The following is a 72,089-nucleotide window of genomic DNA, read 5'->3' as shown; positions in this document are numbered from 1 at the left end:
ACTAGCTTCTACACGGCCACCATTGAGTCTGTCCTCTGCTCCTCCATCATTGTCTGGTACTCGGGGGCAAATACAAAGGACAAGCACAAACTTCAGAGGGTAATCAGCACCGCTGAGAAGATCATCGGGTCACCTCTGCCTCCCCTGGACCTCCTCCACACATCCAGAATGAGGTCCAGGGCCAACAGGATTACTGGCGACCAATCCCACCCAGGCAGTCACTTCTTCGACCCCCTGCCCTCAGGCCGCCGCTACAGGACCATCCCCACCAAAACCACCAGGCACAGAAACACCTTCTTCCCCCAGGCAGTTCTCCTACTCAACGACTGAGAGCGTGCTTGCCTGTAGTCCACACTGTCCCACTGTTCCACGTGTTAAAATCGTACCACGCTAACTCTGGCACAATGGGGCTGTTCAGTCACACTATGCTTTGGTTACTGTTATATCAGCCACACTATGCTTTGTACTGTTATTATCAATGTTGTTGTTATATTGTCGCTGTTAACTGTTGTATTCCTATGTTGTATTCCTATATTGTTGTTGTCATACTGTTGCATTCCTATGTAGCTACTACTGATGCTGTTAACACGCACTACCATCCATGTCTGCCATGTGTCCACAAATAATTCCGGGTGTGGCACCTGTCGCACTTGGCGAATAAAGCTGATTCTGATTCTGATTCTGATTAACCCCCTCTCTGCCAGACTCATGCCTGAACTTGGAGGAGTGGCGTGCAAGGCCCACCCTTCTCCCATTACACGCCAGTCCTGGATCCCAAATAAATCTACACAACGGTGCTGTTGCTAAATTGCAACAACAGTCACTATCCAGGACTTTAGCCTCCAAATCCATACCAGAATCAAGCAGACATCTGCTCTGATCATCACACCACATTGCAGTACGCTGCACCAGAAGTGCCCAAATTAACGCTAGGGCATACCTACATTACCGCACGGCTCCTGCATTGGCCCGGAAGTCATGTTAGTCTATGGCAACGCAGGGTTTTTACAATACGCTTATGTACACTTCCGTATACTCGAAGCAAGCAAGCGCACATCACTTCCTGCTTGGCCAAATGCCAGAGAGGGAACACCGTGTACTAACGCGGTGTTCCCTGAAGGCCTGTTTTTGACAGTGCAATGCGGTGGGCGCGGTGCACCGCATCGTTAACACCAATATACAGTGTGAAACCAGCCTTAGCCTCCATATCCTTCTCACTTTAGGTGTCCTTTAACCTCCCTGGTGGTGCATTTCTGTCTGGAATTATGAGTCAAAAGCAGTACATTTTTTTCAAGAATTTTAGGCATCCAATTATTAAGTCTTAACTCACTAAAATATATCAGAATAAAGGCCTGGAAGACATCCTGCATATAAATAAAAGACTGGAACACAAATTTGCTGAAAAAAATTAAATGTATTAATAAACTGAAATAATAGCAAAACTGTACAAATAAGCAGCAGATTATATATACAGTATGTACAGTATATATCTAATACACCTCCCGTGTGTGGTAGATCTTAACACATGGAACGACACAGGGCGACATTACAGTCCGGGCCTTTCTTGGCAGATTTTCTTACCCTTGCTATCCGTCTTGCTGCAGCAAACAACGCACATCCTAGTTGGTGCAGCTTTTTTTTGGAGTGGGTAGAATATAGTCTGAAAAGTGGCGGCCAGTGAGGTGCTCAGGATTGACAACATATGATGCACGGCGTCCAACTCGCACATCTGCTGATGAAGTCTGGTACTTCAGACATATGCTTTCGCACATTTTCCATATAAAGTCAGAATGTGTTCCTGGCCTTTCACTGCGTTGCTTATACAAGATGAACGCATTCCACAGAGACTGTTCCAGCAGATGACGAAAAAATTTTTATAGTATTTTTTCTGCTGTTTGCGGACTGCGGGGTAGTACGTCATCACCTGGTCAGCTCTGTCCACCCCACCCATTGTATGGTTGTAGTCCAGGATGACTTGTGGCTTGTCCAGGACTATCCCTCCTCGCGTTGTGGTGGTGGCAGATGATGCATCATGGACAGTGCTGAGCACACCCACGTCCTTCTTGTCATGCCAGCGGAGTGCCAACATTTTTCCTTTCTGCCAAGCCACAATGTCCCCAGATTTAAGCTTTTGCTTGGCGAAGGTAGTTGGCATTTCTCGCCGGTTAGGACGAACGGTGTCGTAGGCATCAGTTTTGTTTCTGATGAGTATTTCAAAAAGTTCAGGTGAACTGTAAAAATTATCTGTGATCACACAGTACCCCTTATTCAACAAAGGCTCCACCAAAGACAGCATGGATGAAGTCGCCAGCCCGTAGCTGTTGAAAGCAGGGTTAAATTGTGTCCCTTTCGGGGGCGCATGCGCGCAGCTGACTGAGAAGGCCGCCTGATCCTAGTCCTGCGCGAGTCCAGGGAGAAACTCAGCCTCTATCACTTCTCCACCAGCTTAAAAATTTCGCATAACCGCTCCACCAGCAAGCGGAACACTCGGGGCAGCCGCCAGAAGATGGCATCCAGCACCAGAGCCAGAACCGGGGCAAAGAATCCATCTGCAGCCGATCCGCCCGAGTCCCCCAAGATGGCGTCCATTACTGAGCACGAGGCAGACCATCTTAGCGAAAACAGCCAAGATATGTTCCCGCAGTCAGAAGCACCAGCGGAGCGGTCACCATCCCTGCCTGAGAAAATTACTATTGACGAGCTCAGAAGTATAATCCGACAAGAAGTGGTGAACGCTAATAAGCAGCTGGGCTGTGAGCTACTGCATGAAATCAGGCAGGTAGGCCTGCGAACGAAACCAGACTCGATAACGTGACAATAGTGTTGGAGGGGCATGAGGAAGAAGTCACCTCCTTGCGAACCGATTTTGACACCCTCCAAAATAAAGTCGATGATAAACTTGAGGACTTTGAAAACAGGTCCAGGAGGGAGAACATAAGGATCAGGGGGATACCCAAGTCGATCCAGGATTTACCAGGCTTCACCACAGCTTTATTCCAGGAACTCCTCCCGACCCTGCCAATTGACCAGCTAGAGATGGATCGCGTGCACAGAGCTCTCTCTCGTCCTATTAATGGCCCACCGCGTGATATAATACTGAAAACTCATCACTACCTTACTAAAGAAAAACTCCTCCAAGCAGCACGCAATAAACCAGATCTTTCCTTTCAGGGGCACCGATATATGCTATATGCAGACTTGGCTCCTTCCACCCTCCTTAAACACAAAGAACTGCGGCCATATCTCTCATATCTCTCTATCCTAAAGGACAAAGGAATCTGGTATAAATGGGGTTTCCCTTTCCAGCTCCAGTTCACATGGCAAGAAAAGCAATACTCCATTCGCACCACAGACGAAGCTAGGGAGTGTTTCCGCAAACTCTCCTTCTCTCTGTCTTCGCAACCCGCACAGTCACAGGATACGCAGAATCAACCGGCCGCATCACCTTCCCAGCTAAACCGGGCAACAACTTCCCCGCCAAAGGAGAAACGGTCAGCTAAAGCCTGCTCGCAAGCATTAAAGGATCTTTCCCCACAAGTCTTTCAGAAAGTGCCCTGATTTTGGAAGCTAAGTATACGGGTTTCCTTTTTTACTCCACCCGGCCCACTTAGGCCTTATGACCTTCTGGCCTGTCACCTGATTTAACATTTACTGTTATTTCATAAGTTTGAAAAAGCTCACTTGAGCAAATTTTAGGATACGAACTTGATATAGCTCTCTTTGGCAAGCCCCGGCCCTCGTTATTGGCGTTACCTAATGCCCAGCCCAGTGGACCTTTGATAATATATATGACTATTGCCAAGACCCAGGAGAGACATAGTTGATCTTAATTCAGTTTTCTCCTTTTTCATTATTACACTCGCTATGTCACTCTTTCTTTTATATATCAAGTTCCGGGCCCGGCTCTGCCTAGGCGGACATATGACGTTCTCAGGGCTTATAGGTTGGAGGTGATTGCATCTGTGCACCGAGTTTTAAACAACTTTATATGTTTTGATTATAACCTTCACTCCGAGTCCACTTTAGACTCCTGTTCACAAGGCACCATTACTATATCTTACTTTTTTGCCGCTCTTTGCCACGGGAACGGCTTAATCCTATCAGTCAGCTTCTTTGGAGATACGGAGATAATCTAATATACGTTTTCCCACATGATAAGTTTAAACGTACTTTCCAAGGACACTGGTCACTTTTGCTAACTACTGTCGGCTTTAATTATGCTCAGCTTTACTCGCTAAAACACTGGAACGTTGTTTGCTGCTATTAGCCGGATTTCGTTTTAAATATGCAGATATATGTATCGGGGGGGGGGGGGGGGGGGGGGCGTGGGTGCGGGTGCTTGGCCCAGCCGTTATTTTGGCGGGCTGGGTGCGCGGCCAGCGGGCGAGTCACAGCTTTTGCCGCCATTTTTAAGCTTTAGCAGTCAGACGCACCTCAACTTCCACAGAGAGAATGCAAAGATTGATCGCAATCTAGTTGTCCCCTTTGAGTGTTAGGGATTCATTATGTTCACATGCTGCTTAGTTTTCCTTGCCATGTATCGTGGATAACAGTGCTTGATGCTCATAAGTGTGCCCATGTTTAATATTATCAGGCTAGGAGCATGGGAGTTGATATTACTTGCAGAAGCTTATGATCTATTGCATTTTAGCAGCAGCGCTCCTGCCTGGGAATGTTATGAGAGTTTGACTTTGATTGTGGTCTGGGCTGATGTCCCCTGCCCCTTGGGGGCGAGCACGACTGCGACAATGTTATGCAAGCCGACCCGGATTAGATGTTGCTGTCCGGGTCCGCCACTGCGACATTCCCCAACCGTGCGGCGCCCCGGGGGGGGGGGGGGGGGGGGGCTGGGGTCAGGTTATATGCACCTTGCTCCTCTTGAATTGACCTTTACTATTTTGCCATGACAGTGGCGGGAGCGGTTGGAATCCTCTCAGATCCATGTACTGCTCATACAGCTACGTTATAAGTGTTCGTCTGATAAGTTTATTATACTAGACTGCCTTCGCTTTTGGTGGGAGGTGTCCCCCGCCCCCTGGGGGCGCGCACGACTGTGACAATGTTAAGCATGCCATCCCGGGGCGCACGTTGCGGCCCGGGTCCGCCACTGCGGCATTCTCCATTAGTGCGTCGCCCTGGAGGGGGGGGGCTGGGGCCACGATCGGAGCATTTCGGATCACTTGAATACGCTTCTAGGAACATAAGAAATTATTAGACCACATGTGACAGGTGGTGCCTGTCCCCTGGGGGCGCGCGCGACTATGACAATGTTTTGCATGCCGTCCCGGATCCGTTAGCGGGATCTGCGTCCGCCACTGCAGCATTCTCTGACTGCGTGTCGCCCCGGGGGGGCTGGGGCCACGCTCTGGGCACATTAGATTCCTTGCATATATCCTACAGTGAGCATGGGCAGATTAAGCCCTCCTGGATCTTAGATCTTTGAAATGATCACGGTGCTAATTACCTATAGGACAATATACTATTAGGAATATATAATACATGGCCGCCCTTGCTCTGGGTTTGGTTTGGACCCCCACGTTGGGGCGTTCTCCGACCGGGTGTTGCCCTGGGGGGCTGGGAAATGTCTCGGGTCCGTTGAGCCTGCAGCATGCATCCTTTTATGTTGGGAAGGAGACCTACCTGGACCCTATAGGTGAAACACATGATCAGGAGTGTGCCAAATATCTTGCGCGTTTACTTTTATGATATACATTCTCCAATGGCTGGTAAAGTGATAGACTCATAATTTGAGCTTATAAGTAGCTTCTCCCAACCACTCATGCAACCCCACACGCACCCGACGAGTGTCTTATGGAAGACACCCCACGGGAGCAATTGGATACCTTCCAGCATCCACCCATTTACCTGAGGAGCTCCGTTTCTTGGATCTCCCTTCTATTTTTACACTCTCTCGCCTTCTTTTCTTTACTATCCTTTCCTGCTATCCCTTCATCACTCTGTCTACCTTCCTCCACTCTAGTTGCTCAATATGGGAAATGGTGCATATTATACTTTCTAAAACATAATTATGGCGATTAACGTTGTATCCTTGAACGTCCAGGGATTCAATTCCCCTGTTTTAGTTTCAAAAGTTTTATTAATGAAAACCAGAGAAATATAAATCAACATTTGTATGCCCGGTTAGGGGCAGTAGGCATGACAATTATAAGGTAAAGCTATACATAGCCAAACGTTGTTTATAGTAATGTAAAGAGGGAAGGAGAAAAGTAGGGGGTGGGGGGGTGGGGGGGGGGTAGAAAAACAAATGCTTGAAAGACATCAGTATAACAGTCACTATGTGCAATAATCTCTGGAGTTACGTAGGAGGTATTAAGGCAAAGAAAGACTAAGGGCCCTTTTCCACTTGCAGTCGCTAGCGTTCAGCAATTACCGGCGATTCCCCGACGTTCACGGCCGCGATTTTGCTATGCTATGCACTGCATAGCAAAATCGCGGCAAATATCGCTCCGCCGCGCGTTCGCGTTCCCGTAAAAAGCAAATCGCGGTAGTGGAAATGACCTACCGCGATTCCTATGTTAAAAAGCAAACCGTAGAGGTTTGCGTTTTTGCGATTCAGCCAGTGCAAACGCGCTGGTGGAAAAGGGCCCTAAGGACCCACTGAGGTAAGGATGTGAATTAGACTGAAAGGACCAAGGGGCGAATTCCTGGGTTGTCTAAGGTTGATAGCCATGGTTGCCATGTTCTAGTAAAGGATTCTACCGTGTCATTTACTATGGCCAACAATCTTTCTGCTATCATAATATCATTAATTATCTTTTTGTAAGTTCTACAGATAAGGTTGGTTGTTGCCATTGACGTGCGATATGGAGTCTGGCTGCCTTGGCGATATGTTGCTGAAGTCTGTGGGGAGGGAATTTCCAGCCTTTGGGTTTGTCCCCCAGTAGTAATGACATTGGGTCCAGTATGTGGGTGATTTCTAGGGCCCTTCCGATTAAGGCTGCTACTTCAGACCAGGAGCGTTTGACCACTGGGCAGAACCACCAGATGTGGGCCATTGAACCTATATTTCCACAGTTGCGGAAGCAGAGATTTGAGGCTGCTGGCGAGTATTTATGGAGACACTCCGGTGTTATATAGGTTCTGTGAAGAACCCTCAGGTTTACTTCAATGTGCGAGAAGTAGCTGCTTCCCTTTGTAAGGGTTAGGCAACACTTAGACCATTGTTGTGGGGGAATTTCTAAGTGGAAATCTTGCTCCCAGGCCTCCATAGTTTTTAGTTTAGTAAGGGCAGAAGGTTGCGAAATAAGGGAGTACAGGTATGAGATTAGGCCTCCCTCTAGTGGGCATCTATGGCACCAGGATTCAAAGGTGGTTTTGGAGGGGGTTATCGGGATTTTGGGTGTGATGGATTTAATGAAGTGGTGTAGTTGAAGGGCATGAAAAAATTCCGATGGAGGGAAAGCAGTGTGAGATCGAAACTGTTCCCACGAGGGAATTCCTTCGTTTACCAAAAGGTGCGGGAGGTGAGTTAAGTTATTTAGCTTCCACCAGGAGAATGCCCTAGGGTTTAGGCCCGGAGGGAAGGATGGTTTGCCAAATAGCGGCATCAGTGGAGGCAGATCTGAGCGTAGTTCCACAGTTTTTCTCATGGTGTACCAAATAGAGAGCGAATGGTAGGTGAGTGGGGATAGAGTTTTTAAATGGGAGAGGGGCCTATAGTTAGACCAGAGAAGGGCTTGTAGTGCGATGGGGGAGAGTAAAGCCTCCTCAATTTGAACCCAAAGGGGGGCAGCCTCCTCAGCATGTATTGCGGCTAGTTAAGCAATTTGAGCTGCTCTGTAGTAAGAGAAGAGGTCAGGTAGTCCTAAGCCTCCCCTTTCTCTGTGGAGGAACATTGTACGTTGTGCTATTCTACTTTTTTTATTATTCCATACAAATTTTCTGATTTGTAGCTGTAGGTCCTTAAGCGATGAGCGCGTTATCATTATAGGTAGGCAACGAAAGAGATATAGGAGGCGTGGGAGCAAGGTCATCCGAACCGCTTGAATCCTCCCAGTCCAGGATATGGTTGGGGAGTTCCAGACAACCAGGTCAGCCCTGAGCTTAGCAAGTAGAGGTTTATAATTCAAGTTAAAGGGAAGGTCCAAGCAAAATAAAAAAATGAGTTTCACTTACCTGGGGCTTCTCCCAGCCCCCTGCAGCCATCCTGTGCCCTCGCAGTCACTCACTGCTGCTCCAGTCCCCCGCTGGCAGCTTGCCGACCTCGGAGGTCGGCGGGACGCATTGCGTACATTTTTACGCATTCCCGCTAGTGCAGGAACATTAACACATACATTTTACGCATTACTAGTTCAATGCGTAAATTTTTACGCATTAAACCAGTAATGCGTAAAAATGTATGTGTTAATGTTCCTGCACTAGCGGGAATGCGTAAAAATGTACGCAATGCGTCCCGCCGACCTCCGAGGTCGGCAAGCTGCCAGCGGGGGACTGGAGCAGCAGTGAGTGACTGCGAGGGCACAGGAGTGCTGCAGGGGGCTGGGAGAAGCCCCAGGTAAGTGAAACTCATTTTTTTATTTTGCTTGAACCTTCCCTTTAAAGAGGTCGGCCGGATTTGCAGAGATTTTAATTCCCAGGTAAGTGAGATATTTGGTTTAGAGGGTAACGCCTAGGGAGGAAGTCATGGACCGAGCAGCAAACCCAGAGATGCCCGAGCAAAGTACCTCAGTTTTAGAAAGATTAAGGCATAGCCCTGAGATCTTACCGAAGTCCCGAACAAGGTCTAGTAGGGTAGGGATGGAGGTGTGGGGGGATGTGAGGGTGAGAAGGAGGTCGTCGGCGAATAGATTTGCTTTGTATTTATGCCCTGCTATAGTTATTCCCCTAATGTCTGTGGAACGTCTAATTCTGTCTGCTAATGGCTCTATGACGAGTGCGAATATTGCGGGGGATAATGGGCATCCTTGCCGCGTGCCTCGTTGTATTGGGAATGAAGTGGGGGCAGAGGTTGGCAATTTAATGGTGGCAGAGGGAGTAGAATAAAGGGTTTCGATGGCCTGGAGAAAGCCTCCTCCAACTCCAGCTCTGGTCAGTGCCATGAGCATGTAAGGCCAGTTAATTGTGTCAAAGGCCTTCTCCATGTCCAACGAAACCAAGGCTACGGGTGTGTTATTTTTTCTTGTGACATGCAGAAGGTTGATAACTTTGCGTAAGTTGTCGGGTGCTTGCCTTTGTGGAATAAACCCCACTTGATCACGGTGTATTAGGGAGGCTAGGGAGCTGTTTAATCTGCGAACAAGGATGGCTGTAAAGAGTTTATAATCTATATTGAGTAAAGAAATTGGCCTGTAACTTTTAACATCTAATGTGTCTTTGTTGGGTTTGGGGATTACTGCTATTGTCGAGTTTAAGAATTCTGGGGCAGGTATCTTTCCTGACATGATGGAGTTGAACAGTTTGAGAAGGTACGGGGATAATTGTTTGCGGAATTTTTTATAGTATATGGCAGGGAGGCCATCTGGGCCTGGTGCTTTACCATTTTTAAGCTTTCTGATAGCAGTGAAAAGCTCCACTTCAGATATAGGGAGATTGAGAGAGGATGCTGCTTCTGGAGAAAGAGCTGGAGTTCTCACTGGCTGTAGAAAGTCAGCTATTGAAGGAATGGCTGAGGTGTCCTGCTGTTTAGAGTATAAGGATTTGTAGTAATTAACAAAAGCCTCATGTATTTTCAGGGGGTTGGATGTTATATCGCCGTTAGGCAGTCTTATCTAAAGGACCTTGTTCAGGAACTGAACTTGGCGGAGTTTCTGCGCCAACCAGGAATTAGGTTTATTATATTGCATATATACTTTGGACTTGGTCCATCTGAGTGCCCTTTCAGCGCGAGAGGACAAAATGACCTCAATCTGGTCGGAAACGACCTGTATTTGTTTTGCTAAAAATAGAGAGGGTGACTGAGCATGTACCAATTTGAGATGTGAGAGTCTTCGCTCGAGTTTGAGCTGCTGCTCGGTCTTAGACCTCTTGTGAATCGAGGCTATTTTAATGAGATGTCCCCTTATGGTTGGCTTATGGGCCAACCAGAGGGTATCGGGTTTGATGGTGGTTTGGTCATTCTCTCGGAAGTAGAGTGTTAGGTGTTCCTCTATGTCCAGACAATGCTCACTGTCAGTTAGAAGGCTTTCATTTAGTCTCCAGGGGGGGCGTGCCAGAGGAGTACTGAGGGATTTACAGGCCGTCATAACTATATCGTGGTCGGACCAAGTAGCTATTACATGCCTAGAGTATACTAAGTTGGGAATTAGGGAAGTTGAGAATAGTATGAGATCAATTCTAGAGTACGTTCGGTGGGCGGAGGAGTAAAATGTGTAACCTCTAGATTGGGGATTACATTCCCTCCATGTATCAACTAGCTCAGGGAAAGATAGCAGAGTTTTGAGTTTGGTAGCTAGTGACAGTTGCTCTTGTGAGTGAGATTTATAGGATCTGTCTAGAGCCGGGTTGGGAGCTATGTTGAAGTCACCAGCCCCTATCGTTTGGTAATTATTGAGATCCTTAATGTGCTTCAATATCTCTTTTATGGAGACTCAGGTGGCGCATATAGATTAATGATGCACAGGGGTGTATTTTGGATTGAACCAAGGATAATGACATATCTACCTTGATCATCAGTTATCGTGCACTCAATAATGAAGGGTAGATCATTATGGATAAGGGTGATTACATCTCTGTGTTTCCTGTTAGCTGAGGAGGTATGGAATCTTTGGTAGGATTTGTGGAAGTACTTAGGGGATGAATTGTGGGAAAAGTGAGTTTCCTGTATACACAGGATGTCTGGAGAGCATTTCTGGTAGTCCAGGAAGGCTTTCCGGCGTTTCATAGGGGAATTAAGGCCCTTGGCGTTATGGGAGATTATTTTAAGGGTAGCCATAGTTGGGTTGATTTTGGGTATTTTGCAGGCAGTGGAACATTGACTGTGGATCCATATCTCCTGAGCCAGAGGATATTAACATAAGGCAAGCATAGTGACAATTTTGGGGTTGTAATATGAACATTGATAAGAAAATAAACAATAAACAACAATAAACAATAAAAGAAAAGAAAAGAGTAACGGGTGTTGGCACCCAGTGGAGGACAATGGCCTCCTCATGATCAAATGCCTGCAATAAAATAGCAACCGGACAAGCAAGAAATCAAGACGGGGGTCAGCACTTAATTCACAATTTACATGAACCGAACATATTAATTGTTAACAGGTGCCGTTCAGGCACCTCAACCTTAGCAAACTGTGGTAATACAGGGAAGGACAAAGAACCCTCTGGGTAGAGATCAAAGGGTAAAGAGGTTGCAACAGAAACACCAAGTCAAGACTGTATGCGAGTGGAACTGGCGCCCGGGAATCCCCTCTCTTTTTTAGAATGTCTGTCTCAGTAGTGGACAGGCAGGGGAGGAAGGCACAGTAATCTAATGGGGGTCCCAAGCGGGGATGTAGGCCCTGCCTTGTGGATTCAACATTGTACAAGTGCCGAAGAGGGGAGTTATAAATCTGGTCTGCATGTGAGGTTGGGGGAGACCCAGAGCGCCATTATGCTAGGATGGTACTTAGTACTTATAGGATCTTAGACTGCATAGAAATAGCTTATCATATTAATATAATATAACAGAACATAACATTATAACATGTTTATAGGAGTGTGACCGGAGCTATGGTAGCCCTCAGTATGGTTGCTTGCGGAAAGTTCCAGTGCAGGTCCCAAAAGGGGATCATATCGGGTAGTTAGAGCAAAAAAACAGGAATGAGTAGAGGAGGAAACTGTTTTGGTCTCTGACTGTGGGATCCTGACTTTAATGGTAGTTGCAGCAAATGTATAAGGAGCATGTCATGAGCTCATGGGAACCAGGAGAGCCGCAGCTAATAGTACTAGTCACTTTTGCAAGACCACAGAAGGCACCCTAGAGGGGGTGCTTCTTTATGATGGTAGGCGAGTAGTCCGTCCCAGAAGGACCTGGACTCAGCAAGTGGGGCATGTCAAAGGTGGATCCAGAACACTAGTGCAGTCTTGCGGGATCTAGATTCCATGGTGTCAGGAGAGGGTTGATAGAAACACGGGAGCAGTACTTACAAGGTAGCGTAGTGCTGGGGCTTTCAAGGGTCGGCCTGCTGTGAGGATCTCGCCCATCTAGAGGTAGAGGACCAGACGCGGGCTGGTCGCTGCTTGGTCTGCGGCATAGGTTGAGGTGGAATGGGCTCGATCGGTATGCCGGTCTGCTCAAGATGGCGGTGTCCCTCTTCTAGCGTGCGTGATGTGTAATCTTTGCCGCCATGCCGAAACTGTAGAGCAAAGGGGAAGCACCATTTATAGCGTACTTCTGCCTTTTGCAACGAAAGGGCGATCGGCTTCATCAGTCTCCGACGTTGAATGGTTGACGGGGCAAGGTCCGCGAATAGTTGGACCGTTGCGGGCACTCCCGGAAGGGCCGTCATGTTGCGAGCAGCCTGCAGGACCAAGTCCCGAACCTCCTCATATTGGAATTTGAGGACCACATCTCTGGGTAGGTCGGGATTACGCGGCTTGGTCAAAGCCCTGTGAATGCGTACCATGCGGAATTCCGTCTGGTCAACCTGCGGTAGAAGGGTGCTGAAGAGGTTGAGGGCTGTTGTTTTAAGATCCTCTACCGATTCCGGAAGGCCTCATATTCTGATATTGGCCCTTCTGTTCCTGTTCTCCGTGTCTTCTAATTTTAGTTCCATGGCCTGTAGTTTCATGTCCTGGTCATCAAGTTGAGCTTTGTCGTCAGCCAGGGCATCGTTTATAGAGTCCGTTTGCTCCTCCAGGGATGCCATTCTGCCTCCCAGCTCACGTATTTCTAAGGAGATGTCCCGGACCGCTTCCTTAAGTTCAGCTCGGAACACCCGTTTTAAATTTGCGACAATGGCATCTTGCAGGGTGTGGAGGTCTGGAGATTGGCTGGTTGCTCCATGGTGGGGAGAGGAGTTCGGAGTATTTTTGTCTGGGGTGGAGTATCCACCTTGTGAGCTGTCGTCCTCAGCGGCCATCTTGCTTCTCGTGGTGCGCGGTGGCAGCGGTTCTGACTTCTTAGTTGTATAAGAACGAGTATTTGCGTGTTTTTTTCCCTTCTTCGCCCTCTTCTCACTCCTGGACATGTCCCCGAGCTGATTTGAGTGTTGGTGGCTCAGATCGAGGGCCATAAACGGGGTAAAATAAGGTCTTTCAGCAGATTGTGAGCGGAGCAACTAGAGCTTACATCTGCTCAGTCGCACGCCGCGCATGCGCCCCCCTCAATTCCCATGTTAAGTGCTCTAAAGCGTTTGCCTCCTTTCGAACTATGCACGCTGATATTGTGTGCTTGCAGGAAACACACTTTCCAATAAGCTACACTCCTAAATACCTTCATAGCACGTTTCCTCAATTCTATATGGCTAATGCCAAAACAAAACAAAGGGGGTTCTTATTGCTTTCAGAAGATCAATAAATTTTGTATGCAATAAGGAAATAAGAAACCCAGAAGGAAGGTTTCTCATCTTGGTGGGCACTGTGCAGGATGCAGAGGTTACAATTGTATCATATTTTGCACCTAATACAGAGCAACTGCCTTTTTTACGCCATCTTGTAGATATGTTAGATATTCATGCAGTGGGTATATTGCTCCTATGCGGCAACTCTAACCTGGTTCTGCGACCTAGCCTTGATAGAGATAGCCCATCCCACTCTCGAGCAGCATCCTCAGAGATCCGTCAAGCCAAGCATTTTAGGGACTTAATACAATCAATTTCTTTAATCTCCTTAGCGGTAACCCCGTGCTGGACACGGGGTAAGCTGCCGGAGGGTGCCGCTCAGGCCCTGCTGGGCTGATTTACATAATTTCTTTTTTGCTACACGCAGCTAGCACTTTGCTAGCTGCGTGTGCATAACGATCGCCGCCGGTACCCGCCAATTCGCCGCTATCTGCGCCGCCCCCCCCGACCCCCTTCGCTGCCTGGCCAATCAGTGCCAGGCAGCGCTGAGGGGTGGATCGGAATGCCCGCTGACGTCACGACGTCGGTGACGTCATCGCGATCGTCGCCATGGCGACGGGGAAGCCCATACAGGGAATCCCGTTCAGAACGGGATTCCCTGCAGGGTAAAAGCGCCGGCGGCGATCGGAGGGGTGGGAGGGATAGCGAAGGGAGGGGGGAAGCATGTAGCTAGCGCTAGGCTAGCTACATGCTTTAAAAAAAAAAATGTTTTAAAAAACTGCTGCGCTTCCCCCTGGCGGATTTATTGTACCGCCAGGGAGGTTAACAGACTGCTGGAGAGAAATGCACCCCAATAAGAAAGGATTTACTTTCTATTCCCATCCGCATAACACACAGTCCCGTATTGATCACTGTTTTGTAAACACTAATTCCCTTACTAACCTTTCTAAAGCTGAACTTAAAGAGACTCTGTAACAAATTTTTCAGCCTTAGTTCTTCTATCCTATTATTTCCTATGCCTGTTCTAATGTGCTCTGGCTTACTGCAGCCTTTCCTAATTGCACTGTCTCTGTAATAAATCTTATCTCCTTTCCTCTGTCGTGTCTGTCGGACTAAGGCTTGAATGTGTGGAATGTGCAGGGCTGCTTGTGATTGGATAGAAGCGATACACACCCTCTGCAGGCCCCCTGCACACTCTGTATGACTCACACACTCTGTTTATGTGAGCCTATCACAACTGGTTAGTTTGTTTGTAAACACTGCCTAAAACTGTTAATTACAAGCCAGGATTGCAGCAGAGAGTGGCAGAAACAGCACAGAGGGGCACAGGAGAAAATAAGGAATAGGCACAGGAGAAAAAAAGGTATGCTTTTTAGTGTAAGAATATTAGAGTACAGATTCTCTTTAAACCTATCCCATGGTCTGACCACAAAGCAGTCTTTATCTCACTCTCCTCCTTACTCACTAAACCAACTGGATCCCGATGGTCTCTTAATCAGTCGCTGTTATCTGACCCAGCCATTGCAACCATAATAGAATCGCATATAAAAGATTATTTTGCGCTCAACCCGAGTGATAATGAAGTTCCAGACTATATTATCTGGGAAGCACATAAGGCAGTCCTCCGTGGCCATTTTATAGCTCTCGCTTCCAGCAGGAAAAATAAATATACACAGGAACTAGCTCTTTTGGAACAATCTTATATTGAAGCAGATGAGAATTTCTGTATTGATCCTTCCCCTTCTAATAAGCTTACTAGGTTCAAAGCAGAGGAAGCACTGAACATTTTTCTCACTAGTAAAGCTGAAAGACACCTGAGATGGAGCAAATATAGGTTGTCGGTTAACTGTAATAAGCCGTCCTCTATGTTTGCCCGTCACCTTAAAAGATCTGACCCTTGCTATAAACAAATCAATCTAAATATAGGTAATGGTGCGCATACTTGTAACCCTCAGAAAATAGTGGATGTCTTTTATAATGGACTGGCTAAGTTGTACCAACAATCTGCGTCCACTAACTCCACATTGATCCTTAATATAATAAATAAGTTACCTTTGCCTGCTTTAGATGATACATTTAAGCAATCGCTTAACTTGGCAATCACCCCTGAGGAGGTCTTACATGCTATTCAATCCTTTAAGATCAACAAGGCGCCAGGCCCAGATGGCTTCCCAGCCCTATATTATAAAAAATATGCTGATATTCTTGCCGCTCCACTGACCAGGGCTTTTAACAGATTATTGCACGATGAAAAACCAGGCGCAGAGTCTCTGCTTGCCAGTATTAGAATGATTCCCAAACCAGATTCGGATCATACACAATGGACAAATTACAGACCCATTTCATTACTGAATAACGATATTAAAATTTTGGCCAAGATATTAGCTACCAGGCTCAGTGGAGACATTGGAAATATAATTGGGCGGGATCAGGTGGGCTTTATGCCACACCGACAAGCCAGCGACAATATAAGAAGATTACTGCACTTGATATCTGCAGTGAGGTCTGGGGATGCTCCCATGATGCTGCTGTCCCTTGACATACAAAAAGCTTTTGACATGGTATCCTGGGAGTACCTATTCGCGCTGCAATCCACTTGGTGCTTCGGCCCCAATTTTCTAAAATAGATCGGAGCCCTCTACTCCGCCCCTAGTGCCTTTATTAAATACAGCGGTTTTAAATCCACTACGTTTCCAATCGGCAGAGGCACCCGCCAAGGCTGTCCTTTATCCCCGTTGTTATTTGCCCTCATCATGGAACCATTGGCCCTCTTAAAGGACTTCCGAGGCCAAAATCCGGGCCCAAAACATAAAAAAAGTTAGCTACCTTCATGACTTTGTAAGGCATGGAGGACGCCGTCCGCGCCCTCCGTGCTGTTCCGCCTGGTCCCCTCTGCTGAATAGCCCCCCGAAAGGCTGCGACCCCACGGTCCGGGTCGGCATCTTCTGCCTCCATAAAGATGGCCGCCGGAGCTGGCCACGGCTGCGCAGTCTGCATAGCCGCTAGGCCAACCCCCCGATCACGTAACAGGCAGCGTGGATCGGAGGGTTGGCCCTAGAGCTGCGCAGCCGCAGTAGCGGCTATGCGGACTGCGCAGCCGTGGCCAGCTCCGGCGGCCATCTTTATGGAGGCAGAAGATGCCGACCCGGACCGTGGAGTCGCAGCCTTTCGGGGGGCTATTCAGCAGAGGGGACCAGGCGGAACGGCACGGAGGGCGCGGACGGCGTCCTCCGTGCCTTACAAAGTCATGAAGGTAGCTAACTTTTTTTATGTTTTGGGCCCGGATTTTGGCCTCGGAAGTCCTTTAATGAAAACATACACGGGATTAAGTATGCATGTATGCTGATGATGTAATTCTAACTTTAAATGCACCCACGTGAGTCCTTAGCTAATTTAGCAGATATCCTCCTAACCTTTGAAGACATATCTGGACTAAAATTAAACAGTCTCAAATCTAAAGCGCTAAATATTACTTTACCCCAGGAAGTCGTACAGGATCTGCAAAGTTCCTTTGAATTTAAGTGGGAGCCTCACAAATTAAAATACCTAGGTATCTTTTTGACTAATTCTTATAATACTCTTTTTGGGGCCAATTACCCTGGGCTGCTGGCAGGAGTTACACAACTTTTGGAATGCTGGAAGCGTTACGCAATTTCATGGCTGGGTCGGATAACAGCGATCAAAATGACCATATTACCGAAGTTCTTGTATGTGTTCAGAGTATTGCCAATTCCTATGCCCCGCCCTTTCTTCAAGAAAGTGCAAGCAATTTTGCTTTCTTTCATCTGGAAAGGCTTTGGCCCCCCCGAGTGTCTCGAGAGACCTTATACAGGCTGCGTTCGGATGGAGGCTTGGGAGTCCCGAACGTATTTACTTACTATAAAGCAGCCCAAATAGTGCAATTAACCCTATGGCATGAAAAAAAGCACGTCCCATTATGGTGTGAAATAGAGAGCTCTCTATGTTCGCCCGTATCAATCCGCAACTTGCTCTGGCTCACACCCCCTCAGTGTAAAACCATCAAAAACCCAATAATAATGCATTCCTTCCGTGTTTGGGGCCAGACTAAATTTAAAGACAAGTTAATTTCTCCACACCTTCCACTCTTATCATTTCTGGGTCATCCGGATTTTACACCCGGGTTACATAATACACGCACCTTTAACTAGTGGCGATCAAATAGTCTAACAACAATTTATAGTTTAGTGACCGATGTGGCCCTTAAATCATTCTCCTCTCTCAAAGAACATAAGCATATACCGAATACTGAACGTTTTCGCTTTCTACAGATCTCCCACTTTATTAATAAATGTATTAGATCTTGTAAATCGCTCCTCACTAGAACGTGCTTTGAACATGTCTGCGCTACAAGCCCGGGCTCCCCAGGCCTTATCTCACTATTACACAAAAATGCAACTTCACCCTCAAATTTGTCTAAACCACAATATATCCTAAGATGGGAGAAAGACCTCAACAATGTTTTTGATATAGAAGACTTGTGGCACATGTGGGGAGATACACCTGGCCTTTCTATAAGCTCCTCTCTAGTGGAGACTCAATATAAAGTGCTTTTGCGATGGTATCTGACTCCAGATCGTATCGAGAAATTCTGCCCAGCAAATAAAGGATTATGCTTCAGAGAATGCGGCCAGCGTGGTACCTTCCTACACGTGTGGTGGTCTTGCACAAGAGTGCGTAGATTCTGGATTAGAGTATACCAAGCAGTGTTCTCCCCAGGCTCTTTTAGCCGGGTGCTCCACCCGGCTAGATTTGGTGACCACCCGGCTGTCATCGGCTCTCCTCCTTACCTCCTCCTATGCTGTAAGCACAGTTGCCATGCATTTTCAACTTGCCCCACCCGGCTAATATTTCATGCCACCCGGCTGGAAAAAAATTCTGGGGAGAACACTGCCAAGTAATATACACCTCCATCCGAACGCAAGTGCCTAAGCTTGCAGAGGTTCTGGGTATAAAACCTCCCGAGCTCACAAAATCCCAGTATAAATTACTATCGCATATATGCTTGGCAGCTAAAAGAGTAATTGCGGGCTTCTAGAAATCTTCCTCGCTTCCATTTAACTCGTTTAAAAGCAACCTTAGCCACACACTCTGTTTTGAGAAGATGAAAACGATCTTAGACGACTCGCTTCGACAATTCGATAAAGTGTGGAGACCATACTTTACCCACTACTCGCATTGGATCCCAGCCTCTCTCACCAGTGTTTAATTCGCTATGTCTATTTATAGGGGAATGACGGAGTGGCGAATGGCTTTCTTTCCTGTTTCTCTTTCCTTCCTTCCTTTCATACTATTCTCCTCTCTCCCTCTGAGTGGTCCTGTCCCACTTACCTTCCAAATCCTGCAGCTTGTAGCCAAGAGACTATTAGTCTGCGTATATTCCCCTCCAGATTGAGTTGGCAATCTACAACTCCCAGGCTATACTACCGGGCATAGGGTACTCTTAGTCAAGAGCTATTCGGTCACCGAGACTGTGTGGTGGCCCACATTTTACTACTGTTTCCTAGGCTATTTGTTGACTTTCTAAGGGGGTCGGTGAATGATGCCTTGTGCCGCCAGCTCACATGTTAATTTTAAGTTATATATCTGCGGTTGCATGCATTAATGCACGCATTAATGACTACACATATGTTAAAGATGTTTTGTATGGATTTGTTCACTTTTATATTGAAAACAATAAAACAATAGTATGCTGTTCCAGATGTACCCCGTTGATGCCTTGCATAACATGTAGGACTTCACTCCAAACCGGGCCCTCTTGGACGCAATGTACTGTATTCAGGACAGTCTGCCTTTGTACACCATCAAGCTTTCATCCACACTGATGTCCCTCTGGGGTACATAAGTGTTGCGGAAGTTTTCCACCACCAGCTGGAAAACCTACCAGATCTTTTTCAGCTTTGGCGAAGGGTGGGTGGACTCATTGAAGGCGGTGTTGTCTGCAAAGTACAGAAACTTCATGATGAGTCCACAACGGTACTCCGACATTACCGTGCCAAAGAAGGGGGTAGCGATTATTTTGTTCGTCGACCAGTACCATTTCTGCAGGGGCTTCCCCACCACCTCCTGCAGAATAATTAGTCCAATGAACAGCCACAAGTCCTCCTTGGTGATAGGCTCCCACATCCTGCTCCTGGAAAAGGGCCCTCATGGAGCAGCCATTTCTTGCGCGGCATAGCGGTTTGTCTCCACCACAATTTTATCAATAACACCGTCACTGAAGAACAGCTGCAGGTAGGCCAGGGGGCAGTGATCACATTCAACCTTCAGGCTCCCCAGTAAAAGGGAAAAGGGGGGGGCGATGGTGGGGCCTGAGTGGTGTTGATTGGGCACCAAACACGTGTGCCACTAACCTCCGTGTCGCTGGTGATGGAGTCGCTGTCGCTCTCAGCATCAGACGACAGGTTGCCAGGCGCATCACTGTCACTGGAGTCCTCCAGCGACTGCAAATCCGGAACGCTGTCCTCGCATCAGCTCTTCCGCTGTGGGACGCTTCGAGGATGATGCCATAGCAGGTGACGCGCAGGTGGCAGGAGAAGAGTGTAGTCAAAATCTAGGCAGAGGTCGGTACACAGAAATCCAATATCAGGCAGAATCAGCAGGCAAAGAGCGTAGGTCAAAATCCAGGCAGAGGTCGGTACACAGAAATCCAATATGAGGCAGAATCAGAAGGCAAAGAGGGTAGTCAAAAATCCAGGCAGACATCCAAAAATCAGTAGGCAGATCAGAGATCACACATCACAGCACAGCACAGCTCACAGCAGGGAACCAAATGGCAACAGTGTATTGGATACACATGTATTTGATTCATGTGTATCCAATACAATGCACTTTGCAGCCAATAAAATTCATTTTTTTAATTTCCTGCCCCACCTCCATGACATCACGCCCACACCGCCGCTCCGCTCTTCTGATTGGCCGCCGGTTCCCCAAGAGAATAGTGGGGATATGGGGGTCCCGGCGGCCGGACAAACGCAGCTGCAGCTGGTGGGAGAGAGGCAGGACTCCCTGAAGAGCGCCAATTGCACGAGGGACTCCTGCAAAACAGGTAAATTTGCCACCGCTGCTCCGATCACATGGGCCGCAAGATTACCGGGGATATGGGGATCCCGGTGGCCGCACAATCAGGGCTGTGGAGTCGCAGTCGTGGAGTCGAAGTCAGGGCAATTTTGGGTGCCTAGAGTCGGAGTCGGGAAAAAATGCATCGACTCTGACTCCTAATGAATTTAAACTGTAATTAAAAAAATAGGGCAATTAAAAAATAGAAAATGTGATAAAATGTTCTATTTCTCAGATAATAGTCATCATAAATAATTTATACATACAGTAATAGCTGTGCTTAGTCCACAAAAATGAAATAAACCAATCAAAATGAGTTACTTGTGCTGCTTCAATAAAGCTGTCCCCGTATTTTTAAAGTCAGATATACATATCTGATTGTGACTGTACAGTATATATGATGTGTACACAGGAATCTCTTATATATACTAAATAACATCTATGCTGTAAGAATAAAGCCTGATGTGTAGCCGTGTCACTAATAGAGATGGTCAATGAGATGGAAATAATTCTGCGTTGATGCTGATTTATGCAAATGTATGCACTCCCTTTGCTCATGAAACCAATGTTGTTAAAATTTGGTTTGGTGACTACAAATTAAATGGTACCTGAGACGGATGAAAAGAAAAGTTTTATACATACCTGGGGCTTCTTCCAGCCCCCTTTAGGCCAATCAGTCCCTTGCTGTCCTCCTCCTCCACCTGGATCTTCTGCTATGAGTCCCGGGAATTCAGCCAGTCAGCGCAGTCCGGCCACATGCCGCTCCCACAGACAGGAGCGTTCTGCACCTGCGCAATAGTGCTGCGCAGGTGTAGTACGCTCCTGACGGCGGAGTGTGTGCATGCGCACTACGCCAGACTGGCTCAAGTACCTGGACTCATAGCAGAAGATCCAGGTGGCGGAGGAGGACATTGAAGGACTGATTAGCCTGAAGGAGGCTGGAGGAAGCCCAAGGTATGTATAAAACTTTAATTTCATCTGTCTCAGGTTTACTTTGTTACACTGTAGTACTATACTCTACATATGCACTCCCCACAGAGCTGCAGGGAATCCACTGACAATGTTGAGCACATTGAACACAGAGGTGTTGTCTATCACCCATAAACCTGGTTCAGATTGTACATGAAGAATGTGTAATAGAGGAAGAATCTCCTTTTTCCCCTGCAGTGTACCTGCACATCACTCTTACATGTACCCACAGTTTAAGTTATATTGCCTAGGGCCTGATAGATGTTCTTTGTTCCGGTCTGTACCTTTTACAAGTACTCTTACCCAGTGCAGTTTCTAGGTTAAATTTCTTCTAGGGCGAGTGTCAAAAAATAGGCTCCCCCCCCCCCCCCCCGAGTCCAAACCCAAAACAAAGATGGTAAGTGAAATTATATCAAAAGGCTACTTGTAACCAACTCACCATTATTTTATTAAACATCAGGCGTTAAAAAAAAAAAAAAAAAAAAAAAGATTACTTACCTGGGGCTTCCTCCAATCCCTGGCAGCCTATGTGTCCCTTGCCGCAGCTCCGCTCCCAGTGTCCTCTCCATAGCAGCCACCGACCTGACAATGTTGGCGGTTTCTGTGCCTGCACGCGTCTGCACTGCTCATGGTCATGCTTCCATAGCTAGGAGCATTCTGCGCAGGTGCATACTTTTGCAGCTGCGCACTTGTGCAGGCATCACCGATGCTGCAACAGAGGGGACACCGGCTGGGAGCGAAGCTGCGGTGAGGGACACTTAGGCTGCCAAGGGCTGGAAGAAGCACCAGGTAAATAGATCTATTTTTTAAAATGCCTGATGTTTCCATTAATACTCAACAACACCAATTTAAACAAATTACAGCTTCAGTAAAGTAATGACCCCCCCCCCCCCATTCTAACTCCAGGTACCAAAATTGCTCCACTGTCTCAAAAATCCCTCACCCAGAGAACCCCCCTAGTCCTCCCCCACCATTGTACAGATGGTGTATACAATTTCAACTCTGGCTTAGGGCCCTGCCAGTGCCATTGTGACCTGCACTGAGTGGGGCTCTCTGGCTAAGGGGGTGTTGGAGGACCTGCCTGTGCCACTTGGGGGGGGCTCTCTAAGTGAGTTTTACTGGCCTGTCAGTGCCACTGTCTGTAACCGCCAACTGAGGGGGGGGGGGGTCTCTGGCTGAGGGGGTCTCGGGTGGTAGTTACAATACCACCACAGGCCCCCTCAGCCAGACCCCCACTCAGTGCAGGTTACAGTGGCACTGACAGGCCAACAAACCTCCCTTAGCTAGAGAGGCCTCCCCCCCCCCCCCCAAGTGGCACATGCAGGTCCTCCTAAACCCTCTCAGCCAGAGAGCCCCTTCCCCCCAAAGTAATTGTGGCAGCCACCCTAACACCCCAGGGCACTGACACCTCAGCAAGATCAGGAAGTCACACACAATTATTACAATAATAATACTGAAGGGCAGAGAGCCCCCCTCCTCCCCCCCTCCCTGAGAGCAGCCACATCAGAGGACAGAGAGAAAGTCAGGTGACCAATACATTAGTGTAATAGTTCACCTTAACCCAGAAATTTCCTCTCCGTCCATCCTCCCCATTAGTTCCAGCTGGCCGCACAATGCCTGCTCTGCAGATCCCGTCCTGTAATCTCACCTACACCCAGTGATATCCCTCCATGCATCGTCCCCTCCGTGCATCCTCATTAGTTCCAGCTGGTCACACACACACTGCTTTCTCTCTGCATGTCCCGTCTGTGTAATAATCACGTGACATGCAGAGGACAGGAAGTAGTGTGTAGCCGGCTGGAACTGACGAGGATGGACAGAGGGGATTTCCATATGTCTCCATGTCAGCACGATCGGGTTAAACCCCACCCTCTTTTAACCCCCATAGGACCTAATGTTATAAATTTCTCCCATAAACTCCTCCCCCTAGTCTTTTTTTTGTCCTTGCATCACCTCAACAAGACCTCCAGGGACCAATGCTGGCAAGCGTATGAAGAATAAAGATAAGACCCCTCTTACCTTTCCACATAGGTTGGCCTCTCCTATGTGATGCCCCCACCGTTATAACTAAATGGCATAACGCGGGGATCCCTGGTTCTGGCCTCAGGGAAGCAGAGTACACTATTGCCTTGTAGTGCTCTGCGTAGCGTGTGTGTGGCTAATGGCCGCCGCTCTGGTGTTCCTCCCTACTGGATATACCTAAGTCGGAAGGCTGGGGTAGAGCGTGCGCTCCACTGTGCGTGTCAGCGCCGTCTCTTTCTTCCGACTTCCTCCGTTGGCCTGCTCGGATTGGCGGAGGTTCTCTGTCACCGCCCACTCTCTCTCCGGATTGGTCAGGCGGCGCTGGAAGGATATTTAGGCATGGCTGGCGTGCAGAGCGCGGCGGACAGTATAGGTGATAGACGTCTGTTGCTGCTCTGCACGCTAGGAGGGATCTGCAGGTGCCTATTCGATTACATCATGGAAGCAGGTGATTCTTTGTCTTACACGGTCGAGTAGACATTAGATATTAAAGAAGTCAGGATGTTGTTTTTCCTGCAAGTAAAGTTGTTAGACTAATTACTGATAGTGATATGTATATATAGAGATATATATATATATATATGCATATATGCATATATATGTATGTATATATATATAGTGAATGTTTATAAGTATCTGGATGATAGGTTATAAGAGTTTTAATTCACATCTTTATTGCAGCAGAGGCTGTTAATGTGGAACCAAATCCCCAATATTCACTGGAAAATGCTATACCAGAAAATGACCAGCCGCAGAACAGGAGGTAAGAGGGGAGTAAGTAATGGTTCTGCTATTTAAAAAAAAAAAAAAAAGAGTGCTATCTGATCGGCTGTTTATTGCCTTTCAGCAATGCCGAACCGCCCCGTAGACAACACTCCAAGTCAAGATCAAGATCTGGATCGAAAGACTCCTATAGAAATCGCTCGTCATATAGAAGACGATCAAAGTCGAGGAAAAGATCTCGGTCTAGAAGACGTTCCAAATCTAGAAGGTGTGATCGCTCTAGGTCCCCTAATAGGAGACGAGATGATCACAGATACTCATCCAGAAAACGCTGCTGGGCGTGTGGAGAGGATGTTATGCAGGGTAAACTAGTGTGCCAGAGCTGTTTCTACAGCATGGCGAGAGAGCCTGAACAACCCAGGGACATAGCATCTATGATAAAAGAAGCGGTGCAGGAATCTATGAGTACATATATTGCATCCTTACCTACTCCGCAAGCTCCACAGGTGGATCCCTTGTCGAATCTAACAAATGCCACACAGGATGAACAAGAGGAGGAAGACCAATCTATGGTTGGTTTCAACTTTAATCTCGTCCAACCATTCATCAAGTCGATAAGAGAAGCCATTGAATGGCGTCAAGAGGAAGATGAACAACCAGGAACAAGTCAGAGAGAATATTACGCTCATTTAAAGAAGTCGATCAAAGGATTTCCACTGTTTGATGCAATCAAAGAAATAATGCTTGAGGAATGGAAAAAAGTGGATAAAAAAACCTAGCTTTGCCAATAGATTTACCAAATTATATCCAATGGAAGATACTGACCTCTCCACTCTGGAAGATCCACCAAAAGTAGATGCTTCGGTCATTGGATTGGCCAAACATGTGATGCTACCAAGGGACGACGCAGCATCATTTAAAGATACTATGGACAAGAAGATAGATTCTGAGTTAAAGAAATCATATATAGCCTCCGGCGGAGCATGCAAACCAGCCATCGCACTGACGTCTGTAGCCGAAGCTTTGAGATCGTGGATACACAATATTGAAGAAGCAATAAGGACAGATGCAGATAAAGAAGCAATAATAGCCGCTTTAGATGACATCAAGATAACGGCAGACTTCATCGGGGAAGCAGCAATAGATGTATTAAAGTGCTCCTCTAGAGCAATCATACACTCGGTAGTATCCAAGAGAGCTTTGTGGCTAAGAGGTTGGTCCGCCGATCAAAACTCTAAACAGGACTGGTGTCGAATTCCGTACGACGGAAATAACCTATTTGGTGAAGAAATGGACACGGCAATCAAGAAAGTCACAGGTGGAAAGTCCGGCATGATCCCTTAAGATCGCAAAACTAAGAGACCAGTGTACCCCCAAAGAAGTTCTTTTCAACAGAACAGATATAGGTCTAACACAGCATACAGACCGGGGAGAGAGTACAGGAAGAACTGGCAGAGCTCTCAGTCGACACTTCTTAAACTTAATAAACAAAGGAAGACCACCCAGCCCGGGAATCAATCAAAATCTTTTTGATGGTCAGTCCATCCAGACACTACCGGTGGGAGGCAGACCACAAGCCTTCGCAGAGGTCTGGATGGAGAATATAACAGATGTATGGGTGACCCAAACGATAGCGGAAGGCCATCGATGGACGTTTCTAAGGGAACCTCCCAGTATAATGCAACCCACAAACATACCAAGGGATCCAGACAAGAGAAAAATACTATCGGAGTATATTCAAGAATTAATTCTAAAAAAGGCAATTATAGAAGTTCCGGAACACCAGAAAGGACAGGGGGTTTACTCCCCATTATTCTTCGTCAAAAAGAAGACAGGAGACTTAAGGCCTGTGATGGACCTCAGGAAATTGAATTCATTCATTACAAAGAAAAAATTCAAAATGGAGACACTTCAAACAATAACCAAAGTAGTATTAACAAACGATTGGGCCATATCAATAGATTTACAAGATGCATATTTGCACGTCCTGATCCACCCAGACTTCCAGAAGTACTTGAGGTTCAAGGTCGGAAACACCCATCTTCAATTTCGATGTCTTCCATTCGGAATATGCACGGCCCCAAGGACATTCACCAAGATATTAATCTCACTGGTCGAATTCCTGAGACTAAAGGGACTCAGACTCCATCATTATTTGGACGACCTACTTCTCTTAGACCAGAGCAGGGAATCCATACTTCTTCACAAACAGATACTCCTACAACACCTGCAGTTGTTCGGTTGGAGAGTGAATACAGCAAAGAGTCATCTTCAACCAACAAGAAATATTATATTTCTAGGGGCACATCTCCAGACACACAGCAATTCTATTGGACTACCCCAAGAGAAATTACACAACATCCGTGCAAAGATTCAAAACATAATGTATTGCAGAACGTTAACAGCAAAACAGTGCCTCAGTATTCTAGGTTCCATGACTTCGACCATAGCTATGGTAAGGTGGTCCCAATGGCATTCCAGGATGTGGCAGAAAGGATTCCTACTACAATGGACATCCAAACACATCAATCAAACGATACTAATAACAGATCAGATGAGGAACAGTCTATACTGGTGGATAGACCCAAGCAACCTCAAAAGGACACTGTCAATACAAACATTATCACAGACCACGGTTACGACAGATGCCAGCACCAGAGGCTGGGGAGCACATCTGCTCTCCAGGTCTATTCAGGGAACATGGAAGACATCTCAGAAAAAGACGTCAGCGAATATCCTAGAGATCAGGGCAGCATACTTAGCCCTGAGAAAATTCACAACAGAATTGAAAGGGAAAGATGTACGATTACAGATGGACAATCGCACAGCAGTGGCGTATATCAACAAGCAAGGCGGAACTCGATCCAACAGGCTACTGCAGGAAGTAACACCAATATTTGTCCTGGCGGAAAACAGTTTTCACAGTCTCACGGCTGTATATATTCCAGGTGTACAAAACACAACAGCGGACTACCTCAGCAGATCAACACTCGACCACAACGAGTGGTCATTACACCAAGACATCTTCCAAGCAATCTGCAAAGAGATGGGCGATCCTCAACTCGACTTGATGGCCACTCAGAAGAATACCAAATGCAGGAGATTCATATCAAGACATTGGAATCCACGAGCGGAAGCGGTAGATGCTCTATCGACTGTATGGCAATTCAAGATAGCCTATGTATTTCCACCAATATCCCTAATTCAGAGACTGTTATTGAGACTACTCAAGGAGAATGTAATATTATTAGCAATACTACCGTATTGGCCCAAAAGGCCGTGGTTCCCGCTTCTGTGGAGAATGAAGATGCAGGATCCGGTACCTCTACCACTAATACCCAATCTACTATCGCAAGGTCCGGTGTTACACCCGAATCCAGCAAGATTGAATCTCGCTGTATGGAAGTTGAGAGGGGGAAGCTGGAATCTTTAGGATGCTCCAAGGAAGTAATACAAACAATCATGAAAGCCAGAAAAAATTCCACGAAGGTAACTTACCACAGGATTTGGGAGAGATTCTTAGCATTTGCTGATACATTGAGAATTGATGCCTTGCATCCACAGGTCACAGATGTACTTCAATTTCTACAGTCCGGCTTAGACAAGGGTCTGGCATACCGCACATTAAAAGTGCAAGTAACGGCTCTGTCAGCACTCACTGATGAAAGATGGGCATTTCACCCGTTAGTAATACAGTTTCTAAAGGGAGTGATCAAAGAAAGACCACCAAAGAAGAATTTTTTTCCAAAATGGAATTTACCCTTAGTCCTGGACACATTGTCAGTAGCCCCTTACTCACCTTCTGCAAGTTGCTCATTGACTCAATTAACACAAAAAGCAGTATTCCTAATAGCAATGGCCTCAGCTAGGAGGGTTTAAGAAATTCAAGCTCTCGGATGGGAAGAACCCTCATCTGTAACAAATTTTTCAGCCTTAGTTCTTCTATCCTATAAGTTCCTATGCCTGTTCTAATCTGCTCTGGCTTACTGCAGTCTTTCCTAACTGCACTGTCTCTGTTATAAATCAATGTATCTTTCCTCTGTCCTGTTTGTCGGGCTAAAGCTTGATTGTGTGGAATGTGCAGGGCTGCTTGTGATTGGTAGAAGCGATACACACCCTCTGCAGGCCCCCTGCATACTATGAATGACTCACACACTATGCTTAGCTGAGCCTATTAGAAGCTGGTTAGTTTGTTTGTAAACACTGCCTAAAACTGTTAATTACAAGCCAGGATTGCAGCAGTGAGTGGCAGAAACAGCACAGAGGGGCACAGGAGAAAATAATGAATAGAATGGTATGCTTTTTATTGTAAGAATATTAGAGTACAGATTCTCTTTAACTTTCTTTTCTGATCGGGTAATTTTGAGGCCCATCCAACACTTTGTGCCTAAGGTAGCTACGGTCTACCACTTCAACCAGGAGTGGACATTACCAACATTAAGAGATGACAGTCAGCCGTTCCCTCACCCACTTGATGTAGGAGAGACATTTAGACTGTATGTATCTCAAACTAGAGAATTCCGTAAATCAGAGAGACTTTTTGTGATCCCGACAGGATATAGGAAAGGCCAAGCAGCCTCCTCCAGAACTATAGCCAATTGGCTAGTGAAAATCATTCAGGAGGCATACAAGATCAATAATCTTGTTCCCCCAGACCAAGTAAACGCTCACTCTACGAGAGGAATGGCAACATCGTGGGCAGCTTTTACTAAAGTTTCTCCAGAAAAAATCTGTCAGGCGGCCAATTGGTCGTCCATGAATACATTCATGAAACATTACAGGGTAGATCCAGCAGCGAATTCAACGTTGCAGTTTGGAACTAATGTGCTAACAGTTAACATGTTGTAAAGTGTAAATAAATTGTTTGCCAGCATTGCACCTCATCCCTCCCTGTTTGATTATTACTAGTTAGCTCCCGATCGTGCTGACATGGAGACATATGGAATAAGGAAAATTGAATACTCACCTAACGGTAATTTTCCTTTCCAGATGTATCCATGGCAGCACGAGGCTCCCACCCTAGATTCGGTGATTACGAGGAGTATGAGACTAGGGGGAGGAGTTTATTGGAGAAATTTATAACATTAGGTCCTATGGGGGTTAAAAGAGGGCGGGGTTTAACCCGATCGTGCTGCCATGGATACATCTGGAAAGGAAAATTACCGTTAGGTGAGTATTCAATTTTCCTTAATCGCTGCGTGCAGGTGAAATAAACTGAAGCTGCACCTCCAATCAGCAAATGGTGAGGAGACCCAGAAGGGGAACCCATGAAGAGGGAAAAATGAATTCGGCCACCCTCTGCCACATCCCTGACTAAAGGGCAGCACTGGCTAATGCAGACAGCCCGGTACAGCAGGGGGGGTTAAGCGGGAGGCGGGACCACGCCCCCCAACCCGTGACTGTCCCTCCGAAATCGGGACGGTTGTGAGGTCTGAGTCAGGTCACAACTAGACAGCAGCTTTCTACTTACTGTCTGTGACCACCAGCCAAAGAGGCGCCCATCCAGAGGGGAAAAGCACGCAGGTCACCAGGGGAGGGGAACACAGTCACAGACTGACAGGCACTAGTGTTGTCCGGATCATGAACGATTCGGATCTTTGATCCGAATCTATTTTGTGAGTCGAATCATCCGAATCATCAAAATGAGTGATTCGGATCGCAAAAGGGGCGGGGCCAGGAGCGACACGCCCCCTCTCAGCGGGCAGCGGGGTCCTGGAAGCAGAGCAGAGATGGATCGCTCTGTTGGAGGGGACTCAGGGGAGCCAGCCTTGCAGGGACAGGTAGAGAGGACATGGGTGCCACTGCCAGATATGTGTAGAGCAGTGTTTCTCAACATTTTATTGGTATGTACCCTGCACTCACCAAGTACCCCCTACCATAGTAAACATTATCACAAGTACCCCTTGACAAATATATATTAAATCATAGTACATGATCATTTCTTCTTAACAATTTCCAAGCATTTATTATTGCTTTTAATTAGCTACAACACTAATTTGGACTTTAAAAAAGATTTATCATTTTCTAAAACTCTAAATTTTTTATTCTTGGTTAAGTATCATCAAGGCCGAGTACCCCCTGGAAGCATCAGAAGTACCCCCTTGGATACGCGTACCACACGTTGAGAAACTTGGGTGTAGAGCACACATACTGGCTATAACGTGCTGCTCATTACAGGCTGTCTGTTCCGTAGTTGTGCACAGTGAACACATTGGGAACTTTTGGCTCAGCTCAGCACAGCTCAGTAACTTTGCAGGCACTGTGATTGCAGGGCAATATGACCCTCCTGCACTCGGCTCTAAACAGCTGCACTTATCTTTGGGGAATGCTTTCTTTCACTGTGCGACGTTTCCATTCAAGGTATACAGATGAACATGTAGGTGAAATATATGTAAAGCATATGACTGCAGCATGTGGGTATTGTGTGCAAACAAACATTTCTGCTCTCTGCTCGTCCCTCCTCCCTTCTCTGTCCACTCCCTGCCCTCTGTCCATCTTCTCCTCTTCTCTGTGTGTCCACCCCCCTCTCCTTCTCCTGCCCTGCTAGTCATTTCAACCCCCGAATGCTTCGGTAGTAAAATGATCCGAGATTCGGATCAAAGATCCGGATCTTTTCAATGATCCGATTCGAATCATCCGGATCATTGAAAAGATCCGAACTTCCCATCTCTAACAGGCACGCATGAGTACAGAGCCAGCCAGGACTCCTCTATCGGCGCCGCGCTCAGCCTGTCCTGCACAGTACAGCTTACAGACGTCAAGTGTCATCACATGGTGGTGACGTACTTGACGTCAGAGCGGAAGTAAACAGCCGCAGGACACCCAGGAGGAGTGTGGGAAGGAATGTTATTGCGCTGGCGTACTTTCGGTCGCCTGCAACGTGCATAACCAGGCCAGTGGCTCCGGCAGTGTCCTGCCTGCGCCCACCTTCCTTCACCTGACAGTCTGCGCTCAGTGCGGTCGCCCTGCCCGCACGGTGGAAGAAACGGCCCTGCTCTTACCAAGGACTAGTTTTAGTCTATGACTAAAGGGAATAAATAAGGCAGTCTCCATATCCTTCTCACTTCAGTTGTCTTTTAAAATTCCTAAGAGTTGGCAGTTAAGAGACAAATTCATGTTACATACTTTCAATCAACAAGATTGTAATATGCAAATTAGAGGAGTCTGAGTCGAGTAGTCGGAGTCGGTGGAATCCTAAACTGAGGAGTCGGAGTTGGAGTCAGGGGATTTTTGTACTGACTCCACAGCCCTGCGCACAATAGTGCCAAACTTTGGGGGACAGATGCAGAAGTCCCACTGAGCAGCGCCGATCGGCGCGCTGGACTCCTGCACACAGGCACAACAGTTTTTTCACTGCCCCGACCTGAGCTCGGGCTTACCCATAGCAGCTGCTTTTTCCTACCCCAAGCTCAGGTCGGTGATACCGCCAGGAGGGTTGAGCTGCTCTGCCTGTCTGCATATAAATCATACAGAAATAGTCCCCTTGTGAAGAAAGTGAAGTGAGGTCCGGTGTGAAGCTGGCCACTAACGATCCAATCTTTTTCATCAAATCTTACCATTTCTATGTAATATAAGGTAACTGCCTAAATTATCTATTCAATACTTTCACTCAGTTTACATTTATACTAGATAGATTTGGTCAAATTGGATGAAACAGATTGTATCGTTAGTGGCCACCTTGAGTCCAGGAGCAGAAATGCAGACATCAAACCAACAAACATTGATTCTAGTGATACCTTTAATGACTACCTGTACATGGTTTATTGCAAGATTAAAAAATGTTAAGTTTCTTCTTCAGGCATTATAGAGAACTATATCAGAACCGTACAATGCATTTTAAAAGCTTGCAATAAACCATGTACAGTTAGTCATGTAATGCTGGGGGGCCATACTTTGACCACCCAGCGCAACAAGGCTAAGTAGCTGGAGAATGGAAGAGGCTCCACAGATGGACACAGGAGTAATAAATAAGGGAGCAAGATTACCCAGAGCAACTGCAGCTCTGGGCCGCCTATCAGGCTAGATGCTATGTGATACAATACACAACAGACGTAGTCGGTAACAGGTGTGGGTCATACACATTAATTCAGATGTCAGTCGTATTGGAGGATTGGAGGCAAGCCCACCACTTCCTCCAAGCAATTTTTAAAAATGTTATTGATTTTTATCCTGCTGGCGCCTCTGTTCTACATACAAATAGTATTGGAAGGATTAGGCAGATTCGTAGTCGAGAGGTAGGCAAAGGTTGGTACACAATACAATATTACAATAATACAATACTGACAGGCTAGAGTACATATATATATATCTTGCTGATGCGCAATATATGAAATGCAGCTCTCAAATAACTCACTAACTAAAGCACAAGTAATGACAATTAACAAGACAGACAACAGACAGACAGACGGAATGCTCAGCCAATCTAGTCGCTGTTTCAGCGACGGCAACATTCACACTGAGATAGACAAGACTAACAGGTAAGTCCACTAGGGAATTGCACACCACCGTGGAGGTGCTGGATTAATATTTTCATGCAAAAAAGATCCTGATAATCCGCACACTCTTAATGAACCAAGTTCAATGTTTTAATTCAAAAAAGTGACACATGCCATTCCATAGACCAACGATTAGTTTCGGGGCCCCGTGGGGTCCCCTTTGTCAAGGTAACAATTGTGTTATGTTACCTTGACAAAGGGGACCACACGGGGCCCCGAAACAAATGGCATGTGTCACTTTTTTTAATTAAAACATTGAACTTGGTTCATTAAGAGTGTGCGGATTATCAGGATCTTTTTTGTAAGACTAACAGGTAGGAGCGAACTAATGGCAACCGCTGCTATAGTTTGTCCTCAAGAACAAGGCTAGAAGGAATACTACCAGTCACCAACGTGGTGCTGGCAGGATCTAACTATCAGGATCAGAAGGACTTCACTGACCCCTGCAGGTCAGCAAACGTCCAGCAGACATGACAATACAGAGCAAGGCATTATACATTTACAATAACAACTTTCACAGCATAGACCCAACAACAACTCAGAGAGCTGAACGCTATGTCGGGTGGGGTCTGAAATGGGAGGCAGACGTTTATGCTGGCATCAGCCAATGGATGCAGGTATGCAAATTCCAACACAGCTGAATGGTAATCATTCAATCCTGAGTTGGTTTGATTACCATTTGCTAGCTGAAAGACTAATATAACAAATGCATACAGTACTATGCAACAACATGCATGCAGGAAATCCAGGGCTATCTGACTGGAGCTCAACTGCAGCAAACCATAGGAGGAATCCTGACAGCCTCCTGAACTGCTCTGAACTGCAGAGTGATTGCAAATGACAATAAGACTCACTGCAAATGCACAACCAAATGCAAGCAGACAAGTCAGAACTGCCCAGTTGCAGCTCCACTGAAAGCGACAGAAGATGCTTAAAGAGACTCCGTAACAAAAATTGCATCCTGTTTTTTATCATCCTACAAGTTCCAAAAGCTATTCTAATGTGTTCTGGCTTACTGCAGCACTTTGTACTATCACAGTCTCTGTAATAAATCAATGTATCTTTCCCTTGTCAGACTTGTCAGCCTGTGTCTGGAAGGCTGCCAAGTTCTTCAGTGTTGTGGTTCTGCTATGCACTCCCCCCTCAGGGGGGAAAGAAACACACAAATGATCTCTTGAGATTCAAAAGGAATGCTGTATACAGCCTGCTTGTGTATGGATGTATTTTCTATGTGTGGACATACTGTACATCAACCTACTTCCTGTTTTGGTGGCCATTTTGTTTGTTTATAAACAAACTTTTTAAAACTGTTTTTAACCACTTTTAATGCGGCGGGGAGCGGCGAAATTGTGACAGAGGGTAATAGGAGATGTCCCCTAACGCACTGGTATGTTTACTTTTGTGCGATTTTAACAATACAGATTCTCTTTAAGGAGAGATCCTGACAAGTCATTAAAGGTATCACTGGAATCATCGTTTGTTGGTTTGATGTCTGCAAATATTCCCCTTCTCTCTTTGCTTCTCCAACAGTCTATGGATATCATTCTCATGCATTACCTGCTCATATGCAAGGCTGCAGGACTTCTCCAGAGCAGCCTCTATTCTTGAAATGCTTGTTTATCCTCGCTTACCCCCGATCTTCTGTACCCTAGACCACTTCTCTAAATAGACATGCCACTGTCTTCCATCTAGTGCGCTCTTATTCCCCTCCTCTTAGAATGTAAGTCAGTTTGGCAGGGCCTTCTTCCATCATGTTTACTACTCGCTCTAACAACTTTACCTCATCTGCTGACTCCGCGAAGGTCAGTAAATTCGCAGATAACACAACTATCATGGGCCTTCTGGACAGCAACAGAGAGCATGCTTACTGCAGCAATACTGAGAGAATCTGCAAGTGGTGCATGGACAACAAACTCATCCTCAACATTATTATTACCAGTATTATTATTTAGTATTTATATACCGCCATTATCTTCTGCAGCGCTGCACACAGTTTTGTCTTGTAACTGTCCCTCAGAGGGGCTTACAATTTCATTCCTACTATAGTCATATGTGTAGGTACTGGTGAAAAAAGCTGATTCTGATCCTCTGTCTTGTAACAGGAGACAAGTCTCGGCAACACTGTATAATTTTGTAATCATACTTACCAACCCATCTATGGTCCCTCTGAATAAGGGACAGTTGGGAGCTATGTTGTAACGCAGGGGTAGGGAACCTATGGCTCGGGAGCCAGATGTGGCTCTTTTGATGGCTACATGTGGCTCACAGACAAATCAGTAGGGTTTGATTCACTAAGCTACACTGCTCAAGCAGCGCAGCTTAGTGTAGCAGCACAAGTAACATTTTCAAAGTAGTGCACGCTACTACTGTAGCGTGCACTACTACCTTACTCACGCTTCCCCCCAAAACGAACAGGGGCTCCAACTGTCCCGCTCTGGACCCTGTCAGGTCCAGTGACTTTGTAGAATGAGATCCTCGCACTTCGATTGGCCCAATAAATTGGGCCAAAGTGCAGGGATCTTGTCCTACAAAATGAATCAACCCCCAAGTCAGAAAGCTAATTGTACAAGCTGTAAGTTATATTTCTCCTGACTGGCTCTCGGGAAATGACTGATGTTGCTGAAACCCAAGAGAAGCTGAAGACGTGTCTGACACTTCTGCTGCCTGGCAGATCAACTGTATACACATCACCATGGCACTTCTGCTGCCTGGCGGATCATCTGTATAGGGACATGAGCCCTCCTGTCCCAGTTTGAAACATATTGTATGGCTCTCACGGACTTAGATTTTAATATGTGGTGTTTATGGCTCTCTCAACCAAAAAAGTTCCTGACCCCTGATCCTCTAATTATTGTACAGCGTCGCATACTATGTTAGCCCTTTATAAATAGGGATAATAATATAGTATGAGCTATTTGCTCATGGTGAACCAGAACTCATTGGAGTGTGTGAGGGGCTACAATGGTCCTAAAAGCCCCCTTACTAAAATGCTAAGAAAAACAAAAGTTTGCTTTCTTAAAACAGAAAGAATTTGCGATAATTCAGGTTGGAGTTAATTTGCATATATTCAGCAGTGATGCACTGGGAGACATCTCAAGCTCACTCCAACCTAAATTATCGCAAATTCTTTCTGTTTTAAAGAACAACTGTAGTGAGAGGTATACGGAGGCTGCCATATTTATTCCCTTATAAGCAATACCAGTTACCTGGCTTTTCTGGTGATCTTCTGCCTCTAATGCTTTTAGCCATAGACCCTAAACAAGCATGCAGCAGATCAGATGTTTCTGTAATTACTGTCAGATCTGGCAAGATTAGCTGCATGCTTGTTTCTGGTGTTATTCAGACACTACTACAGCCATATAGATCAGCAGGGCTGCCAGGCAACTGGTATTGTTTAAAAGGAAATAAATATAACAGCCTCCATATTCTTCTCACTACAGGTGTCCTTTAAGAAAGCAAACTTGTTTTTCTTATCAAAACCAACATTGATAAATTAGTTCCTTAAATATAACGTCAAAAATCAAACTAGTGGTACTTGGTCCTTTGATGAACAGTTCTAATAAAGATATTTAAAAAAAAAATCACTGATATTTAACCACTACATTTTAGATTTTTTTTTCCTTAATCAGCTTCCCTTTGATTTGTTCAATTGAATACGAGGACCAGGACAACTCTTCTTCCAATGTGGTCCAGAGAATACAAAACATTGGACACCTTTCTTTGGTCCGACTCTACAATTCTGAATCCAGACGGCTGTATCTACTGCTTATGCCTAGAAATCTCAGGCCATGATTCCTCTAATTTTTTTTCCTCCTGTGAATAAGGGACTGCCTTTAGAACTGCCTTAGCCAAAGAAGCAAAATCTATAGCTTTAGTATTTGTATGTACACTCGGTAGTAAAAACTATCAGAATCGATCAGTAATAGAGATAACGCACAAAACAACATAGCTGAAGCACAGCACTGCTGGGACAACTGTTATTACCCCAGAAACAGGCAAGTGACGAGTCAGCTTACCCAGAGGGTCCTGGGTGATATTTTCTGCTCAGTCGCGCTGCAGGCGGAAATACTGTGAGGTCACTTTGAGCGTGACGCAGCGGCAGTATGGTCGGTCAAGTGCTCGGAGCGCGTTACCAGCAACTGGCAAAGAACTGGTGAGGAGAACTTGCAAATTGCAATAAAACAGTAACCTGAGTCCATCTAATATCTATCTCTCTCTCTCCGTAATTCTGTAGGACTGTTATCGCTCAGTTTCTCACGAAGAGTTATAATAGAACACCTTGATTTACAGATGCTAATAACAGCTTGCTTGCCTCATTATAATAAGAAAACACCTGTGTTCCAAAATTTCATAGCATACAAATGCTACTGAGCATGTGCAAAGTCATGCATGCCATACATACTCCTGGTTGAGGCTAAACAGGGCCATGGGCAAAGTAACTGATTTGGGCCCAGCCATCATTCCTCCCTTCTGGAACAGATACAATACAATAACGTTTCTATAGTGCTTTTCTCCCATAGGACTCAAAGTGCTTAGGCTCTCTCAGATTCAGTACTTGGTAGTAGGATGAAGTATTCACACAAGTTATATTTCTGCAAATGCCAAACTGAACAGGTGGGTTCTCAGTCTAGATTTAAACCATGTCTAGGGATGGAGCTGTCCTGATCTGCTGAGGTAAGGAGTTCCAAAACGTAGGAGCAGCATGACAGAAGGCTCTGGGACCAAAAGTTTCCAAGTGGACTCTGGGTATAACTAGTAGGGCTGCTGAAATCCGATCCGGATGCTACTCTGATAGTAGCTATCCGGATTTCTCCCAGTAATGCTTTGCGGCCTGGGCGGGGGGTTTAACTTGCCTATCATGATGTCTTCTTGGCCCGTCCCTCGGCGCCTCCCACGATGCGCTCCAATCCGGCGTCACGTGACTAAAAACACTTCCTCCTTATGGGATGAAGGCTGCAAAGCATTACTGGGAGAAATCCTGATAGCTACTATCCGAGTAGCATCCGGATTGGATTTGAGCAGCCCTACTAACTAGATTAGAACCTGTGGATCTGAGATTACAGGGATTGCTACGCAGCTGTAACATTTCTTTCATGTATCCAGGACCCAGATTATTTAGTGATTTTAAATGTCAGAAGGCCGATCTTGAATAGGACCCTTCTATATATAGGTAGATGGTGAAGGGAGTGCAGGACTGGCGTTATGTGGCAGTGACGGGGTTGGTTAACGGTCTGGCAGCAGTATTCTGTATCAGCTCTAGGCGATACAAGTCCTTCTTTGGAAGGCCAGTGTAAAAAGCATTGCAGTAGTCCAGTCTGGATGTAATGAAGGCATGAACTAATGTTGGTAGATCTTCTGGGGGGATGAGGTGCTTGATTTTTGCGATGTTCTTCAGGTGAAAATAGGATGATTTCACCACAGCAGAGATGTGAGTTCTGAAGTTTAAATCCCCATCAATTATTACTCCCAGGCTACGCACATGATAATAATGGCAGTATTTGTATTTGTATGATCAGAGGTGTGTAGATCCGTGCCTCCTATTCCCAGTGGTGAAGACTGCAAGTTAAGTTGTTTTGTTGTCATGCGCTACCCTCCGATCAGGAGGACTTCAGTTTTGTCTGCATTTAGTTTCAGCCAGTTGTCACTCAGCCATTGCTGTAGTTCGCTTAAAGTGGACCCGAATTAAAAATACACGATTTCAGAAATAAATTTATTTTCTAACTTATAATAATAAATAGCAGCATTTTTTCAGCTGCATGATGACAATTGTAAAATATTTTACATTAATTGGAGGAACCCCTCCCTTCCTTAAATATTGCCGGGACAGAATCCAGCAGACTGGTGGAGGAGATAAAACAAAACACAGGCTGTTACTGATGATATCACAGGGGAGGTGATTTCAGCTTGTGTGAGATTTCACATAGACGACGCCCCTGTGAGGGAAGGTAGCTGATGACAAACACACCCATGATCTAAAACCTCCTACTAAGCTCAGAGGTAATGGCTGCCACCTGTATAAGGGTGAAAAGCATGCACTGAAATGATCATAGGCTTGAAGGAGTGTTTATCTTTGTATGTTTCAGAGTGGTGCAACTAAATATTTTGAACTAAAAAAAAATGTTTGTATCTGTACAAAAAATTCTGTCACCCGCGTCTTCAGTTGGTTATCAAATTACTTTATTGTGCATTCCAAAACCATGGTTTTGGAATGCACAATAAAGTAATTTGTTTGATAACCAACTGAAGACGCGGGTGACATAGAATTTTTTTGTACAGATATAATGGTTTAGAGCACCTTAAGGCTAGTACACACTAGCAATTTTGATTGACCATTGATTGCTCAATTTTACCACCTCCATGTAGTATGAGGGCCAAACAGATTTTCAATTCTATGCAGATTATACAGGTAAATGGTCATACTACATGGAGGTGGTAAAATTGAGCAATCATTGGTCAATCAAAATTGCTAGTGTGTACTAGCCTTTAGCGTCTGCTCTAATTTGAGTCTATTTGGTATCTACCCAGCATGGCCGCTCACAACACAAATAAATAAAAAAAAATGTTTGGTTTGGGTCCGCTTTAAGCAGGCATTTATAGTTGGAGTTGGGTCTGGCTGTACTGGGCTGTAGTCAACCTGCATCTCTGTATAAGGCCCAGTGCACACCAAAACGCTAGCGGTTTTGGGTGCGGAGTGCAGATATTTGGGGCAGTGCACACCGAGCGGATTTGGATGCGATCCGCTGGCCGCATCCGCCTGTTAATCCGCATGGCTACTGTATATGAATGGGCTGGTGCACACCGGCGGTTTGAGTTTTTTTGCAAACCGTAAACGTGTAGCAGTTAATCCGCGTAGCCACGCGGATTAACAGGCGGATGCGGCCGGCGGATCCGCTCAGTGTGCACTGGGCCAGAGTAATGTTTCATACGACTGATGGCTTTAGTTAGGATGGATAATTAAACATTGGTGTCAGGCATGCGATTACATTTAGCAGTGAAGGAGAATTAAACAGGGTGGAAGGTTAAGGTGGCCCCACAGACTATACAATATAATCATCAAATTTTACAGCAATTCTATATAAACGATCATTTCTACAGAAAAATCGTTTTTTGTTTTTTTTTTTTATTTGTTTGGTATTTGTGAGTGAAAGTTCCAATTGGATTTCCCATTTTTTTTGAGGTTCAGGAAAGAGTTTTTGAGGCAGGGAAGTTAGTTAAGGTGCCCATTAACATCACTATCATGGTAACGATGATCTGATCCAATGATTGTGATTGGAAAGAAATAACCATTGGGCCCCATCAAGGGAATAAGAAATATAATAAAGAAAAAAATCAATCTGCAACATGGATCAATAAATCATTTGTATGTTTTCGATTTGTGCTATATAAACACTATCCAATTGGATAGATCGGAAGGTTGATAATTTGCTAAAATTATATTGTTAATGATGCCCATTAAGAATACAATCTTGATAGTACAAGCTTACCACCACTATTTAGTATAAGGGACTACCTAAAGAATCCATTCAATATATATTCACTCATTTTTCTACTACATATATCTGGTAGTCAAGATTGTATCATTTATAGATGGGCACCTATGGGCATTGAGATGAAGATTACGTTGGGGGGAGAGAAGGTTAAGGTTCCCATAAATGTTAACATCTTAGGGAATTATCGCATCTGGTATGATAATTGGGATCGGCTTGGTTGAAATAAGAGGGTGCTGGTGGTGCCAGTGGAGAACAAACAATATTTTTGATTGGATTATTTATCTGTTCTGCAATTCTATCTTAAATCAGATTGGTTATATTTTTTTAATTCCATCTATGGGATAGATCAGTGATTTGCAAACTTGGCTCTCCAGCTGTTAAGGAACTACAAGTCCCACAATGCATTTGCCTTTATGAATCATGACTGTAGCTATCAGACTCCCGCAATGCATTGTGGGACTTGTAGTTCCTTAAAGCGGATCCAAGATAAAAAACTAACTATAACAAGTAACTTGTCTATAGCTTATCTAAAGTTCAGATGGCTTACACAGCAAATATAGCTGCAAACAGCTTTAATAGAATATGATCATTTCTTCCTGTGATACAATGACAGCAGCCATGTTGTTTGTAAACATTATACAGAGGCAGGCTTATCTGCATCTTGAGCAAAAAAAAACTAATTCCCCCCCCCCCCTCGCCTCTGAAATCTCTGGCTAGTAATACCTCCCCTTCCTCCTGCCCAGACTGAGCTCCCATGAGCCCTTGCTACTGTCTGAAAATCAGGGCTGTGGAGTCGGTCCAAAAATCCTCCGACTCCTTAGTTTAGGATTCCACCGACTCCTCGACTCTGGCTCCTCTAATTTGCATATTACAATCTTGTTGATTGAAAGTATGTAACATGAAATTCGTCTCTAACTGCCAACACTTAGGAATTTTACAAGACAACTGAAGTGAGGATATGTAGGCAATGGGAAGCCTCCCCGAGGCGCTCCTGGATAGTGCTGTATAGCATGAACTAATTCCCGCAGGGCAACCGCTTCGCGGTATTGGTTTTTGACCCTGCAAAGTTTGGCATGCGAAAGCAGATGCATTTCTGCGTGAGCATGTCTCATGGTAAGCCATTTTTAGCCAGATTTGCACAGCTAGACTTGAAAGGGTTAAGCTTGGTGTAGAGCACGCATACATTTTCTTGTGATTGAGCATACTATATTTATTCCCTTTAAACTAAAACTAGTCCTTGGTAAGAGTACTTGTAAACCGGAACAAAGAACATCTATCAGGCCCTAGGCAATGTAAGTGTGGGTACATGTAAGAATGATGTGCAGGTACTCTGCAGGGGAATGAGGAGATTCTTCCTCTATTACACATTCTTCATGCACAATCTGAACCAGGTTTATGGGTGATAGACAACACCTCTGTGTTCAATGTGCACAACATTCTCAGTGGATTCCCTGCAGCTCTGTGGGGAGTGCATATGTAGAGTATAGTACTACTGTGTAACAAAGTAAACCTGAGACAGATGAAATTTAAAGTTTTATGCATACCTTGGGCTTCCTCCAGCCGCCTTCAGGATAATCAGTCCCTCGTTGTCCTCCTTCACCACCTGGATCTTCTGCTATGAGTCCAGGTACTTGAGCGAGTCGGGCGTAGTGCGCATGCACACACTCCGCCGCCAGGAGTGTACTACACCTGCGCAGCACTATTGCGCAGGTGCAGAACGCTCCTGGCTGTGGAAGCGGCATGCGGCCGGACTGCGCTGACTGGCTGAATTACCAGGACTCATAGCAGAAGATACAGGTGGTGGACAGTGAGGGACTGATTGGCCTGAAGGGGGCTGGAGGAAGCCCCAGGTATGTATAAAACTTTACTTTTCATCCGTCTCAGGTACCCTTTAATTTGTAGTCACCAAACCAAATTTTAACATATCAAATGATTTGATTTCATGAGCAAAGGGAGTGCATACATTTGCATAAATCAGCATCAATGCAGAATTATTTCCATCTCATTGACCATCTCTATTAGTGACACAGCTACACATCAGGCTTTATTCTTACAGCATAGATGTTATTTAGTATATATAAGATTCCTGTGTACACATCGTATATACAGTCACAATCAGATATGTATATCTGACCTTAAAAATACAGGAACTGCTTTATTGAAGCAGCACAAGTAACTCATTTTGATTGGTTTATTTCATTTTTGTGGACTAAGCACAGCTATTACTGTATATATACATTATTTTTAATGACTATTATCTGAGAAATAGAACATTTTATCATATTTTCTATTTTAATTACAGTTACAAATTCATTAGGAGTCGGAGTCGGTGCATTTTTTCCTGACTCCGACTCCAGGCACCCAAAATTGCTCCGACTCCACAGCCCTGCTGAAAATGCCTTGACTCTCTGAAAACCTGTGGGCGTGGGTTGTTTAGTTTATAGGGAATTAGAGTATTAAAACAAAAACAAAAAAGTATTTGGCTTGAGGAATGCCCTATAAACAATAGGAAAGGCACACAATTATGTAATAAGTAAAAGTTCATCTCGGATCCACTTTAACAACTGGAGAGCCAAGTTTGCAGATCACTGGGATAGATCAATGATTTATGATCTTTTCCTTTCTATCACAATTAGGTATGGTTCCTAGGAAAGCACTACGTTAGGCAAGTAGGTCAAGATTAGGCATGGGAAAGGAATTTTATTGAAGTGTACTTTATAATTTCTAAACCCTTTAATGCAAAGCGCTATCTTCCCCCTCAGACTTAACTAATGCAGTGTGATTGGCTGAAGCCTTTTTCCCTCTCCCACACCTCTGTTCCACTCTGATTGGCCAATATTTCTCATGCTGAGACTATGCACTTTCTATCAGGGCTGTGGAGTCGTACAAAAATCATCCGACTCAGACTCCTCAGTTTATGAAACCACTGCGACTCCAGGTACCCAAAATTGCTTCGACTCCGACTCCACAGCCCTGCTTTCTATTGCAGAGCTGGGTGGGAGTGCCTGAAGACTGGAACGAGGGCGGGTAATGCATACACAATCAGGCAGAGGAGAGTAAGGGAGGAAATGTCATCAGGATTGGCTTCAAAATAGACGCAGTTAACCACTTGAGGACCGTGGGCTTTACCCCCCCCCCCCCCCCCCCCCTTAAGGACCAGGCACTTTTTTTCCATTCAGACCACTGCAGCTTTCACAGTTTATTGCTCGCTCATACAACCTACCACCTAAATGAATTTTGGCTCCTTTTCTTGTCACTAATAAAGCTTTCTTTTGGTGCTATTTGATTGCTGCTGCGATTTTTACTTTTTATTATATTCATCAAAAAAGACATGAATTTTGTCAAAAAAATGTTTTTTTTTTTACTTTCTGTGCTGACATTTTTCAAATAAAGTAAAATTTCTGTATACATGCAGCGCGAAAAATGTGGACAAACATGTTTTTGATTAAAAAAAAAACCCATTCAGCCTATATTTATTGGTTTGGGTAAAAGTTATAGCGTTTACAAACTAAGGTGGAAAAAGTGAATTTTCCCATTTTCCAGCATCTTTGACTTTTCTGAGCACCTGACATGTTTCATGAGGGGCTAGAATTCCAGGATAGTATAAATACCCCCCAAATGACCCCATTTTGGAAAGAAGACGTCCCAAAGTATTCACTGAGAGGCATAGTGAGTTCATAGAAGATATTATTTTTTTTGTCACAAGTATGCGGAAAATGACACTTTGACAAAAAAAAAAGTTTCCATTTCTTCTAACTTGCAACAAAAAAAAAATCTGCCACGGACTCACCATGCCCCTCTCTGAATACCTTGAAGTGTCTACTTTCCAAAATGGGGTCATTTGTGGGGTGTGTTCACTGTCCTGACATTTTGGGGGTGCTAAATTGTAAGCACCCCTGTAAAGCCTAAAGGTGCTCATTGGACTTTGGGCCCCTTAGCGCAGTTAGGCTGCAAAAAAGTGCCACACATGTGGTATTGCCGTACTCAGGAGAAGTAGTATAATGTGTTTTGGGGTGTATTTTTACACATACCCATGCTGGGTGGGAGAAATATCTCTGTAAATGACAAATGTTTTTTTTTTTTTTTTTTTTTACACACTATTGTCCATTTACAGAGATATTTCTCCCACCCAGCATGGGTATGTGTAAAAAATACACCCCAAAACACATTATACTACTTTTCCTGAGTACGGCGGTACCACATGTGTGACACTTTTTTGCAGCCTAGGTGCGCTAAGGGGCCCAACGTCCTATTCACAGGTCATTTTGAGGCATTTGTTTTCTAGACTACTCCTCACGGTTTAGGGCCCCTAAAATGCCAGGGCAGTATAGGAACCCCACAAGTGACCCCATTTTAGAAAGAAGACACCCCAAGGTATTCCGTTAGGTGTATGGTGAGTTCATAGAAGATTTAATTTTTTGTCACAAGTTAGTGAAAAATGACACTTTGTGAAAAAAAAACAATAAAAATCAATTTCCACTAACTTTTGACAAAAAAATAAAATCTTCTTCTATGCACTCATCATACACCTAACAGAATACCTTGGGGTGTCTTTTTTTTCTAAAATGGGGTCACTTGTGGGGTTCCTATACCGCCCTGGCATTTTACGGGCCCAAAACCATGAGTAGTCTGGAAACCAAATGTCTCAAAATGACTGTTCAGGGGTATAAGCATCTGCAAATTTTGATGACAGGTGGTCTATGAGGGGGTGAATTTTGTGGAACCAGTCATAATCAGGGTAGCCTTTTAGATGACAGGTTGTATTGGGCCTGATCTGATGGATAGGAGTGCTAGGGGGGTGACAGGAGGTGATTGATGGGTGTCTCAGGGGGTGGTTAGAGGGGAAAATAGATGCAATCAATGCACTGAGGAGGTGATCGGAAGGGGGTCTGAGGGGGATCTGAGGGTTTGGCCGAGTGATCAGGAGCCCACACGGGGCAAATTAGGTCCTGATCTGATGGGTAGGTGTGCTAGGGGGTGACAGGAGGTGATTGATGGGTGTCTCAAGGTGTGATTAGAGGGGGGAATAGATGCAAGCAATGCACTGGCGAGGTGATCAGGGCTGGGGTCTGAGGGCATTCTGAGGGTGTGTGCGGGTGATTGAGTGCCCTAGGGGCAGATAGGGGTCTAATCTGATAGGTAGCAGTGACAGGGGGTGATTGATGGGTAATTAGTGGGTGTTTAGGGTAGAGAACAGATGTAAACAATGCACTTGGGAGGTGATCTGACGTCGGATCTGCGGGCGATCTTTTGGTGTGGGTGGGTGATCAGATTGCCCGCAAGGGGCAGGTTAGGGGCTGATGGGTGGCACAGTGTTCTCCCCAGAAATTATTTCCAGCCGGGTGGCATGAAATAGTAGCCGGGTGGGGCAAGATGAGAAAATGCAGGGCCGGTGCTTCTCTGCACAAGTCTGCTTACAGTGTAGGAGGAGGTGAGTTGATAACAGCCGGGTGGTCACCAAAACTAGCCGGGTGCTCCGGGGGAGAACACTGTGGCAGTGACAGGGGGTGATTGGTGATCAGGGGGATAGATGCATACAGTACACGGGGGGGGGGGGGGGGGTCTGGGGAGAATCTGAGGGGTGGGGGGGGGTGAGCAGGGGGCAGCTTAGGGCATAAAAAAAAATAGCGTTGACAGATAGTGACAGGGAGTGATTGATGGGTGATTAGGGGGGTGATTGGGTGCAAACAGGGGTCTGGGTAGTGGGCAGGGGGGGGGGGGGTCTGAGGGGTGCTGTGGGCGATCAGGGGGTGGGGGGGGGGGGGGGATCGGTGTGCTTGGGTGTGACATAGGGTGGCTGCAGCCTGCCCTGGTGGTCCCTCGGACACTGGGACCACCAGGGCAGGAGGCAGCCTGTATAATACTTTGTATACAATACAAAGTGTATTATACATTTTGTATGCGGCGATCCGGGTGCTAGTAACCTGCCGGCGCTTCCGAACTCCACTTCCCGGCCGCCAATTGTATATACGGCGGTCGGGAAGTGGTGAAGATGGAGAATACTATTTTTTTTTTTTTTTTTACTATAGAAAAAACACTAAAATCTAAACATGGATAGTGCAATACATATGTTATGGAAGTAGAGCAAGTATTTACTTATATATTTTTTTTTTCCTGAGATAGTATTGCTGACAGCTCCTCTTTAAAGGGATACCGTAGGGGGGTCCGGGGAAAATGAGTTGAACTTACCCGGGGCTTCTAATGGTCCCCCGCAGACATCCTGTGTTGGCGCAGCCACTCACCGATGCTCCGGCCCCGCCTCCGGTTTACTTCTGGAATTTCAGACTTTAAAGTCTGAAAACCACTGCGCCTGCATTGCCGTGTCCTCGATCCTGCTGATGTCATCAAGAGCGCACAGCGCAGGCCCAGTATGGTCTGTGTCTGCGCAATACACTCCTGGTGACATCAGCATGAGTGAGGACATGGCAGTGCAGGCGCAGTGGTTTTCTGACTTTAAAGTCAGAAATTCCAGAAGTGAACTGGAGGCGGGGCCGGAGCATCGGTGAGTGGCTGCGCCAACACAGGATGTCTGCGGGGGACCATTAGAAGCCCCGGGTAAGTTCAGCTTGCTTGAGACCTGGTCTCAAATACTTTTGAAATTGTTTTATTACTGGTGCTGTGACTTTGTCACAGCACTATCGCCCCCCCCCCCCCCCCCCAATCCAGAGCCTCCTGTGGCCCCGTTCTGGTGTCAGTTATGAGTGGGGAGGAAGTGGCAGTTCTCCCTCCCCCTGCGCGTTAACTCCACCCCCTTCACTTGCAGCTTTGCTGTGTGCAGGCTTGTGTTAATTGAGGTTGGAAGGATATCCAACCTCCATTATCACAAGCCTGCACACAGCGCAACTCTGCTGTGTGCAGTGAATCATAAAGTGGAACTAAAGTGGCAGGTGGAGAGGGCGAAATTATAGATGCACAAAGGGGAGATTACGAATGATCAAAACGGGAGCCACAGGGAGCACTGGAGGGGGACGGTGGTGCTGTGACTTAAGGTGGGTACACACATCAGATAAAAGTCTTTGGAAAATGAAAGATCACGGACCAATTTTTAACCCTTCCATGTAGTATGAGAGCCATGCTTACACAGTCTAGGCTATTGAGCTGAACTCCCCATCAGATAAAAATCTTTGCAAGATGCTGTACACAAAGATACTCTACACATGCAGCAGATCAGTATCTGCAAAAGATCAGTTCCTGCAAAAGATCCGTTCAAGCAAAATGCATTCAAAGTCTATGATATCTGCAGATCTCATACCTTGTTTAACAGACATTCATCTGCAGATCAGAACATTATCTGCCGATCTGAAGATCCATCCTTGTGGATCTAATCTACAGATAATTGTCCGTTAAACAAGGTGTGTATGAGATCTGCAGATATCATAGACTATGAATGCATTTTGCAGGAACGGATCTTTTGCAGGAACTGATCTTTTGCAGATACTGATCTGCTGCATGTGTAGAGTATCTTTGTGTACAGCATCTTGCAAAGATTTTTATCTGATGGGGAGTTCAGCTCAATAGCCTAGACTGTGTAAGCATGGCTCTCATACTACATGGAAGGGGGTAAAATTGGTCTGTGATCTTTCATTTTCCAAAGACTTTTTTATATGATGTGTGTACCCACCTGAAGTCACAGCACCAATAATAACACACTATTCAAAGTTTAAGGGGGGGGGGGGGGACTGGGTCAGGGGTACTTTAAGACAGATTTGTGTACTAGGGGGGCCATAGCTGGGGGTACTCTGAGCAGTGGTGACAGCACCTCTGTACAGGGTACAGAACACACATTACCTGAGATGGCTAGGAAGATGAGCACTGCCAGTACTCTACCAGCAGCAGCTCAGCCATGCCCCAGTGTCTCTCACAGTCCTTTGTGACGTGTAGTGGCTAGCAACACACACACACACACACACACACACACACACACACACACACACACACACACACACACACACACACACACACACACACACACACACACACACACACACACACACACACACACACACACACACACACACACGTAGCCATCCTGCATCCTCCCAGGCTGTATTCACACGTTGTACATTCCCCTCTCCTCTGTGCTAAATGTATTCTAGTACTGTACTGAAGATTTGCTTATGGCGTCTATACACTCATTTCCTCTGTTGCAGACTATTCAGCTTCTGTTAGCAGCAATGTGGTGCACAAACCCCAGAGAAGATAAAAGCAGCATTTTGGCTGCTGGCTGCGGAAAGCTGCAGTGCGATCACAGGTGTTATTTACTCAAAACCCTTTTTTATTATTATTATGGATTTATAAAGCGCCAACATATTCCGTGGCGCTGTACAAAGTAAGAAACAAACATGGGGTACATAATAATAGTGACAAAATACAAAGCATGATACAAAAGCAAATTATAGAATTGGTAATGACAGTGATAAAATTAACATGATGAATAAAATGTATGATGGTTACCAAGACACAAAAAGGGGAGAGAACCCTGCACTTGCGGGCTTACAATCTAAAGGGAATGGGGGGAGGAAACAAGAGGATGGCCATTGATGTATCACACAGCCTACCCATACAGACCCCCCTGCTCCTGCCAGGCCCCAGGAAACTGCCTTTATTGCCTTTTGGAAAATCCAGCCATAACAACCTTGTAATAACCAGTATGAACCTTCCTGCAGACTTTTTTTATTTTTTGGATGGTCTTGTTATATACTTCCAGAATCCCCCTCCCCTTTCATCCATTTAATCCAGCCCCTAAAGTGTTGGATTAAAAAGATAAGCAAATAATTTAAAGGTTTTATATATCAGAGATGGAAAGTGTTCGAATTCCAGCCAGGTCAACATCTAAAAGGAGTTTGTATGTTTCTCCCCGACTGATGCATGCATGCATGCATGCATGCATTACATGATACATACATAGACATATGACTATGATGTGGATTAGATTGTAAGCCCCTCTGAGGGACAGTTAGTGACAAGACAATGTATACTCTGTACAGCACTGCTTAATATGTCGACGCTATAGCGCTTCAATGTAAGGTATTAAAACGCTCAGCAAAACCTAAACTGAGCGGTTTTGCTAGCATTTTGCGCTTCAGCACACTGTAACAAAATGAAAAATAATTCACAGGACCAATCAGGATAAAAACGCAAAATGCTACGCAACCGCTGAGCAAACAAATACAATGTTGCAAAACGCGACCGAAAACGCGCATGAATCCGCTTGCAAACCGCTCAGACAAAACGCTAGCGGTAGCGTTTCGCGTTTGCTGATTTCAGTGGGTTCCAGGCCTAAGGCCTCGCTTTAGGGCCGCACAACTCGCCACACAAGTATTCCCCCCCCCCCCCCCCCCCTTTCTGCCCACCAACAGAGCTTTTAATTGGTGGGCTGTGATCGTTCCCAGGATGTTTTATTTATTTATTTTTATATAAATATTTCTTTTTTTTTCAACAATAATGTGCTGGAAGACTGATGAGGTGCACGCATGATCTCCTGCAAAACCCTGCCCAAGGACTGCATGCCAATTGCCGTGGAGTGGTCCTTGGGCTGCCGCCACGTTCACGCCAATCGACGTGGAACTGTCGGCATAGGGATAAGGGGTGGCTTTAAATCGTCAAAAATGTATTAATAGCAGAAACAAAATGTATAAATTGGTTCAAAGCTGTGGACAAAGGCTTGAATAAGGGCAAAAACTTTTTATATTGGTATGAGGCTGATGATATTTAATGCCATAACCCTTTCTCAGCCTATATTGCATCCACTCTGCTTATAGCTAAACTTGTGAACTCGGAATTTACAATGCCTCTGTGATAGTCTGAGTCCCAATTATGTGAGTATTGTGTAAACAAGTAGTCTTACCTCACCTAACAACCTCTCACCCCATTTAGATGTCCTGTTTCACTTAAAATGGACCCAAATTAAAAATACAAGATTTCAGAAATAAAATCCATTTTCTAAATTACAATAAATAGCAGCCTTCTTTCAGCTGCATGATAATAAAAAATATTTTACATTTATTGGAGCAACCCCTCCCTTCCTTTCATACAGAATCCGGCAGACTGGTGGAGTAGGAGGTGTCCGGCAAAGGAGGAATTGCTAATGCCACCCAGTATTCTCCCCAGGCTTTTTTAGCCGGGTGCTTCACCCGGCTAGTTTTGATGAGCACCCGGTTCACTTCCTATTCTGCTGTAAGCAGAGTTGCGCACAGAAGCACCTGCCCTGTTGTCAGAATTCTAGCGGTTTATTTATGCAGGAAAATCGGTCATATGTACCGGTGTCAAACCAGTCCTACGAGGGCCGAGATCCTCACACATTTTTGATACAGCTCAAATGAACTGATGGGTCTGAATCAGGAAAGGTGTGGTCCATCAGGTAGAACACATTCCTTTCTTTCTCAGTCCATCCTAAACACTGGCATGGATCTGGCCCTCCAGGCCTGGAGTTTGACACATGTGTACAAGACGTGTATCTACTGACTCGTGACTTAGATGAAGTCACAGAGGACGTAGATATTCTGCAGTGGTGGATAAAGTGGTTAAAATATTATTCTGGGACATCTCGGCATATTCCAGGCAGTGAAACTCCTAAATAGATTTTAGTTTAGAAGCTAAAACATTTTTGGGTTAGAAGCATCTTTCAAATGTCAAGCTTATAGATAAGAGTTCTGTGTGAACACTACTATAATTACATATAATTTTAATACTTTGAAATACATTTAAATGCTGGATTCTGCCAGTAAAAGTTTCAAAACACTTTAGATGTGTTCCACATGGATGTTTGGGTTAGGAGGTGTTATCAAAAATTCTGGAATGTCAATAGAACTTTACAAGGTTTTTTTTTTTTTCTATTGTCCCATATTTAGGACAATTATGCCACCTGGCGGCTTCATGGTCTTATAATTACTATTATTAATACAGCTTATTTACATGATTTAATAGTAATTCAGTGCTAAGCGAGCACCCACGGAGTGGAAGTCTGATGTGCTTTGACCTGCAGTGCCTCTGCACAAGTAGGCACTTCAACCAACTTATCCTCCAATCAAGTCAGCACCATCAGTAGTAGAAATAGCTCTTTATTATTAAAGTCATGCTGAGGGGATGATGATCTTACTACTTTAATAATAAAGAGCTATTTCTACTACTGATGGTCATGATTTAATAGTGACATCTGCCGGTTGAACTTATTAAATATTTGTTCATAATAGAACATTAAGATTTTTAAGAAACAATTATATGATTAATTGTTTTTAGGAAGAATTATATAGTAAGCTTTCTATTTAAATAAGTATAGTAGAAGCCCTGTATGTTTCAATAAGCCTTACATTGCTGAAGACTCTTAAGGTAGCCATACACTGGTCGATTTGCCATCAGATTCGACCAACAGACAGATCCCTATCTGATCGAATCTGATCAGAGAGGGATCGTATGGCTACCTTTACTGCAAACAGATTGTGAACCGATTTCAGCCTGAAACCGTTCACAATCGGTGGTGGTGCTTCATGATTGCCAACTCAGTAAAGGACCAGCCTTTAAAGTTTTGCTATCATAAATCCGGCATAGCGGGGTCTGAACCCTCTAACAGTAATTATAGATTGATGGTATACATTGAAATGAATCAGAGCACCCAGTATAGGATTTTATATAAAAAATTGTATTTGCTCATACAGCATATATACAAAATATGAACAGTTCCAAGTAGTGTTTCCTTCTAACAGTATTCCATCTTATCAAGGCTTTATAGCCAAGCGATCACCAATCTTCTTCTAAGCACATTCAATAAAAGCATATAATACTTGTGTTATGTAGAAGAAGATCAAAAGTAGTCTCATCTGCCCCAAAAGCTGTGTATCTAGTAGCTGTGTAAAACTTGTAATCTTCTTAAAATGGCATAAAAAATAGCTTCTTAAAAAAAAAAAAAACTTCTTGCCAACATCTTAACAGAACTTAAAGAGAATCTGTATTGTTAAAATCGCACAAAAGTAAACATACCAGTGTGTTAGGGGACATCTCCTATTACCCTCTGTCACAATTCCGCTGCTCCCCGCTGCATTAAAAGTAGTCAAAAACCGTTTTAAAAAGTTTGTTTATAAACAAACAAAATGGCCACCAAAACAGGAAGTAGATTGATGTACAGTATGTCCACACATAGACAATGCATCCATACACAAGCGGGCTGTATACAGTTTTCCTTTTGAATCTCAAAAGATCATTTGTGTGTTTACCTTCTGTCCCCTGCTTCTCTCATGCACTGAAGTGACAGGCTTCCTGCAGACAGCTCTGCCTGTGTTTGTAATTCCTCAGTATGTGTCAGCCAGCTACTTTCACAGCCTAAAGGCCCATACACGCGTCGGATTTTAGCGAACGACCCGTCGTTTGAACGTTCCGTCGTTCGGACGTTTTCGCGTCGAATCCGACGTGTGTACAGACTATCGTTCGGGTCATAAGACTGGTTACCAACGATCCGCCGGGCGGATCGCTGGTAACCAGTCTTATCACCCGAACGATAGTCTGTACACACGTCGGATTCGACGCGAAAACGTCCGAACGACGGAACGTTCAAACGACGGGTCGTTCGCTAAAATCCGACGCGTGTATGGGCCTTAACAGAGGTTTTTTATCCAGCTCTCTTCTATCACTGATAAGATAGCAGAGACGCTGCTGGCTTATACACACACACACACACACACACACACACACACACACACACACACACACACACACACACACACACACACACACACACACACACACACACACACACACACACACACACACACACACACACACACACACACACACACACACACACACACACACACACACACACACACACACACACACACACACACACACACACACACACACACACACGTGCATAGAGGGGCCTGGAGACTGCATAAACAGACCAGCACGGAAGAGTTGGCAGCCTTCCAGACACAGGCTGACAAGTCTGACAGGGGAAAGATCCATTGATTCATTACAGAGACAGTTATAGTAGAAAGTGCTGCTGTAAGGCAAAGCACATTAGAACAGCTTTAAGAACTTGTAGGATGGTAGAAAAAACATTGTAATTTTTGGTACAGAGTCTCTTTAAGGTCGCATAACGTGCTCCTAATGCAGCGCATTGAAAGACGAAGGCCTCTTTTACACTTAACCTCCTGAGCGGTCTGGACGAGCTCAGCTCGTCCATCACCGCCGGAGGCTGCCGCTCAGGCCCTGCTGGGCCGATTTTTATCAAATAAAGTGCAGCACACGCAGCCGGCACTTTGCCAGCCGCGTGTGCTGCCTGATCGCCGCCGCTCTGCGGCGATTTGCCGCGAGCAGCGGCGAAAGAGGGCCCCCCTAGCCGCCTGAGCCCTGCGCAGCCGGAACAAAAAGTTCCGGCCAGCGCTAAGGGCTGGATCGGAGGCGGCTGACGTCAGGACGTCGGCTGACGTCGATGACGTCACTCCGCTCGTCGCTATGGCGACGATATAAGCAAAACAAGGAAGGCCGCTCATTGCGGCCTTCCTTGTTTATTCTGGGCGCCGGAGGCGATCGGAAGATCGCCTCCGGAGCGCCCTCTAGTGGGCTTTCATGCAGCCAACTTTCAGTTGGCTGCATGAAATAGTTTTTTTTTTATTTAAAAAAAACCCTCCCGCAGCCACCCTGGCGATTTAATCAGAACGCCAGGGTGGTTAATCAGTTGGTATGCGTTAGTGCACGTTGGTACGCGTTTTTTCCATATAGGGGTGCATTGGGAAGAAGATTTCAGTTAAAATGCAAAATGACCATACACAGGTCATACTTGCCTCCCGTGTAGTCTACTCCTCAATCTTTCTCCTCTCCTGTGTCCCATTTGTCCACTGATCAATGGAATTCTCCGTCCTCCATTTTGAAAATGGCCATTACCCATAACAGTTTTCTGGTCCGCACACAGTTAAACTGTAACATCGCCCACTTGAGCCATAGGGAAACATGGACATTACCTGGTACATCAGTTTTCCTCTCAGCTATAACTGACAGCAACTGATATATTTCAGATCTGACAAAATATTGTCAGAACTGGAAGGGATTATTGTCAGAAGAAAATGGTGAGCTTCTGAGAGGAACTGATGGCAAGGTAACTATGTAATGTTCATTTGAAGTTACCTCATGTGTTTATTTTAAATATTTTTTTTTACTCCGTACAGGTTCTCTTTAAGTGTGAAAGGTGCCATAGGGAAACATGGGACTTACTTTGAAAATCAGTTTTCTTTCCGTTTATAACTGAGAGCAACTGACTAAGTGTAAAAGGACCCTAACTTGGACGTTATAGTACATTCTTTAGCTCTGCATTTAGTGCACAGTTTGTCGCACAGTGATGGAACGAAAACGGCGCATGTGTTACATAAAAAAAATTACTGAGCATGTGCAACACACGCAACACCGCAGATTTATTGCTAAACGCACAGCATGCAGCACTTTCTAAATATTGCTACACATTACACACAACGCAACGTGCGCACTGTGAATGTCGCACAGACTTAGTATTGCTGTGCGTTGGCCCACGTTAAAACATTTTCTAATGTGCGACTTTAACGTCACACTGTGAAAGAGGCCTTAAAGGGGAAAAAAAAGTGAGATACTTCAGTAGCGTAAAGCCTCTATATAGCCCAGAGGCTTTTTCCATTCCCCTTGACCTCAATGTTCTAGCGCTGGGAACTTCTGAACATATTTCTCAAGCTTTGTGGAATATGTTCTCGTGGCTACGCTCCCATCTATGTATGAGCATGGCCACACTGCTCAGGTGCACAGTAGCATGGAGCCCCTTGTGCACTGCTTTTTTTTCTCTCTGCACACGCGTTTTCTGCTACTGCACAGGCATTGGCTGTGCTTGTGCAGTATGGCTGCACTGTAATTAGAGCTGTAATAAAAGCAAGACTTGATACTTACCCAGAGCGTCCTCCAGCCCCATAAGCACGTGAGTCCCTCGCCATCCTTCTGCGGTCTGCCATTCAGCCGCGATGAGCCCCAGTAATTGGCTCAGTCGCATTCTCCCACTAAGAGGAGCTGGTCCTTGTAAAATGTGTACATATTACCAGGGGTGCTGTGTAGGCCTCCTCATGCACCCAAGAAAAGGGAGCTGTATATGGGGGGGGGGGGGGGGGGAGAGATCCCCAAGCACACTGGTTGCCCAGAAGAGCCACCCACAAATGCATCCCGGGGAAGGGGAGCAGAGCAGGTGGCCCCCGCCAAGGAGAGCTATCCGCAACAGCCCCTCCAAAAGGAAAGAGTCCTTTCCTCCTGCAGACCTCATTTGTGCGGCAAAAATACATAAACTATGTGACTTAGGATCTGCATACCATAAATGGGGTATGACCAAGCAGCACTGACTTATGACTGCAGAAAAGCCTCTCTGTAAATTTAAAAGGTGTGTGTGTGACTGAAGACAGTACATATTTTACTTTTTAGTAGACATACTTTCTATCCCACAGGTAACAATGCTCTTGTATGCAATTTTAAATACATGTTTATCTCCCATTACTTGCCTCCGCTGTGATGTTCAATGTACTTGTGTTAAAGTGATTTTTCAGCTGTCTGTGTGCTTTAAAACCAGCTGTTAGGCCTAGTGCACACCCGAGCGTTTCGGCTGCGGTTTGCGATCCGGTTGCGGGTGCGGATCCGCTTGGGTAATGTATTTCAATGGGCTGGTGCACACCAGAGCGGGAGGCGGTTTGCAGAAACTCATACTCCCGGGCTGCTGCAGATTTTGGATTGCGGATGCGTTTCTGCCTCAAAACCGCAAACCGCTCTGAAAAACGGCACTTCAGAGCGGTTTGCCAGGCGGTTTTTGTTACAGTAGCTGTTCAGTAACAGCTTTACTGTGACAATACATGAAATCTACTACACCAAAACCGCAAAACGCTAGCTGAAACGCTGCAGAAAAAGAAGAAAAAGCGTTTCAAAATCTGCTAGCATTTTGCGGATCTGCTAGCGGTTTTTGGTGTGCACCAGGCCTTGGGGAGCATAAAAAACAATGTATGGGCAAAATTGGAATCTCTTCCTAATGAAACCTTTTATAAGTGACGAGAAAGTTTGTTGCTGAAATTTGTTAGTTAATTTGGTAAAAGATGCAATTCATGTTCATAACCTTTTTTTCCTTTTTCGCTAGGGCACCAACTCTTTTCACATGGTCACATGGGGAACAGTTGGAGGAGTTGGATTCATATGGGCTACAGACTGGAAGTTGATCCTTAATTATGTTCCATATATAAATGGCAAATTTAAGAAAGATGAATAAATTCTCGGAACCAGGTGGGTATTTGTATGTTTTCTATTGCTGAATTCATGGGATGTGTAATATTTAAAATTTACTGCAAAGTGGCATTTTATTTGATGCCTCACAACTGTTTGACATTGCAGCATTAATGTGACAAGCTGTCCTGGACCTATATTATACAAATGTTAAGGGTGATTTGTCACTTTGCAAGAATAGCTTCAAGAAACCTAATTAATTCACAATAGCAGTGTCCATGGAATAACATCTGTACTCTTCATCCTAGATGGATAAATTGGTTTAGAGTAGTAGTCCCCAAAGATTGCTTCCTTCGCTTACTTGGACTCCAAGGATGCCTATGTACACCTTTCACCTCACCTTGAGTCCCGTTGCTTCCTGTGGTTCACTTTCTGTTTTCAGGGAAGCCAAGGCACTTTTAATTCACTGCTCTCCCCTTTAAGTTATCTTATGCCCCCTGGCTGTTTACTGGGGTTATGGCACATTTACACAATAACTCGCTGTACTGGTGGACAATTTTGTTGCTGGTGTAGGATTAGTTTTAATGCTGTGGATGATCAGTTTGTTGATAATGGCTATCAACTAGCCCATTAAAGGACAACTGAAGTTAGAGAAATATGGAGGCTGCCATAGCCATTTCCTTTAAAGCAATACCAGTTGCCTGGCTGTCCTGCTGATCTTCTACCTCTAATACTCTTAGCCATAGACCCTGAACAAGCATGCAGCAGATCAAGTGTTTCTGACCTTATTGTCCGATCTGATTAGCTGTATGCTTGTTTCTGGTGTTGTTCAGACACTATTGCAGCCAAATAGATCAGCAGGGCTGCCAGGCAACTGGTATTGTTTAAGGAAAATAGGAAAAGGAAATAAATACTGCAGCCTCCATATATGAATCACCTGTACTGCGCCTGTGCAGTCTGCTCCGGTCCACGTGGCGGTGATTGACAGGGCCGCAGGCGCAGTACAGGCCGACTTGGAGGTCGGCCTGACGTCATCACCGGGGACCGGGATGGAGCTGCGGCGAACGGCTGCGGGGAGAGCTGCGGTGAGGGACATGCTTGGGGCTGGAGGAAGCCCCAGATAAGTAGCGCTTGTTTTATTACTTTTAGCCTGATCACTCTGAGTTTGTGTTTTTTTTTTTTTTTTTTTTTTTTTTTTTTTTTTTTGTAATTGATATGCAATATTATCCTATTCCGGACCACCACAGTTGAAATCTGGGCCCTCTTTATGGCCGCTTATTCCTGCCAGAGTGTAGATTCAAACTTCCGCTTTCAAGCACACCCAACCATGCCCATGTTCATTCCGATACGGCGACACTGCAACCCCCTCGCTTTGCTGTCACACTGATAGCAGAGCTCTGTATTTCGATCAGTAGCTATTTTAAAGTGAGACCACTTAAGTCTTATAGTGCAATTAAAGGTGCCCATACACTCGTCAGATTGGCAGCAGATAGATAAGAAATGCATCTGATGATCTATCTGATGCGTTTTAGAACATTTTTTTACCAGGATAGAATTCCAATAGATTTCAGTTTGAAATCTATTGAAATTCGATCTGATGGCATTTTTTTTGCCATCAGATTTCCATTAAGGCCAATGCAAACTGATAAGCAATCTCATCAGATCGACCTAAATTTTCCACCCTGCCAGTTCGATGGAAATCCATCGAAATCGGCCATCGATCAGTCGATTGGCCAACCGATTTGCAAACAATCGATCGGGATCGATCGGTCGGCCAGAAAATTGGCTGAGTGTATGGGCCCCTTTACAGTGATCACCGCTCATATTTGTGAAAAAAAAGTCTCTGGTCCTTAAAGCGGTATAAAACCCTGACCTAATATTCAATAAAAACATGTTTTCCTACTTTTTTTTATATGCTATGCGGTTATCATATTTGCGCATAAGTATTATTCATTTAAAAATTACAAGTTCCCAAAAGTACAGTGGTTTTTTTTTTTTTTTGGGGGGGGGGGGGGGGGAGGGTTTTTTTTTTTTTTTTTTTTTGCTTTGATAGCTGACATTGTATTAACGGTTTTTATTCATTATGTATTGAAGGCACAAATGCTTTGAGTTTGTGTCCAGGAGCTTCTCCACAGTCGGAGAATGTCACATTCCTCACTTGATACAATGAAGTAAACACAAGATATCTCCACTTTCGGATGCATCCAGAGTTCTGTGCATTGAACTTTCAAGTCCTGTGTGTTACCCTTTGAATGCTGTTCTAGTAAACAAAAAAAAAAAAAAACTGGCTGTATATAATATACTGACAAAAAAAAAAAAAAAAATATATATATATATATATATATATATATATATATATATATATATATATATATATATATATATATATATATATTTATATATATATATATTTATATATATATATATTTATATATATATAATTAATAATATTATTATTATTATTATTATTATTATTATTATGTAAAGGGTTTCATTCCGCTTTAAGGGGTCAGATACACCAAGTGAGGAAGTGGTTAAGATTTTCCCAGTGTTTACCTTCTCCCTAACACTGCATTATACCTGTTTTTCCTTTCTTTTGTCTCTACTATTAAATCTTTTATGTTTTTTTTAGCTTTTTCCCTTTTCATGTGTCTTGTGTTTATGTGTGACCAGTGAGCCCCAGCGGGAGCCGCAAAGATGTTTAGAGAGAGGGCTCAGAGCGAACTACAGCGACAGGACTTGCGGCGGGTGTTCTGTGCACAGATGCAACGTGCAGCTAAATTGATCAGGGGTGCCTTCCTCCGCTACGGGTGGCTTCAGGCAACAATTGATGGATCAATGGGGAGCTCTGGGGGTCTCCTTTATTAAAGGAAACCCCCAGATGCAGCTGCAAAGACGTGCGTTAGTGTGTTTAGACCTGATTTTTGCAGGTCTAAGCCAACACTCATGTCTGACGCAGCATGAAAAGGACATTTGGATAGGGTGTAAGGAACTCGCTCTGCGATTATATCGCCCAAACAAACTCCTTACCGCCCGGGGGGGGGTAGTGTTAAATTTAATTGGATTATGCGACTCTTCCATCGCCCAATTTAAGAACTCGCCAGTGCTTCTTGCTGGCGAGTCTAATAGGATATTTACTGGACTTCAAACATCATTGCCATATTGCTGTGGGTGTGACATCAGAAGCGGTACCTCCTCTACCCCCCCCCCCCCTCCTTCCCCCAACACTTGGGCCAAATTATTTGCTTTAACAATAGGCAGACTACCTCTTTCCATTAGTTACAGTACAGCTTTTGCTTCTCTCTAGCAGACAAAAACAATAATAGGTAAAATTGCATTTGTAAATGAATTTAAAGGTTGTTTTGTCATATGCAAAGAATTTCAGCATTTCCACATACAAGTTGCCTCATTCAATGGCTCCAGTAGCTTATGTGACATAAAAATATATTTCTGTTATAAAGTAAACTTTGAATATATTCATAATTATGGTACCTCTTTATTATCTCTCTTGACAGATTTTCAAGACAGAAGAAACCCATTTACGATAAAGATGTCTGCTGTACCAACATTTTGTGATTTTTTTTTTTTTCTTTGGATTTTTCAGTTAAATATTTATGGATTTTTCTTGCACAGCTATGATTAAAGATTAGTTATCTATATCATTTGGCTTTTGGCATTTCTTGACAAGATGAAGTATTAATGTAAATAGATTATTTAATGTAACCGAATGACACATTTTTCATATGGTCACATACAGAAATAAACTCATGGACTGCAATGAAGCACTGATCTACTAAACATGACAGATACGCTATCACACTTCTAGAGCCATGGGTTGCTGTTCCTGTATCTACCTAGATTTGTTGGTAGCCTAAATTATGTAGTGCATTTATACAATACCTGTCCTGAAGCAGCTCGCAGGGTCCATCTGTCCATCTCACCGGGTAAGCCGCATACACTTTAGCGGCGCATAGCGTTTGACGTCAGCCGCTATGCGCCTTTGTGACGTCAGAGCGCCGTCGGCTTGTATGCGAAACCCAGGGAGATGGACGGAAACCGCGTGGAGGCTGACACTGGACAGGTAATGTATAAATGCACTGCATACATTTATACATTGCGGGGGTTTCGTTGCTCGTTCGCAATTCGGCCGCCGTACCGCCGCGCACCCGACCAACAAAACCTCGGCCTGAAATTTTCCAGCATGCGCGATCGACTGTGCGGCCAATTTCTGTCCCAAAATTGGTCGCTTTGTCAGTCGGGCATGCACTTGGCAGCACCAATTTTCATCCAACTCGATTATAATTGAATTGGATGGTCGATTGGTTGGTTGGTCACCTAGTGTATGGCCCCCTTAAGTGTCAGTTCACTAAAGAACCTTTCCTAATTAAAGTTTGATTTAGAGTGTGATTTCACTCCAGTCTCTGTAATTTTTTTATTTTTTTTTTAAACCTATTTTATTGATTTTCAGTCCAGATCATTACAGTTGCAGTAATAGACCCTCCTCTCCCCTGCAGGGAAGAGCAGAGTATGTGGTCAATATTAACATAGAAACAAACCATAACACTGAACAATTAGAACCCTTTTTCCCTCCCCCTAGCTCTGGTGATAAGAAAAACAGCTTAAAGTTACCCATACACTTATAGATTTGCAGCAGATTCGACCATCAGATTCCTGTCAGATGCCGGTCAGGTTGAATCTGACAGGAATCTGTCGGATGTGTGCCGCGCACTATTAACAGATTTCCAATAGATTTCAGTATGAAATCTATTGAATATCCACCGAAATGCATTGCTGCACTATTTAATGCAATGCTATGGGCCATCGATATGCCGCCAGCAGCCGATCGACCTAGATTTTCCTTCCGGACCAATTTACTAAATTGATCATGCTGCTTCGACTTCTAGCCGATTCAATCAGAGCGGTCGTATCAGCTGTATATCGATGGCAGAAATCGACCAGTGTATGGGTACCTTTTTAGTTTAGTGAATTGTGGCCAATGTCTAATCTCTCTAGATCACATGTGTCAAACTCCAGGCCTGGAGGGCGAGATCCATGCTAGAGTTTAGGATGGACTGAGAAAGAAAGGAATGTGTTCTACCTGATGGACCACACCTTTCCTGATTCAGACCCATCAATTCATTTGAGCTGTATCAAAAATGTGTGAGGATCTCGGCCCTCGTAGGACTGTTTTCAAAAAAAAAAAAAAGTTTTGAGTTTTTAGTATACAATCGGAGGTAAGTATAAAAAGATACATGTATTTATGACCAGGCCTAGTACAAAAGGATTATACAGAGTATGATTCAAGAGGACCTTTCAGGTAACCGTAAAGCTTAGATCTTAGCTAGATGCATGTTCCAATCTCAGCTGCACGGTGGGAGCAGATCCCATCTGAAAAGGAGACCATGCTCCTAGGAGCTTAGCAGACCTGGGATCTACCTCATCCTGAGTAATTGAAGGCATTTGAGCCTTTCCTGGTAGTTGGGAAAGCATACTTCAAGGCTTATGCTATAGATTGTCTTTTGCCTTATACATAGAACATCGTACCTCCCTTACATAACTACCCACAAGGGGTCTAACCACCTCCCTCCCTCCCCCTCTCTTTGCTCTCCCTGAGGTCCCAGGGCATAAAATTAAGGTGCTACGTTGACTTTAGTTGAAATCAGGTCTGAGTAAGGTTAGAAGTGATTTCCAGGGCCCCAAGTGTCCCCAGTAGTTGGTTGTAGGCGTACCATTCTGAGTACTTGAAAGGTTCCATGAAATTATTGATGTCATTCGAAGGGACGACATGGAGAATGTATGGTTTCCACATCTTGAAGAAGCGTTTCGTGCCTTTTGATATGTTTAAGATGGCGTCCAGTCTCTCCAGTTTCATTAGGTAAAGTTCGTCATGAACGTCCTGTATGGAGGGGGGAGTTGGATAGATCCATCGGTTGAATATGGATTTTCTTGCCGCCAGTATGATTAAATGTGCAATGTCCGGTACTGAAGTTCTAGAGCATCCTTGTTGAGAGACATTAACATAGTTAAATAATAAAAGTGTTGGTTGTTGTGGTATTGATTTTTTGCAGATAATTTTTAAGAGAGCGTCAACCTCCTTCCAGAAGAGTTAGATCGTGGGGCATGTCCATATGCAATGGAATAGTCCTGCATTTTTTTCTGAACACTTGGGGCACTGGTTTTTGTAATGGGCCGGAGGTTTGGCATACTTGATATCAAAAGCATATTTAGCTCTAAACATAAATAATAGATGTGATTCTCTCCATTTTTCACTGGTCATGATGCTTCTGATCGTGTTATTGCCCTCTACTATTTTGGATGCAATTTGCTCCTCTTCCATATTGGACACCCAGCTTTTAAAATTCTGTTCTATTCTGGCCTCTATTTTTATTTGTGCTAGTGCTTGTTGAAGTTCTGAGAGGGATAGTTTAGTGCCTCCTGGCTTAAGAAATGAGTCGAAAGGTGTCAGTTTGGCTATATGAGACATTTTGTAAGTGTGATTTTGCGTATGATCTAACTTGTGTATACATAAAGTGGCGGTGATTAGGGAGTTGATGCTCGCGTTGTAGCTCTCTGAAAGTATACCACCTATGTTCTGTAAGGTTTAGAAAATTTCCCAACTTCACTAAGCCCTTGTCCTCCCAGGTATTATAAGTTTCATGCATCATGCCTGGTGTGAAACCGGGATGTCCCCATAGGGGCATATATTTCGAGATTGACCAGGGAAGACCAAAGAGCTTGCGGATTTCTTTCCATGCAGTGATTGTGTCTCAATAATTGACTATGTTTAATTCTGGTTTGTAGTGTTGACCAAGGGGAATGGAGAAGACCTCTGAGATGCCAAGGTTCTGCCATGGCTCTTTCTAACTTATAATTTGAAAAGGAGCTAGTCTCCAACACCCAGTCTCGCACGTGTCTTGTTAGGCAAGCCAAGTTGTATCTCCTAATGTCTGGGAGGTTTAATCCGCCTGAGTCTTTGGGGAGGTGTAATCTGTTAAGTTTTATTCTCACTTTATTTGCCCGCCCATAGAAAAGATGAAAATGCTTTATTTAATTTGCTTAGATCCTTATGTTTAAAGAGTAGGGGGAGGACCTGCATTGGGTAAAGCAGTTTGCCAAAGCTTATCATCTTGATCAATGCAGCTCTTCCCGTCAGTCCCAGAGGAATGTTGGCCCAGCCTTCTAATTGAGTTATCACTTTGTTAATCACTGGGGTTATATTATCTGAGTATAATTGAAAGGGATTTTTTATTTTGAGGCCTAGATATGTGATATAATTATGAGCGATCTTCACTCCCAATGTGTTTGCCTGGGCGATATCTGCTTTATGAGAAAGAAAGAGGAGCTTTTATGGGCGTTAATCTTAAATCCTGACTCCCTACCTACTTTTTCTATTACACTTAGTACGGCAGAGACTTGCTGGTGGGGATCATCCAAGAATAGGAGTATATCATCTGCGAATAATGCAGAGGATACTGTTTGATTATTTTTATGCCCCTGATATTTTTATCTAGTAGTCTAGCTAGCGGTTCTAAGGCAATGTTGAAGAGCAGTGGCGACAAAGGACAACCTTGTCTTGTTCCTCGGCATTGGGGGAATGGTTTGGAGAGAAAGCCCGGGGTGGCAATTCTGGCTCTTGGGTGTGCATATAGGAGATGGTAAAATTTCATAAAAGAGTCACTAAAGCCCATTTTAATTAGGACTTGTTCAAGCCAGTTCCACTGTACTGCGTCAAAGGCCTTTTCAGCGTCTAACGTAAGTATGGCCGCATTTTTGTTTGTGATGGGATACGCTTTAACATGTTCTAGAACTGCTAAAAGGCGTCTGACATTCGTCACCGCTGCTCTTCCCCTCACAAATCCCACCTGGTTGGGATGAATTAGAGATGGGATTACCTGTGATAGTCTATCCGCCATTAGTTTGGTAAGGATCTTCAGGTCTTGATTAATGAGCGAGATTGGGCGATAGGAGTCTGGTAAAAGATCTTTTCCTTTTTTCCCAATTAGTTTAATGTGTGCTTCGTTTGCGGAATCAGGGAAATTTTTACCTGTTAAAATTTGGTTATATATCTTAGCGAGCGTTGGGGCTATGTCTTGCTTAAGAATTTTGAAAAACTCTGCAGTTAGGCCATCTGGCCCTGGGGCTTTGCCATTGTGCAGGTTTGTTATCGTTGCCCGGACCTCCTCTACTGTTACTGAGGCATTCAGCAGATCTGTTTGCTCCTCTGTGAGCTTCGGAAGATTTATGGTGGAGAGAATGGAGGTTGTAGGGGTGGGGTCAGGTGTTAGTGGGTTTTTATAAAATTCGCTGTAGTAATCAGCAAATAGTTTATTTATATCTTTGGGATGATGTACAATCGCTCCATTTTCATCTTTAAGTCTGTATATGTGTGGAGGGTGAAGATCCCCACCAGCAAGTCTCGCTAGAAGTCTACCTGACTTGCTTCCATGCTTAGACATAAATAAGTCCCTATATGATTTTGTATGTAGTTCCCTCGTTTTTGGCCACATGTCCATAGATTTTTTTTTTTTTTGCTTCCAACCAGTTTTTTCTGTTTGTTTGAAGGGAATGAGTTGTACAATGTGTATGCTACCCTGACGCTGTTCAGTGCCTGTTTGTATTGTGCTTCTGTCTTTCTTTTTTTCCCTTTAACATAGGATATTATTTTTCCCCGGAGGACCGCCTTTGCAGTTTCCCATATCAGAGTGGGGTTGGATGCATGGGCTCTATTGTCGTGGATATATTCTCCCCACCAATTAGATAGGAGTTGGTGGAATCCTTCATCTCCATAGAGGAATTGTGGAAAACGCCAGATAATGTCTGTGCCACGTGGTATTACTTCAGTTAAGGTTATAGACACGGGCGTGATCTGATATAACTAGGTCGTGTATCTCAGCTTCCTGGAGTCTAGTAGTCATGGGGGCCGGGAGAAATAATCTATACGTGATTGTGATTGATGAGCATGGGAATAAAAGGAGAAGTCCCTGTCATAGGGGTGAAGGTATCGCCATGCATCAACGAGGGTCAGGGTCTCAACCATTTCTGAGAGGGGGGTGCCCGTATGTGGAGTCTGCAAAGGCCGTGCCCACACAATGAGCCACCCATTTTTTTTTTTTTTCATAAATTGGATTTCGTTTTGGCCTAAATGTGTTTCTTGGAGCAGAGCTACATCAGTACGCAGCTTTTTGAGATATCTGAGGACTTGACCCCTTTTAACCGGTGACCTGAGTCCTTTGACATTCCAGGATACTACCTTTATTGGCATGATGATTTAGATCGAGATGCATTATAAGGTAATCTCCTAAATACAGTCAACATATTAATAGCCCGGTGAACAAGTGTCCGATCCCTGGGAGAGAGCAAAGAGAGACCCCAAAAACTATTCCCGCTTAAACTATAAAAACATAACCAAGCGTATAACAGTTTAAAACTTAAACAGAAGCTTTGTGGAGAACATGAACAGCATCTGTCCCAAACACATCTAGGGACATACTCACTGCCCTGGGAATAGGAACCTTCCCTCGGTGGTGACTACACTTCTTCCCGGTAGGAAATTTTCTTCTCTCCCCCCTCCGTAGCTTCTTCTTTGATTTATCTTGTGCCTGTTTAGGCACATCATGCTTAAAAGGTGTAACGGACAAATCATGCGTATGAGTGAAAATAAAGGTCCGGAGCAGATCTAAGTGGTGACTGGGCTTTAAGGCGGGTCGGTTGATCTTGATCCCGATATCTTGAAGTGTTTCTTCGCTTCCGAGGGTTCCTTAAAAAGAAGCACCTCGTTATCTTCTGTTGTCACACGAAGAATGGCCTGGTACAGTAGGGCGAACCTGACGTTTCTGTGATATAACTCTGTGCACACCACGCTGAACAACTTGCGCTTCTTTGTGACTTCGACCGAATAGTCATTGAAGATCCTGACTTCCACGTCTTGCAGCCGTAGCGGTTCTTTTCGTGCTTTAAAGGCGTTAATGACTTTAAGTTTGTCATTGTAGTCCAGGTATCTTGCCATAACAACCCTCGGTAGGGACGTGTTGGTTTTAGGTGGGCCTACCCTGTGCGCACGTTCAACTTTGAACGGGCCTCGGAGGCCTAGTAGGTCTGGAATAATGGACTCACAAATTTCCTGTAGGTGCTCTGGCTTGTGTGATTCCGGAAGGCCCACCATCCGAAGGTTGTTACGCCTAGTGTGGTTCTCGATGTCGTCTATTTTTTCTTTTAGCTCTTTGTTTTCTTGAAGGATCGTGGTCAGTTTGTCACTGGTTTGCTTGGTATCCGTCTCGCAGGCTTTGATGCGTGTTTCTGTCTCGTCCAAGCGAACAGCGTGCGATTGCAGCGTTTGTGTAATGGCGGAAAGTGAGCTGGTGACTGCTGTTTCCACGATCCCTTTCAGGTCAGGGGCAATCTGTGTGGCTACTTCTTTAGCTATCTTGCGGTAGTCTGCCGCTGTTAGGTGTACCCGAGGCCTCTCCTTGTACTCATCAGGATCCGTCTCCCACCCTCTAGCTTCAGGGTCTTGCTGCGAGGCCCTTGTCAGCCTTTTATCTGGCGGCGCCATTTTGTTCTTAGGTCCTTCGGGACGGAGGCTCTTCCGTGCCGAGCCGGTAACGAATTTGTCCATTAATTGGTGGTGATGCGTTCTGTGTGCTGTGGGCCACTCTCCCGGGTAATCGGTGGGCGTGTGATTACGGCGGTTAGCCGCGGTTTAGGCGAAGCTGCACGGAGCTCTTCTGCTTCTCAGCCTTCCATGCCGGAACCGGAAGTCCGTAGGACTGGTTTGACATACCTGCTCTAGATAAACTAGATTCTCGGCAGAGGCGGCCCCTTAGCTGTGAACTATCTAACCTGTGTATGAGGCTCTTCATTTTTTGTTTTTCTTTACAACTCCCCCTCTATCATTGTTGATGGGGGTTGTAGGTTAGCATTTATTAGTAACTGGTGCCTGTTTGACTTATAATAGGGGAATCCCAATAGTAAAAAGATAACATCCACTGGTATATACAAAGGCTAACTAACCACCAACACTACCCTAGCTATGTTCCCTCCTAACCTAAACCCAAGTTATTCCTAAGCATCTATAAGGTTAAAAGTATTATGGTGAGAATTAGGATCCATGCAATAGCAAGTTAACCTCATGGCTGACAGATACCGTAATAAAAAAACAAAAGGAAATCGACAGGAAAAGAGGATAGAAAGCCACAACCGGAAGAAAGAAAATGAATGAGAAAATAGGTGAGGTGGGGTGAGGTGTGTATGAGTGGCGACACCAGCTATTTTGTTGGTATTCTTTACCTGTCCTTGAAGTAAACCTGTAGGGTTAAAAGAAAAATTAACATGCATCTGTTCTGAGTGTCTCCATGCTGGCTGCTGCTCTCTTAAGCTGCTCCAGACCTTGTCTCAGATTTTGACTCCTTTAAGGGGCCCATATACTGGTCGATTTCAGCATTCGATTGAATTTGCCGATCAATTTTATCTGACAGGATGGAAAATCTAGGTCGATCTGCTGCTGGCAGCAGATCAATGGCTCATAGTTGCATTGGATCTAATGATGCATTTAGATTGATTTCCAAAAAATTTAATTCTGAAATCTATTGGAAATCTGTTCCTTGTGTGTGGCACTAGGAAAGATTCCTTTCAGATTCAACTTGACAGGCATCTGACAAGTCTGATGGTCGAATCTGCTGCAAATCCATCAGTGTGTGGCCACCTTTACATCCATCTGTGCTGAAACTGGACCTTATGCTTAGTACACATTGCAATTTTCCATCAGATTGATGGTCAAATCTATCATTTCCGGACCGTTCTGATATCTGATCATTTTTCTGATCGATTTTGTATAGAAGTGATTAGAAAATCAGATCAGACCTTTCAGATATAATTGCTTCTACCATCAATTTGACAGAAAATTGCATCCTGTGTATTAAGCATAAATTACAGAGGAATCTCGTTCACCACTATTGCTACAACCACAACCCTTCAGAACATATGGATTACTTTGGATGGCAGAGATTTAAACCAGATTGAAATCTTCCATGAAGCCTCCCATTGCTTAATACACACAGTGCTGACCTGAGACCCTTCAGCCTGTCTGTGACTGCCCTCTCTCCAACCTGCGAGTAATTTTTTAAAAAAAAAAAATTTTTGTCCCTTATCCAGAGCAAATGTACCAACATTTTTTTATTTTTTATTTTATCAAATTCTCAAACCAGGATTAAGGCCTCGTTCAGACTATACGCGCTGCCGTGCGCATTTTGGCAGCGCGTATAGTGTGCGACACACAAGAACGGTCGAAGGGCATAGACAGCCCTTCTACCGTTCCCATCATATGTGCTGCGTGGCAGCGCGATTGCGCTATCGCGTGCTGCACGCATTTTTGGGAATCGCAGCGCAGATCCCATTCATTGTTATGAATGGGATCTGCAGCGCAGCGCATAGGAGCGCAGATGGCGTGCGATCGGACGCGTTGCGTTCCAATCGCACAGCCATCTGCGCTAAATGCAACTCTTTGAAGGAAGAAGGCTGTTTGGAATCATACTGAGATCAGAGTCTATGCAAAGTAAAAGCTATCTAAACAAGTCTAATGTCAATACACAAATACTCATCATTGGATATTATCTCTGACACATACACACGCCTGACTCAAGTCAGCTGAGATGGCAGATAACTGCTGCCTCAGCTAATAATCAAGAGTGTGTATGGATGCACCCGATCCCTGACACGCGATTCACATGGTAGAGCCTGCAGGACAGCTTGAATTTCTCTGGAACTTGTTTGGGGCTGCTTATCCACCATCCGGACTATCCAGCGTTGCAACCCTTCATCAATTTGACGTCCACGCCCAGGGAGATTAGCTACAGTGCCATGGGTTGCAAACTTCTTGATAATGTTGCGCACTGTGGACAAAGGCAAATCTAGATCTCTGGAAATGGACTTGTAACCTTGAGATTGTTGTTATTTTTCCACAACTTTTGTTCTCAAGTCCGCAGACAGTACTCTTCTTTTCTTTGTTGTCCATGCTTAGTGTGCCACACACAGACACAATGCAAAGACTAAGTGAACGTCTTTCCTTTGTATCTGGTTTCAGGTGTGATTTTTAAATTGCCCAAACCTGTTACTTACCCCCAGTGTTGCTCGGATACAATCTGATCAAGGCATAGCCGTGATTCAAGCATTTTTTCACTATCTGACATCGTGATCCGAATCCATGATCGGGAATCTTTCACGGCAGTCAATCGTGAATTCAGCTGTTATTCCAAGTATTTGGCCTGTGATCACGGCCAGGATAGCCAGAATGCGGAACCCCGGCCGACTGGGGCTTCGCACCCTGAGCTATACCAGCCTGCATGGACAAGGGGCTCTTCCCCACTTCTGGTGCCCCAGGAGGAGGTGAGGGCGATGACTCCCTGGGGGGGGGGGGGGGGGGTTTGCATGGTGGCATTAACCGCTAAAAGAAGCAGGTTTTGGCGGTTTTTAATCATGAATACTTTTTTCATTTGATACTTTCAATTTGATTTTCTCAAAAACTATAAGGTCTTTTTGAACAAGAATGTTTAAGTTGTAGATCATCTTTATAATCCATGCAATTTTGGGAATTGTACCATTGTATAAGGGCTTTGCTATTAACGTTAAAGGTAAATCCGGATCACGACCCGTAATCATGGATTCTAATGGTAATCACGGCTAAAATCTGAGTCAGATTTGTAAGTCAGTTTCAAATCCAGGTCACAATGATGACTTTTCCGGATTTTGCCAGACTGCCATGGCCGGATTTATTTGAATCCGTGATCTGGGGTATCCAAGCATTACTACTTGCCCCAGATGAGTTTAAAGGTGCATCACATGCTTGAAACAGTCTATTTATCCTCAATTTTGAAAGGGTGCCAAAAATTTTGCCCCGTCCATTTTTGGAGTTTTGGGGGACAGTATGTCAAATTTGCGTTTTTTTTTTTTTTTTTCCCCAATTGTTTTTTCCTGAAAACAGTGTCCCATTTACTGATGGCAACAAGTTTTTCAGGAATGGTTTTGCTCTCGCATGTCCACAAATGACAACATGCATGCGACTGAGCACAGTGGTGCTCGGATACCCATTTTCAAAATCCGAATTGATCCGGATACCCAGATATCCGGATCGGATATCCGCATCCGAACGTTCTGCTATCCGCGTTCATGCGGATATCCGACGCATTATCCGCGGATATCCGACCTATTTGGATATCCGCATAGAAAACCGGAAGTGGCCTCTAAATTGCATTTAAAACGTTTTTTAGGGTAAATGATGCATGTATCATGTTGTATTAAAGAGAAACTCTAATTGATTATGTGGGGAGTTAAAATACACACACACACACACACACACACACACACACACTCTCTCACTCTCTCTCACACTCACACTCACACACACACACACACACACACACACACACACTCACTCACTCAACATCAGGACTAGGTTCCAGACAGCGGTCGTGCAGCCCACAATGGCTTCAATTCATCAACAGCGTTTCGATAAGAAAATAGCTTTTGTTAATATAGCGCAGGTGAAATTTCTCGTTTCGGCGCATCAATTCATCAATATTTTACCGCATTAATGCCGCATTTGTTAAAGTAACGATAGTATTCACTAAGTCTTCGATAACAGTGCGTTAAGTGTTCGGTAAATATCGATGTATGAGTTATTTTAACGACTGGATGTCTGAAACCGATTGCATTCTGGGTGAAAGAGGCTGGATCTAAAGACCTTGTGACTAGGTTTTCGCCCCACACGAGGACCGGACATCCGTGAAGAGGGGTGCGGTTGAAGAAAGACGTGCGAAGAGGGCTTGATGGAGGGTGAGAGACGGGAGACGGTGCGAGAAGAGAAGGGGAACAGAGGGCATGTAATGGCCGGATGTAGAAAACCCACTTTGCGCGGTTTGCTGCAATCGTGCGTAAGTATAATTTATGATGCCTGTGTTATATGGTTGTTTTATTAAATTTGTCATTTGTTTTCCTGTACTATATGAACAGCGAAGGTTGTTTTTTTTTTTTTTTTTTTTTTTTAAGAAAAGCTTATTTGTTTTCCCTTGTTTGTAGTTGAATGAATGTTCGCATACCTCTCCCTGGTGTTGAAGTTTGTGATGTAATTTAGTCAAGCTGTTGCATACTGCCAGACACCCTCATTGACCCACTCACACCAACTCACTGACCCACTCACACCCTAACTTATTGCGTCATACCCTCTATCACCCTCACACACCCTCGCATTCACCCTAAATGACTCACTAACTACTTCCTTCACCCTCTCATACCCTCACTCACCCTCTCATTCACCCTCACTGACTCACTAACTACCTCCCTCACTCACCCTCACACACTCACTCACCCTCTCACACCCTCAATCTCCACCACTCACCCGCAATGACTCTCTAACTACCTCCATAACCCTCTCACAGCCTCACTCGCCCTCACACACCCTCTCATTCACCCTCACTGACTCTCAAACTACCTCCTTCACCCTCTAACATCTTCACACATCTTCACTCACCCTCTCACATCCTCTCAATGACTCTTTAACTACCTCCATCACCCTCTCATACCCTCACTCACCCTCTCGCACCCTCAATCTCCACCTCACTCACCCGCAATGACTCTCTAACTACCTCCATACCCCTCTCACATCCTCACTCACCCTCTCAT

General features: G+C 44.8%; 1 protein-coding gene across 1 annotated transcript; it reads left to right on the top strand.

Moving 5' to 3' along the window:
- Positions 1-32,638: 32,638 nt before the first annotated feature.
- Positions 32,639-60,076, top strand: UQCR11 (ubiquinol-cytochrome c reductase, complex III subunit XI). Its single transcript, XM_068234416.1, has 4 exons — positions 32,639-32,706; positions 36,745-36,877; positions 56,335-56,477; positions 59,933-60,076. The coding sequence occupies exons 1-3, from the start codon at positions 32,639-32,641 to the stop codon at positions 56,461-56,463; spliced, it is 330 nt and encodes a 109-aa protein (XP_068090517.1). The 3' UTR covers positions 56,464-56,477; positions 59,933-60,076.
- Positions 60,077-72,089: the final 12,013 nt, after the last annotated feature.

This window comes from Hyperolius riggenbachi, chromosome 1 (genome assembly GCF_040937935.1).
Source record: "Hyperolius riggenbachi isolate aHypRig1 chromosome 1, aHypRig1.pri, whole genome shotgun sequence".
Lineage (NCBI taxonomy): Eukaryota > Metazoa > Chordata > Amphibia > Anura > Hyperoliidae > Hyperolius > Hyperolius riggenbachi.
The sequence above is the reverse complement of the archived record's forward strand: the minus strand, read 5'-3'. Positions and strand labels throughout refer to the sequence as shown.

Coding starts and splice junctions, on each gene's coding strand:
- UQCR11 (XM_068234416.1), top strand. CDS start 32,639: ATGCTCAGCCAATCTAGTCGCTGTTTCAGCGACGGCAACATTCACACT. Junction 32,707..36,744: donor GAGATAGACAAGACTAACAG/GTAAGTCCACTA, acceptor CAGCTTACCCAG/AGGGTCCTGGGTGATATTTT. Junction 36,878..56,334: donor CAGCAACTGGCAAAGAACTG/GTGAGGAGAACT, acceptor CTTTTTCGCTAG/GGCACCAACTCTTTTCACAT.